Source organism: Magnolia sinica, chromosome 8 (assembly GCF_029962835.1).
Source record: "Magnolia sinica isolate HGM2019 chromosome 8, MsV1, whole genome shotgun sequence".
NCBI lineage: Eukaryota > Viridiplantae > Streptophyta > Magnoliopsida > Magnoliales > Magnoliaceae > Magnolia > Magnolia sinica.
In genome coordinates this window covers 13,134,692-13,206,780 of record NC_080580.1, presented here as the reverse complement: position 1 = coordinate 13,206,780, position 72,089 = coordinate 13,134,692, and the positions used below count along the sequence as shown (strand labels likewise).

Below are 72,089 nucleotides of genomic sequence, written 5' to 3'. Positions count from 1 at the left end.
TGTCATGGTTTTTTTCCAAAAGAATTTTTTCACGTTAAATCGTTGTGTTCTCTTTGTGCGTGCTTGGTGTGATTAGATTACTTCTTTAAATTCATTTCTGTGTGCTTCTGCAATCCCCTAATATGCATAAATATACTTACAGGGGTCTATTTAAACTGCATGATCAAATGGTATGTAATTGCATTAGATAAAATTAGCACCATTATTGCACAATGATTACATGTTGGAAATACCATGTATTTTCATACATCCAATCTCAATTAGAGACCAAATTCTTAGGAAATACACTATATTAAATGAAATTGGTAGATTATGGAATGGTAATCAATGGATCACATTTCGCAACTAATGCTAGTTATCTGCACACATGTAACTTGAATGTCACGTCTGAAAGGCACGAATAGATAAACGACATGGAGAATACACATGCACTAACATAGGGCCCACAAATATAGTGGACATCCTAAACCATTTATGCCAAGGGTCTCACCGACAAGGAAAATAAATTTTAATGAATTTTGCTAATAAATATTTTAAAATAATTTATTTTATAATTAATTTATAAAAATATTATTTCATGTGCATTAGACATGCGGGTTGACTAGTTTAAAGTAAAATACGTCAGGATCTACATTTTTGTTCTGTTGTCTGACGAGAAGACCTGCGTCGTGGCCACATATATACATTGATTTGGAACGTTGGTCAATCCTTCAGTATAGGTGGTAGAGACAGTATAGCTTGCACGAGGACTCGATTCGGTAGTGACCCCTACAGGACTGGTCTTGGTGCTGTGAAAGCTCTAAGGGGCCACACGATGATGTATGTGCTTATTCACGCCGTCCATCCATTTTGCAGGCATGAGCCCAAAAATAAGGCAGATTCAAATATCAGGTGGACCACACCACAGAAACAGTGGTCATTTAAGGTGTCATATTTAAAAATTCCTTGGGCCCACTAATCACCTTGATCCAAAACTTTTGTGGCCCGGGAAGTTTTTAATGGTGGGCATTCAATCACCACTGTTTTATGTAGTGTGGTCCACCTGACATTTGGATCTGCCTCTTTTTTCAGCTTAATCTCCAAAATGAGCTGAAAAAATGGATGGACGGCGTGGATGAAACACTTACACATCATGGTGGAGCCCACGGAGCTTTTCCAGCACCTAAGTCGGTACTGGAGGGGCGGACCGTGGTGAAGTGTACTTGATTTGTCTTGTACACGCGTGTAGGCTTATCAAAGCTCTCGCTTCTCACACGGTGAAACCGTGAAAGGGCGAAATTGACCACTGTTGATGTAACTTTTTATCCGATTTCTTATTCGAAGAGTCCAAAACTTACCTTCCCAACTTAAACGTTGAGTGTACGGACGAACATTTGAGGATCAAAATGCCCCTGCCTTCCTTTCAGAAGCGGATTAGCTGATGTGCGAAGACGAACGTTGATGCTCGGACGCAGAAAACGGATTGGCTACTCCCCAGCCACCAGCCAATGGCTGGTGGTCGGTGCTCTGTGGGCCCCACCATGATATATGTGTTTCATCCATGTCATTCATCTATTTTTCTAGATCATTTTATTGCATGAGAGAAAGAAAATGAGGTATCCCAATCTTAGGAATACATTATAGGAAACAGTGTTGAATGAATTTGGACCATTAAAAACTTTTTGGGTATAAAAGTTTTGGATCAAGCTGATCTTTGTTTTTCCCCTTCATCTGGGTCTGTATGACTTAATCAACATATCAAATGTCAAATAAATAGTACAGTATACCTTAGAAGTATTTTAATGGTGGATATCCAATCACTATTATTTCTATATGGTGTGGTACACCTTAGATTTATATTCTTATCATTTTTTTATAACAAGCTTAAAATGATCTGTAAAAATGAGTAAACAAAATAGTTGAAGCAATTACATCATGATGGGGACCACAGAGCACCGGCCGCCAGTCATGGGGCTAGTGGCAGGGGAGTAGTCAATGCGTACCTCTAGACACGGATTAGATATTGACGGGTTGAGTAGCGAGTCGGCTACTGAAGTGATGTCACCAAATTCTGTGGACCTCATTATGATGTATGTATTATATATACACCATCTATCTATTTTTAGATATCATTTTAGCGTACGAACTAAAGAATGAGGCAAACAAAAATTGGTGGTGGACCCACCAAAGAAAACGGTGGGGAGAGTAATTCCCACCGTTGAAACTATCCTAAGGCCCATTATAATGTTTATTTGAAATCCAACCTGTTCAAAAGTTAAAAAGATACGAAATAAGGGAAAACACAAATATCAGCTTGATGGAAAACTTCCATGACCTGTAGAAGTTTTAACGGTGGGCGTCACTGTCACACTGTTTTTTTATGCTGGGGTCCACTGGAGATTTGGATTTAACTATATTGCTCTAAGATGATCTCTGCAAATGGATGAAAGGTGTGGATACAAAACATACATCTGGTGGGGCCCACGAGCGTCAGCGCTCGCCTTCGCACACCAGCGAATCCGCTTCCGAAAGAAACTCAGGGGTATTTTGGTCTTCAAGTGCTCGTCCGTACGCCCAACGTCTAAGTTGGGAAAAAACGAAACGGGGTAAAAAGTTGCGTCTACAGTGGTTAATTTCTCGGTAAAAGCATCTCTCGCACGTATTTCGTATTCGCACGTGTTCGTGCTTGTCAAAGTCACGCGTGGAATTGAAAAACCGAATGTAGTTGACCGACCCTTCCCTTCCCCTTGGCGATGTGGTCCATGTGGGAGTTATATGATACTCAGGCGGCACATGAAGCTTGATATGCGGGCACTCGGATATTATATACGTGGAATACATTAACATAAATCTAACCGTCTAAATCGTCCAATCCAATGTCACGATAAGGAGATCCCAAAATCAGATTGTTCGGAAGATCCTATCCTTTGATTTGTAGACACTTGTTCATCAAAGCAGGCCCATTGGATTTTTTCTATTTTGACCGTTCAATAGATTTCCACTGATCTGATAATCAGGTAATCAAATAAGCGTAATTTTTCATTCATGATACATTTAAACTGGGAACCATAATTTAGACAGTTTAACTTGACTTAATTATATGCCACGTATGCAATTCCCAAGTGCCCGCGTATCATCCATCACACTCTGCTAGAGTATCAAATCAATAAAGATTCCCATTAATGGCACAAAAGGCGGGCCACACCAGATCCCGAGGCCTCCAAAAATATCAAAGAAAGTGGGCCCCACTTTCTTTGATGTCAGTCAAAAGATGATATAATTCACCCCTGGTGAATCTCCCACTGGGCATTTTTCACCCAAACTCATTTCCCCTTTTCAAACGGTGATAATACCGTTTCCTTGACCGTTGAGATGAATAGAGAATTGTCCATATCATCTCCACCGTACAAATGGCCACGTGTAATATGATCTGGATCCACCCAGTGGGTCCTACCATGGATGCCCCACAACCCCAAAACTGCAAAGATCGCGATCCTTCCGTTCTATTAAAGGGTGGCAAATAAATGGCTAGGACAGCATAAGCTATGGTCCCACATTTGATGGCCAAAGGTCCAATAATCGAACGGTTGCGATCGTTCGATTTTTTCGGTCCACTCGTTTTCGGTCATCCAAAATGAGGCCCACCCAATGGATGCTTGGAATCACCGTACACAATCAAAGAAAAAAAAAGGGTAATTGATATCACGAGCTACGAAAAGTCAGATGGTTAATGATTTTGTTGGACCACTTTGATGCATGTGGGCCCACCTTTTTACCGTTTCACTGTTCCACGTGGAAAGGGGGATGGTAAAATCGGACCGTCCATTTATCGATCCTTACAATGGATTGCACATGGTTGAAAATGTTGCATTGATTGGGTGATCTTGGCCATTGGTCTGTTGTTCTTATAATTGAAATGAAAATGGTTAATGGTCTACTAATCAGTGGCAAGAAGTGGGTAAAAATATCGTCTAGGATTCTCTTATTGATGTGATTTTCGAAATTTAGTCCATTTTCAGTAGGCTCCACTAGATGTACGGTTCAGATTCACCATCTTTGTTGCTGAATGTACAGTAGAGGATACGATGCATGAAAGCCGGGAGGAGAAGACTCTACTGAATCATTTCCGTCCGACTTCAGTCTTCAGACTGAGAGAAAATATTTGATACTCTGGCGGAACATGATAGTTCATGCACATGTAATCAGAAATTTGACAAGTGCCACAAACGAAAACAAATTGAACCGTCCAAATCGTGGGTCCCACTGTCGATGGACCATAAAAAAAACTTGCACTATTCACTCCAAATTATAAAATGTGACATCTACCCAATGGGGCCTACTATTTGGACGGTTTGAATTACATGTGAATCCCGTGCACAGTTTTTAAGTGGATACGTATGAGTCACCGCACGTCACAGCCATCGCATTTTATTTGCGCACACGCATTTTCGAGGGACAACGCCTGTTTTACACAGCCCGTAAAACACAGCAGCTCTATGGGATCCACCATGTTTCATACGTAAAATCCAATCCGTCCATTAGTTAAGGCCCATTATATTCACCGTAAATAAAAAATATAATATTGAATAAAGCTGATATGGGCCACACCAAAGGGAATAATGTAAAATTGTACCTAAAACTTCTAAGTTCACATGGTGTGTGGCCCACCTGATTTTGGATAAGGTTGATTTTCGTATATCACATCCATCCTTGTGATGACCGTCTGATGAACTTGTTTGATGAAATAAATACATCATGGTGGCCCCACACACAAACCATGGTTGGCATTCAATCCCCACTTTTCCTTGTGGCGTGGACCACCTAAGTTTTTTATGTATCTGATTTTCTATACTAGCATCTAAAATTGAGGAACGCACCTGATGGACGGAGTGGATTTCACACAGACAACATGCTGGTGCACCTGGGTTGTCTTACTGGAGCCCTAAGACAGGCTTTGTAGAGGAATCTGGTCTATTTTCCATTTTGGGAATGGAAACAATACACACTCTACCATTTCAAATACCAAAAATGCAAGGTTGGGGTATGAAGAACATCTACGAGGGTTGTCAATGTAAATTCCTTCCAGAATCGGGCATTTTTTAATGCAATTTATTCTAACACGTGACCTGCAAGAATACGCCTTGGGATTTTGGTTGGGAAAACAGGGAATGTTCACATACGTTCGTACGTATAGAAATTACCATTCATTCAAGCCATTTGGGGCCATCAAAACAATTTTATTTATAATCCTAACCGTGAATCTGATTATAATAATCATTTTAACCGTAAGTATGTAGTATTATCTTGATATAAAACTCATGTAGGACATACCAAAGGAAGATATGTACAATTACGCCTAAAACCTGTATAGTCACGTTGTATAGCCGAGATTAGCTTCTGAATGGTCAGGATTACTATTTTTTTCCTTTATAATGGTATGGTGTAGTTGATGAATTGATTGGATGGCATATACACATCACGGCTGACCCAACATTCTATATGGAAGTTTCTATGGTCAGCGTTACCCTCCCCAATATCCCTGTTTCTTCTCTAATGTGTGGCCCACCTGTGTTATATATCAGGATTCATTTGGATATATAATCCTACGATGCATCTAATGGACGGGTTGGATGTCACCAAAACACCACTGTAGGTCCCTCACAGCTCGAATGCATGTGGTCATTTCCAGGACAGCCTTGGGGTCGAGGAATAATAACGCCCTGATGCGTCACAACTTACTGTCCTGATGGACACCCGTATCCATAGCGCAACTGGTAGACTGGGTGGAGATAGCTCGTTTCAACACTTGAGGTCTTGGTATCGATCCTTAGGAGGGGTGGCTAACATGGAGTGTGTGTACTGACATGGGTGTGTACTAACAAGCTAATCCAAAAAATTAAAAAAACTTACTATCCTGATGCACCAGTCCGTGGCTAGGATCTGTACCGTTGTTCTGATGGGCCCTGAAATGGATGGAGATCACTCAGATTCATTCAGATTATAAGTTTTCATCTCATTGATCAATGGCTACAAATCGACGGTCAAGAGAAAAATATTATCAGGTAAGTCACACGTGAGAGCAGATTAGGTGAGACCCGGCCTCACCTAGTGCCTCCCTTACCATGGGGCCCACCTTGATGTATGTATTTTGTATTCTTGCCAACCATCTGTTTTTTCATATCCTATTAGGGAATTATGCCAAAAATGAAGCAGATCTAATCATCTGATGGACCATACTATAAGAAACAGTGGTGATTGGCTATTAAATGGCAAAGTAACCGGTTACCGAACTAGTTCGATTCGAGCGGATTCAATTCGAACCCAATCTCGAGCTCAAAAAATCAGCTCAACTCGGCTCACACCCAGCTTTGGACTGGGCTGAGCCGAGCTTTTTAGAGTTGATTCGAGCCTTTTCAAGGCAAGTCGAGTGGGCTAACTGAGCTAGCTTCGTTCGTACACACCCCTTTATATAAGACACTCTAGTACGGCAGAAAAGGGATTGGCTACTCTCTTTGGCTAGTGGTAAGTGATCTGTGGGCCCACTATAATCTATGTGTTTTATCCGTGCTGCCTATCTATTCTTTTGAATCATTTTATCGTATGAGCTAAAAAATAAAGTTGGTCCAAATCTCAAGTGGACCGCACAGTGTTGATTGAACATCAAACTTATCAAGGGCCACAAAAGTTTTGGATCAAGTTGATATATATTTTTTCTTTTCATCCAAGTCTGTATAACGTAATCAACCTGTTAGATGTCAAATAACCGTGACGGTGGGTCCCAGGAGGTTTTTATGGTGTACATTCAATGGCTACGGTTTTCACATGGTGTAGTCCACCTGAGTTTCAGATCTACCTCATTTTTGGGTTCGCCTTAAAATGATCTTGCAACATGGATACGTCATGATGGGTTCACATAGCACCCACGACGTCACTAGTCAAATCAATCCTGTACGGCAACAATTCCTTCCGTACACGTACTAACCATATACTAAGCCGACCGTTTCAATTTCGACGTGAATTCCTTGCAGGGAGTCCTTGCAACAAAATGCTCTGTGGGCCCACCTTTATGTTGGTGTTCTTCCACTCTAGCATCACATGCGCCAGCTCATTTTCGTACACTAGCCCCATAACACGCCTCATCCAAGAACTCAAGTGGGCCACGCCCCAGGGAAAGGTGCCTACCGCTACACCGACCGTTGAAAACACGACAAGACCCCGCGATTCTAATTCATGTATGTAAATTTCGGTGGTGATGTATTACAATACATATTAAATACATGCTCTAAGGTGCTTTTACAAACTTATATATGTACATATTTTGTCAAATATTACTATTTTACTATTATTAATCAAGCATAAATATTTCATGACTTTTATTTAAAATCTCAAGTTTAAGCAATAACATATGTATATATAAGTAAACAAAATGTTTGGGATAGCTCCATGGCTCAGTGGTAAATAAACTCCGTCTTAGCACGAGGTTATAGAAACAAGAGTGGATTAGCTACTACCATGATAACAACTTAGTGGGTGTTACTATTACCATGTGGGGCCCACCTTGATGAATTTGTTGTATATCCGCTCTGTTCATCAGTTTTTTCCGCTCATTTTAGGACATTATTCCAAAACTTAAGTAGATCCAATTCTCATTTGGACCATACCACTGTAAAAAGTGGCAAACGATTATTAAAGACTTTTTGTAGGCCACAAAAATTTTGGATCAAGTTGATCTTTATATATATATCCTTCTTCCAAGTTTATTTGACCCCATAAGTAGGTTGGATGGCAAATAAATATTATGAATATGTTTACCATGGAACTTGGGTAGTTTTTAATGGTGGGCACTCAATCCTTACATGGACCACATGAGATTTGAATATGATTAGTTTTTGAGATTACATCCTAAAGTGATTTGAAAGATGGATAGCATGGATATATAATATATCATCAAGGTGGACTTCACAGTAAGGGTAACACCCACTAAGGTGTTAACATCTAATCCACTCCCCTAGGCCCCATGTGAGTGGGTGTATAAAAATAAAAATTTAAAAAAAAAGTAATGAAAAAGCATGGATTAAATGGTATGGAATTACATCGGATGTAATTGACACTATTATTGCATAATAATTGCTTATCCATAAATACTATGCTATTTTAACCATCTAATGGACAATGTGAATAAAACACATACATCATGTGAGGCCCATCAATGTAGTGAATTTCAAAACTCACTACATACCTCACAATATCTACTAATATAATTGAAATCAATGAACAAAATTCATAATTGATGTCAATCACCTATATACATATGCAACTCAAATGTTACACATAAAAGGCACATATGGATCATCATCATGAATAAAACACGCAAACATCAATACGAGGTCCATAAATATAATAGAATTCAAAATCTATTAGAATTCATCATAATATCTATTATTAGACCGAATGATATGATACTTGAATTAATTTATTCATTTCCATTATTTCCAAGCACTTGATAAATTTGCATAGGACCGAATGCAATTTCATACAACTTAATCCCACATTCCAAACATGCTTTAAAAGAAGTTTTAGTCATTGTTAGCACTTGTCTCATAAATGGCTATCCAAACAACAACGTACTTTGGCAATGATAATTATTCTGGAAAATCACAGTCCAAATTACAGTCTATTTTGATAATAATTTAACATTAAAGTAACATAAAAATCATTTTATTTTCCCATGGTGTGACCTACAATTGAACTCGATTACAAGTTTTTTCCTACACAATAATATGAGTTGTCTTAAATGATGGATGGAGTCGAGGTCACATAAAAATCAATGTGGTCCCCACAGTTTTTCTGCACAGGTTACCAACCTGCATGGGGCTCTCATGAACTTCCAGCTCAGACCGTTGCACTTGTGACACGCGTGTGAGAGAGCGACTCACAGTCGAACAAGGTGGACAGCTGGCAGGGGTCGGGGAGTTATTTGATGCTCTGGTAGTGCATGACGCCCAATAGGCAGGCGCTCTGAAATTACACACTAATATATTAAACTCAAATTAAACCGACTAAACTGCAAAAATCTACTTTTTTTAACTTACCATCCTATATTCAGGTTGGTTGATGGATCCTAACCTCTGATTCGTGGACACTTGATCGTTGAGATAAGACCATCCGACATCTTACATTTTCAACGGTCCAATAAATGTCCACTAATCCTATGCTTAGATAACAAAATAATCATCATTTTTCTCTGTTGACACTTTTATCTTAGACAGTTTCTTAAAGTGATTTTTATAAAATAATACCTCATTCTTTTATAATTTATGTTCCATACCTTTTCTTAGATAACTTTTCATTACCCTACCTCATTAGATATTTTTCTTTCACATTGCTAATAGCCGTTAGATTAGTTATTCAAATCCTAGTTAATGACCAAAATGCCCTTCTTTTAACAAATAATCAAAAAGAATTTCACAAAAACTGCATACTTAACATAGAATTTATATTTTAGTACCTTCTTTGAAAAAGGTTTTTGACAAGCTGTAATTATCAGTATAGTATTAATGCGACTCGAAATGTTTATATAAAATCCAACCCACTATCATGTGTGTCACCTTTGCTAGGCCTAGGCCTAAAACTTAATTCCATCAGTGATTCAGGTATGACAGGTGATTGGAAATAATGTATAAGACAACACGCACACTCTATGCTTTCATTAGTGTGGCCCACCAGAATCACTTGCGGACCTGATTTTTCAGCCCCAGGTCTACATTTTGGTGTTGTGCCTAATGGTTGGAGGAGAGTTCTTATAATCATTTGATCGGCCCTATAAAAATCAAGGGTGGATGCCCCTCTTGCAACTTTTTCCTTTGGCATGGCTCACTCGAATCATGAATCAGTCTAACTTTTTGATCTTGAACCTAATGTGAGATTAGGTATCTAATGGTTGGAGTGGATTATATATATATATATATATATATATATATATATACACACACACACACACACACACACACATACCGGCATCTGCTACTATCTACTGTTCCAAAAACTAAGATTTCCTATGATATCTTAATCCAAGGCAATTTTATGAGATGTTTGCCTTTGATTTTTTTTAACGAGAACACCATGATGTGTTTGCGGGATCTACTCTAACCATTAAACGTATAATCCCATGTTAGACCCATGGCCAAAAGAGTAGGCTAATACGTGTTCAAGCATGCCATACCAAAGGAAATAATTGAAAGAAATGTCCATGTTTGATTTTTATAGGCACCATCATGATGCTTATATGAAATCCACTTCAACCATTAGATATTGCACAGAAATTTAGGCCTGATACCCAAATATCAGTCCAATCTATCATTTATTTAGGCCATACCAAGATAAATATTTTTGAAATGCTATTTCTAATTATGCAATCCACCTAAATCATAAATGGGGCTGATTTTTGGTCAGTGGGCATTTAGTAACTCACTTGATATTCATGTTGGATTTCACATAAAAATTACAATGGAGCCCACCCAAGCTATAGACCCTTCTGCTCTGTTGGCCCTGATAGTATTCTAATGATAATTAAACTAATTGAAAGCCTTTCTTTTTTTAAAAAAAGTACTAAAATGTAAACTCTATATTAAATAGTTTTAATTAATTGAAAGCCTTTCGGAAAAAAGTACTGAAATGTAAATTCTATATGGAATAGATTTGACTAATTGAAATCCTTTCCATTAAAAAAAAAAAAGTAGTACTAAAATGTAATTTCCATATTCAATAAATTTTTCAAAATTTTCCAACCAAAATACCCTTTATTGACCATACAGCAACCGGATGGTACTGATTTCATTTGAACTTTTCAAACAATATAGAACTACAATGATAGGCGTACGTGCGTTTTCCATTGTGATAAGTGGGCCCTGTTGTTCTTTGATCCAGTCCATTAGCCATTCTGATAAGTGGGCCACGTAGTTTTGTAATCCTTTCCATTAATCTGTTTATTCCAACCGTTGATAGATAAATCCCAGAAGATCTTCAGGAGTAGGACATCCCATCCAATAATAGTAGAATCCTTTTTAGTGGAATATGAACTATCATTTGCTTTCTTAATCATTAGTCTACCGTACCCTGAAAAGATAATAGAATCCTTATAGATGAAATTATGAGGATAGCTTATCCACAGAGGGACACAACTTACCAACGGTCTCAATTAGGTCAAGCTACTTCTCCTTGCATCATCTAAGTCTTCTTTAGTTGGAAGAGTAGAAGTGGACCTATCTTAATGTATGTGTGACATCTACTCCGTTCATCGATTGCACCATATTATTAAATATGTGACCCAAAAAAATCAAGCAAATCAAAAGATCAAGTGGGCCACACTGATGGAATGACCATCATTAAAATCTTCTTGGGAGAACTTAAGTTTTGGATGAGGCTGATGATATCTATACTTCTCACTGGTGGGGCTCAACCAATTAATGAGTTGGATGGAATATAAATATTATAATGGCCTCATAACTATAGAGTTAAATGTACTTGGATACAAATGGTATTAAGGTGGGTCTCATGAGGACTCCGCAGTTAAGCGTGCTTGAATGAAAATAATATTAGGGTGATTGGCTTGTCGAGAGATCCTTGTGTTGCACCCTTTCAACTATGTAGTAGATAGTGGGTTTAAACACTGACGTCATAGTTTCTAGGGTGTGTTAAAAAAATTACTAATGACTGTAGGGCCCACCTTGATGTACTTGACTACATCTACAGTGTCCATTCGTATCGAGTACTCATTTTGGAGTATGATAAAAAAATAATAATAAGTAGATCCAAATCTCATATGGATCATACTAACGAAATAATAGTAATTGACCATTAAAAACTTCTTGCGGGCCACAAAAGCTTTGTATGATGATGATATTTGTGTGGTCTCTTCATATAGGCGTTTGTGACCTTATCAACAGGTTGGATGGCAAATAAACATTTGTGGACTCCATGAAGGTTTTGGGGATTCAAACAAGACTATTTCACGTAGTGTGGTCCACCTAAGATTTGGGCATGCTTTATTTTCGGGATCATGCCCTAAAATGAGCTTTGAAAATGGTTGGACAGTGTGGATTTAAGAGGCACACATCACTGTGAGCCCCACAGTTAGGGTCACACCCGCTTTGGCGGACCCAGGGTCTCACCAATCCACTCCTACAGTAGAATATAGTAAAGAATAACAAGTAGATTGGACCTAATAGACGGCTCAAATGATTGACATCGATGCAACTAGGTCAAAGGCAGGCATGCAACAATATGCACGGAAGGTTCTCTGAGCTTACCATACTAGAACATCTAAGAAAATTTCAAACCGTTCATAATCTATGGCCCACTTATTCATGCATCCACAAAAGAAATGAAAGATTAAAAGGAATTTAGAACGGCCACGTTCAACAAACACGGACAACGTGCATGATAGGATAGTGGACCATCAAATTTCTTTGTACGGAATATTTTTACTATGAGATAATTAAATAATTAAAAGGGAATTTCGTCATTAAAAAATTTAAACTAGTTTTTTTAACGTCCGTTAGCCAATCAAACGGAAGGTATAGAATGAAAAATAATTTAAAGAAAATGAAAATTCTGAAATAATTAGGTATTATCTTATAAAAATTCTTTTATTTAAGTGCGTGTGTATCATGCATCATAGTCCGCCAGAGTACCGAAGTTCATCTCCAATAGAAGGGGGAAAGCGCCCGGGAGGAGTGGAGAGAGCTAGGCGAGAAAATGAAAGGAGGAGAGAATTTTCGCCGTTTTTGCCCTTTTTACACGGAAGGCTATACACCGAACATTAACTGTATATCTTATTTTCCTTTTAACAACAATCCCCTCGTTCTTCCTTGTTTTCTCTTCTTGGGGTCGTTTTGCTTCAATTCCTCTTCAAAAGAAGGTAGAATTTCTATCATCGCTGTCTTGATTTTTTTATTTTATTTTATTTTATTTTTATTTTTTTTCTGTTTCGTATGAACTTTTTGGATATATATCGAAATTCAGTGTAAATAATTCAAGTGGATGTCATTTTTTCCTTTTTAATCTTGATGATTTTGTTGGGTTTTCTATATTTGATTGTTAGAAAGAAAACCCATTTCTTGGATTGCTTTGGAGGCGTTTCTGTTCTGAGAATTTTGTGTTTTTTCTTCGTTTTGGACCCTTTCTTGTTGATTTTTTATTGGTGGAGGCGTCAGGTTGATTTCCTTTTATTGTTATTGTGCGACAACGGGCTCCTGTAAATGCTAGAATGCGTTCTTTTGTTTAAAGATCAGAATCGTTGGGTGAATTTTCGAACTGGGGTTTGAACGCTGCAGAATTTTATTGTAGATTAGTTGGAATTGGATTGAAGAGAATTCCTTCCGCATAGCGTTTGGTTGCTCTCTTTTTTGTGTTGAAAGCGCAAATTTAATCCCGTCTTACCAAGTATCGGTTTTGGGCGGGTTTTCTTTTGCTGATATTGCTTCTGCATAGCGTTTGGATGCACCTTTTTGATGTTGAAACTGCAAACTTAATCCCATCTTACTTTGTTTTGGGTTTTGAGTGTGTTTTCTGTTGCTGATATTGCGTCCGCATGGCGTTTGGATGCACCCTTTCTTTATGTTGAAACCTTTGTACACGGGTTTTGGAGCGAGTTCTGTTGCTGATATTGCTGCTGAACCAATGAGATCCTATCACTTTTGTGGTGAAAACCATTTCTAGTTGGACTACATTGGAACTTCTTTTGTCACAGTAAAGGCGGGATCCTGTGTTTTCTGATATTCATTCAAACACACCCTCTTGCTTTCTCTCTCCCTCTCACACAGTCGATGCACAAGATGTATTTTAGAATGGGGTTTGAATACCATGCACACATGAATTTATGTATATCATGCATTTACATACCTGTATGCCGTTTGGTTTTGAATTTTGTGGAATTTAAGGTAAAATAATCATTTTCTAACAGTAGGGGCATCGCAATGTAAACTTTATTGTTTCAAGCGCGTTTGAGCGAACTGCGAAATGGTGATTCGTGGGTAGTCTGCATTATGTAGGCTTCTGTTTTCATGCTTTTCTTCCCACTGCAAATTCTAGGTGGGTAAGAACAAGAACTCAAGAAGCCCATTCTTATCTCAGCTAGGATTTGGTGTAGCACATCATGTTTGCCTTGGGAACCAGGAACATCCAAAGCCTGCCCTGAAAAGAAGTGTCATTTCAAATTCCATGTTTGAATATTTTCGAACTAGAGATTTGCAAACATTTTAGCTAGACCAAGCGGCTTGTGTTTGAATATTTTCTATATATTACTAGTTCATTGATGCAGTGTTTTGCCCCTATGATAAGAGACTTGTACTATATTGGAAGATGGTTTTGCCCTTTTGTTTACCTCGGAGCTGGATTCCTGGTTATTTTGGGTCAGGTTAACAGGATAGCATCTTAAGTGGTTTTGCGTGCTTGAGTGGATTTGGTGAAAGCTCAACTGCCTGCCAATATGGAAAAACGACTGGAGCGGGAGTACTCTACTCTACAGTTTGAGAAAGCTTACCCAAGCTGCATGCGAGGAATATTTAATTTTTTCGATTTTCACCAGCGGCTTCATATCAAGAAGATGCTATCAGACAAGAAGTATGGGAATCGAAGGCATGGTGGAGGTAAGGAATTACCTCAGCTTAATCTGGGTTCTTTACTTCTTTCATTTATTTCTGCAAACATGGTGAGCTTTCTTGTAAATTGGTACATCAAAGTCATGGTTCCGTCAATCTGATAAGCAGGTGCTATTGGTTAAGTTGCTATCACAAATAAAAATAGTTTGCAGTGGTTCGATGGTACATACAGAAGTGTTGGGCGGGAATCCTATTGCATGTTTCAAAATCTAATCTTGAAATATGTGTGGGAACGAAGGGAAAAAATGTGAAAGCATTTGAGTGCATGTTTTATGTGGCTTTTTTCATCACTTTGTTAATATTTCCTTCATGCATTCCATCATTCCTGTGTAATTTTTGTACGTTTTTTATCAGATTATTCTGGGGCTACTCTTTACACCCCATTTTTTCATTGATACGCTCCTCTCTCTACTTTTATTATGATCTATGGTCATTTTTTATTTTTTATTTTTTATTTTAATTTATTTATTTTAGTACCTAAAGTAGAAAAGGGGTTGTATGTATCAGAAAGATAGGCAAATATCAATTCACTTTTTTTATAATGATTTTTTCGAATGCTTTCATGCTCCGTCAACTCTGCCTGGTAGCGACACACCAGCCTGCTCCCAAATGGCTGGAATGAGGCTTTGAAGACCCTGATGATGATCATCATCGTCATTATCATAGCCTTGCCCCAACTAATTGGGGTTGGCTACATGAATCCTTTTATGCCATTCCACTCTATCAAGGACCATAACTTCAGATGCCCTAGCATGAGTTTGGAATGTCAAATTGTTCGGATTCATGTTGGAAGTTTTGGCTTAAGTTTTGAAGACCATGATGATTATGATGATGCTTTCTTGTGCTACTTCATGTATAGTTATGTTGATTTTGCCTGTGTTTCATCTGGTTGGACCTGCTGTTAACTGGTAAGATGTACATTTTTTTCTTGTTGTCCTGTTAACTTGTTTCTTACTTATAGGTGACAAGACTCCAAGAACGAAGCTTAATGTCTCTGCAACTGGGGAAGCAGACACTTCTATGGATGAAGAAGAAGATAGTTGTCTCGTAAGTTCATAGAAACTTCTTCTTTGGCAACTGATTCAAACATGTTCTATATTGATCAGTTATTAGGGAAGATGCATGCCTGTTTGCAGGTTTTATTGGCTTTGTGGACTGACAAAAGGGTCACTCGGTTTTGGCTATTTTGTAAACAATGTTTAGTTTTAATAAAAACTCTGTTACATTTAAAACAATAGCATGTTTTAACTTGTGCAACTTTTGACTTTTCGGATGATGCATGATGGTTAGGATGAAATGCAGGCTGTGCATGATTGTGTTGATATGTGCTTGGATGTTTTGGTAAAAAAAAAAATTTATCCATTGGCTCCCTAGTATTCATTGCAGCTGCCTGCTTGAGCATGTCCTTTCCACTTGGATTGATGCCAACTTGGGTGCCTGTGTTTATTATGTAGCATGAGGGAACTTGTCTGTGCATGCTTCAGGCATGGTGGCTTGCCTAGCAATTGCCCCTCTACAATCCTAATGGATGTAATAGTTGGATGGGGTCGATGCTGGGTTGAATTACCCTGGCATGCAAGTGGTTTCAATTAGAGCACTGCCATGGTCAGTTTCAAGAATCTCTATCAAAGAGGGGGGCTTTCGAGAGCCTTTTTTTTTAAGCTTAGGAAACTTTTCAAGAGCCTTGCTTCTTTTTCTTCTTTTTTTTTCTAAAAAAAAGAGCTTAGGAAGGATGCTGTTTGGTGGACAGCCAATCGTTCTTCCATTTAAATTCTGGATTTGATAGAATCTTGAAATTGTATGCCAAAAAGAAAGAAAATAAAGTGACCAAGGTTTTGGCACGGGTCTCTACAGCCACTAGTCAGTAGTCACTGACACTGGTATTCACTTGATCTTCCCCCCGGAATAATGAGAAAACTCAAAGCTGAAATATTTTATTTCTTCAATGCATAATGAGGTCACACATCCCATAAAGACATTATATAGTGTGAAGAAGGCAAAGACCCTGATGCAATGAGAGGTCCAAATAGTCCTTGAGCAGTGTTATGTAATAACACACAAGTAGGCTTTTCACTTAATTTTAAACATAAAACATAAGCAATCTAAAGAAACATTACTTTCTCCACACATGTAACCATGTGGATCCACTTGATCCTGTGGGGTCCACTCTGGACCTCTTAAGGTGTACGCATGAAATTTGAGGTCTAACTGCATCAGATGGTTAGGATTGTTTGATCAAAATGATTTTCTTTCTTTCTTTCTTCCTCCCCCCTGTTTTGTGAGGGGTGAGCAAAGAAAAGGTGGGGCTGCATGACGAGTGGTCCTTAACGATAATAAGACCTTTTCAAAACTGATCAATGGGGACTCCAGTTTTCTGGCCATTAATAAAATGACGAGAATCGTTTGATCAAATTGATTACTGGGGATAATGGAAATCATAGGTGGGGCACACACGATGGATGGTCCAAATCAACAATTGAACCCTTTACAGTATATAATTGATTGGGCCAACCTAAACGCGTATAGTCATCTTAACAGTGCGACCAAATAAGTAATAAATTTAAAGTGCTTTAAATTAGCAACCAAACAGGTAATAAATTTATAACTACTTAAATTTAAATCTTAAGCATGACAACCAAGCAACCAATAATCTGTGTGGAATTGAATAAATTATGGGTAATGGTGTAGAATAACTTCAGCTCTCAATTGTTGTGCAAACAGGGTCTAATGATTTCTTTTCCATCTTTCCTGTTTTTATTTATTGTAGAAATTTAAGTAGCTCAACTCCTGGATTTGACTCCCCCAAATCTCTAGTCAACTTGATTCCCCAAGCGACTGTACTGCGCTACAGTCACAATTCTGCATACCATGCTTGAACGGCCAATACATGTATCATAGCTTGATTTAACGACATATGGTACTAACCAGGTTTCAAGAGACTGAAACGTAACTCAATCTGTTTTTGAGATTTTAGAGTCTAGCTAGAATAACAACATCTCACATTGAACATCCTGTTTACTTGCAATGGAGAATGATGGCTCTAGGAAATGCATGTTATCGTTTCTGAAAGATCAGGTGGAAGCCTTGGAGGTGCAAGTGGTGGCATTGTTGAGCATGCTAGACCTCTGTAAAATGAGCAAGTTTGTTTGCAAGAAGAACCCTATCTGGCCAACCTGAAGCTTTCCTAGGTGGAATTGAGCTTCATCATCCCACCTTTACGTAGAGGGTTTGAAGTTGGCAAAAAGGAATAGAACGAAAAAAAAAAAAGAAGCAGAACCCTATCTGACTTTTCTTGGTCACCAAACCCATGTATTCAAGGGTTTTTTTTCTCTCTTGATGTATGTGGTTCTGGATTCGGGTTCTTAATGGCTAGAATTGTTTGGTCTTTGCCAAAACATGGTTAAGTTGATTTGGCCAAGTCACGACACATGTATGTGTCATTTTGGTTCCTTTTGAAACTGTTATGACCCGGTCAAGTTGGTGTGGGACAGCCAAAATCTTACACTTTGGCATCATACAAATTTTTAACATGCTTTCTACCTTTATTAATCAAGAGGGATAATCTCGATAGACTTAAATTGTGAAGTTCCACTTGGGCATAGAAACCAAAAGGAATTGATGTAGATTCAGTTTCTTTCTTAGTACGAAAGCTACAGTTACTAGTTATGTCCAACTCACGGAATAATTAGTTATTTCCACTCTAGAAGGGTGCATCAGCGCCATGGTGTGCCGTAAAGGCCGTTACGTAAAGGTAACAGTAGTAACCATTTTACATTACAGGGTCGTAACGGCCGTAACAGCCGTTAAAGAAAAAATGAACTATAACCGATGTTAACGGCCTGTTATGTCCCCTCTAAAGCCCGTAACAGCCCTGTAATGATCTGTTACAGGGTAGATAAAGGTTTTTCGGATTATTATTTTTTTTCAACGGTACGGGGCAGATAAAGGTTTTTCGGGGTTTCTTTTCCATTTTTTTTTATTATTATTTTTTGTTAAAGGCCATTACGGGGGCCATAACAGCCATTACGAATCATATCGTAAAGGTAACGGTGGTGGCCATTATGGTCACCATTACTGTTATGGAATACCTTGATCAGCACTTCCTTTTGGACTCCTTGCCTAGTGCTATTGATTTTTGCTAGTCGTTTTGTGTAATATATAGTACTATTGATTTTTGCTAGCCATTTTGTGTAATATGGGTATCTCAGGAATTGAGTGATATAGATGACTTGAAAATGAACCTTGGATCGCATCCATCATTGTTAAGTGAATATGAGTGTTTGGGACTCATTGACAATCTCAATCTGAGATTTTTTGTTGTGCGGATTCAAGCATGGCTCTTTTACTGCCTGCATATTAATCCACCAATCTAGCATTGAGACAATCTTCTTCTTTTTCCCTCATAAACACTTGGCTATTTTGAATGTTGTTTTTTTTTGTCCTTTTCTCTTTTCTTTTTTTCTTTTTCTTTTTTTTCCTCAGAACTAATTTAAATTTCTTGGCTATTTGCACTTGAAATGCTCCAGATTGAAGATAAGACAAAAGATAGCAGTCCAAGCAAACAATCTGGCAGACCACGCATAAAAACACTAATTGCTGAAGAAATGTCTAAAGAGAAACCACAGAAGCGGCGAACTCCATCTTTCTCTGCACGGTTGCTGCGTACCGAGTCCATCCATTACTCAGATTATGATCCTGATGAAAAGTCTTCAGTTGGTGAGAGTCCAAGAATAGGACTCCACTCACATGAGAATAGCCCTTCTATGAGCAAGGCCCACAACCCAATTTTGCCAACACCCCCTGAAAACCTAATTCTTTCCAATCACCAATGCGAGGTATGTGGGGCCAGAAATGGCGGGAGCTACTCAGATCACAGCCAGCTTGATGTGCCTGCGACTCATTTGCTTGAAAAACAAGTGCTTCTTGAGAAGCTACTGGAAGCAAAGGAAGCATTGTTGATGCACAACCAATCGAAAGAGTTTCTCGAAGCGCTCCAGATATTTAATGCAAACCGGGAATTGCTTCTAAAAATCCTACAAGACCCAAACTCCATCTTGGAAAATCATTTACAAGCCTCTCATACTGGGGAGGTGGTACTAACCAAGTGTGGGTCGTTCCCAGGAGCCAATTTACCAGGCAGAAATAATCCCGAGCTTGTGAAACACAACCATAAGCAAGGGGAAATATGGTCCATTTTGAAGCAAGAAAGGAAGGTGCAATCTCAGAACTCATTATTGCAGTTGAACAATGGTAACTCTTCGGACAGTAATTCTTCAAAGTCTATGCCATTAGCTGTTGATGCAGACGGTGGTACTGGGCTGGAGTCTTTGCCAGGTTCAACCCATGAACTGAAGAAGCAGAAGGATAATGGAGTAGTTTTAAATCGGTTCAAGGACATTAAGCAGAAGTTAAAACATGCAATCAGAGAGAGCAAAAAGGAGCGGCTCCGGATTTCCATGGATGGGATTCTCCATAGAATCCCATACGGCCGCAAGCCTTCCAAGGATGCAAAATCTGTGGTGGAAAGTCCCAGAAGCAGTTATGAGAGCGACACAGTTTCTTCCTTAAGCGGAAAGAATACACCCAATCGGATTAGAAGAGCATCCTCCCTGAATGAGTCGCTAGATAGATATTCTCAGTTGTTTGAATCTACTTTAAGCAAAGAAGGTAAAGTGGGTCCATCCGAGGGATCAAAGTTGGGACATGATGATGGAGCTTTGCAACCAGAGAAGCGTCCTGCAAAAACCTTTGGAAGAATTCTCTCTTCACCTGAAATTTGGTCTGATTATCCAAGCAAAGATGAGGACAGTGAAGTGCCGCCTGATGCTCTTCCTACAGAAATTCCGAGTGAGGTTCCTGTTGATGGGAATGAGGAAGTCAAAAGCTCTAATGCTGATGAACAAGAATCAGTAGATACTCTGGTGGATACTGGAATGGAGTCTTTTGTAGAAAATGCAAGTCAAGAACTTGCGGAAGCAAGTGTAAGTGAGGCACTTGATGAAGATCAAGAACCATTGGTGTTGGATACCGATGGTCACCGAAATGCTGAAGGGGTTGGCGTTGGGGATGAGTTAGATGAGTTGAAAATGTTGAAGGAGAGGCGCTATATTCCCCTACATGAGCAGGAGATTGGGGCCATGAAGGACGACAGTGCTGGGCCAGTGCAACCAAGTCCAATCTCCGTCCTCCGCTCATCTTTTGTGGAGGATGCTTTGGAAGGTAAGGCTTTTCTCATTTTCTAGTGCTTCTTTTAAATCTCTTGGTCAACAATGTATCACCTGAGTGGAACTATACTGTGTACAATCCAGCATTTGATTGGCCCAATGAATGTTCAGGGCCCAAATTTGAGTTATCGACATCATCCACATGGTGGGCCCCATGTTGGATGGAAGATACCGTAGAATCTCCCCTCTCAATGATCTTGGCCGTGATGAAAACGAACAATTACAACCAATCGTGACGATTGGCCTATTAGATGTGGATGATTGGTAATTGTTTGTTTTCATCTAGGCCAAGATCATGTGAGGGAGATATCAGGCATCGACCATTCCATCTGGGACCCTCCAGATCCACGGTTCAGGTTAACCAGATGTCGGGACGACCTGTACCATTGTTGGGTTGAGAAAAAGAAAAACATTCTCTTGTTTCAACATTTGGGTACCATAAAATGGTTTTAAGACTCGGATGAGTCCTAGTGTGACTCGTCCGAGTCAACTCAGAATGATTGGACTGGATCTGGTTTGCTACCATGAGTTTCCCATATGAGTCACCCTCAACTTAGCATGACTCGTCCGAGTTGACTCGGAATTGGTCGGACCTGATCCAGTTCAATACCACAAGTCACCTGGATTGAGTCACCCCCGACTCGTCTTGAGACATGATGAGTTAGTCCGAATCACCGAGGTTTTTTAACCTGCATCTTCAAACCTACACATGCAAATATAACACCCAAATTACAGCAGGTTCAGAGTTGAAACCTAGACGCATTGATTTCGATGATGTTGATCTGCAAACGGAAGCAGATGCCCCTGATAGGTTGGGATCCATAGAGTACGTTGATGAGGTGCAGAGTCTGAGTGAGCAAGCTCATTCTGACATTTCGAATGTTCAAGTGGATATGAAGGACGAAGCGGACTTCAACTACGTGAGAGACATACTACATAAATCCAGGTTCAGCATCGATGAGTTACTCGGGATGTGGTACTTGCCGGACCAGCCTGTGGACCCCTCATTGTTTGACAAAATCGAGTGCTCGACCCCTGACCATGATGGTACCCTATATGTTGCTGGTGGCAGCTGCGATCACCTGCTTCTGTTCGATCTAATCAATGAGGTCTTGATTGAAATCTACAGGAGATCATTCAGTTGCTGCCCCTGGCAATTGTGCACCGATTCCAGCATCCGGCCGATGCCTGTGGGGCCCCACGTTCTTGAGGAGGTCTGGGCCAGCATCAGCTGGTATCTGAGCTCGCGGTCGCAGCTGGACCCCAAGTTGGAGTATGTCGTGGCCCGGGATCTTTCAAAGAACGACGGGTGGATGAATATCCAGCCCGAAGCTGAGTGCGTTGGGCTCGAGTTAGAAGATTGGATACTAGATGATCTATTGGATGAAGTTACATATGAGATTGCGGGTTTCTAATCCAGTTTTCAAAGGTGCAATTTTCCTTCTCTTAATGTACATATGTATGTTTTGCCTTGTGATCTGACTATGAAATTGGTCATCCTTGAGCCATTATTTTATGCGTTTGTACAGTTGGCAAAAATGATATGTTTATGTGTAATTGTATCATCGAATTGTCAGTGATAAACTGCCAAAAAAAGGAAAGTAGTTAGAATGGTGGGGTGATTGTATTCTTTCATGTTTGTATTTAATCAATGGAGTTATGCTTGGCTTGCTTCAGTGTTATTTTGGACCAATGGATTGAAGGCTGGAATCTCGCAAAAGCAAATGGTAATGGATGGTTGATCATTTTCATTGCATATGGCATCGGATGAGCGATGTGATCTTGTAGTTTTATTGTTGTATGATGCTTACGAAGAAGGTGACTTGTTTTCTGTGGGTTTGGGTTGCATTTGTTGGACCCATTAAGAAATCAGGTTGGGTTTTGTTTATCACCTTTTGGACCCAGTCGAAAATTTGGGCCTGATTGCGTTAGGGTCAGATCCATGTGGTGGACCCAGTTAAAGTCAGGTTGGGTCCAGGTAATATTAATATAGTAAAATCAAATCTAATTAATATATATTGGTTATTCTAGCAAAAGAAATAAAATTTCCTAACACCTAATATAACCTGTTCACACAGGTGTGCTCAAAGTGACATGTCGTGTGAGATCTAATCCATCTATCAGGAGGCCTAACCATTTAAATGCTCTTATTTGTCCAAAACCAACTTCAAACCACGAAAGACTCAATGGGTACCTGACCAAATGGATCCGGGTCCCGGGTCTTCAAGATCTAGATTTGGACCTACGAAGACCAGAACCTGGTTAGACTGGGGATGGGTATTACAGGACCTGACCCATTGACAGCCTACACACACCTTGTCCATGCAGCCATACCCACCTCACATGTAAGATACCTGATCCATGCATCGGGTGGGTCCACCATTGCCCATCTGGATTTGGAATCAGGCTGGTTCATTGATTGGTTCCTTGCTCTTGCTCCGGTGGTAGACCCTTGTGAGTTTCAACACCTGGTCAAGGGTTCGAGTACCCATAGGTGGTGAAATCCCACTATGGCGTGCGGCAGTGTGCGTGTTTTTTTAAAAAAAAAAAGTAGTTTTTTTTTTTTACTATACCTCATATTGGCTTGTATTGAAACACAGTGCATTTACCATTGAGCCATACATTTAAACCCACCGCCCTGATAAGTTAAACAAGAGAATGATCCTGATTTTGGACTGCAACCCATCCTTACCGTGACTTACAGTTTGGATGTGACAGATTCATTGCACATGACACGTGCAATAAATGCAAGCGTGCAGGTGTTGCACCATGCTATGGTAAAGTATAAATTTCTTGCTAGGTTTGCACTGAGATGGCTGTGTTAGTACCGAACTCGAAAAAGGCAAGAAAAAAATCGTACAGAAGAAGAGGGAAAAAAAAAAAAAAAAAACATCACAGAAGCTGATTCAATGAGCTTGCATACAGCCTACATTCCACCGCAGGCAATGCGATGATATATGAGGGCCAATACTATCAATCACCTTTTACCCTCTTTTCCAGCTAAATGTACACTGCCATCCATCAAAGAGATGGCAGTCCAATTCACATCTCTGACACATATAGTGGAAGCTATAGGTTGTATGGAGGACCACTGTAGAATAAGCTCCACTAAATCATTCCACAAACAAGTGCCAATGGCTAGTGTAGATATGATGGGCCATGCCACACAATTATAATCTTTGTAACTATTTAGTATATCAACAGCATTTGATCTCTGCGTGTTTCCATCCACTCATCATCTTGCAACATCAATGTTGCAGCCTAACTCAATTTGCATAAATTTAAATTTAAAAGAAAAGAAAAAAAAGATTGGCATTATCTAGGATTTAACTTAGGTAATTTCGTCACCCTGACCTACTGAGTATCCTGTTTGTCATGACCGATAGGGTCTGTCATGTCAATAGATCTCTCGGCCTCCCCATCAGGTCATTGTCTAGAATAATACGGCCTGCAATATGAAAAACATGGATTACATCTATCTCGGGAAGCTGCCTTGATGAAGAGTTAAATGGGGCTCCAAAAATACTTTCTCCTGATTTAATATGCCTCGGGTTTTGAATGTTAAATATGAAGCACTTATCACTGGATCGAAAACATCCAATCATGTGTGAATTTTCCACATGCCAAGCCCATAACCCACACGGATGAGAAGAAGCTCGAAAAGCATGTGTATGATACTAGTCAGTCGCACTTTAGAACCAGGTATCTCAGACCAGTTAACAGATACCTCGACCATGGGGATGTTGAGATGTTTGCATAGGTAGACCAGCTCGACATCAAAGCACCACCTGCACAAGATGGTTATAATTAACCTTCTTCTTCTTCCTTTTCTTTTTTTAATTTGCTTTCTCACTCAAAATATTAAAAAATAAATAAATAATAAATAATAAATAATAAAAAAATTGCAGTAACTCAAGTGGGTCCACATAATCATGCATTTCATTCCACATACCTTTTCAAACGAATATTGGTAAAAAGCTCCCGAGCAGCAGCCCTTGTAAACATCTTAAAACCACACTGCAATGGATGTAACAATTTGCATTAGTGATAGAGTATAAGGCTGGGAAGTGCCGAAACTGCATTCCACATTGAGTGGGATAGATACTGTCAAACCATGGTTTAAAATCAGTGTATTGGATCTCATATCCCTTCCTCATATTACCGATATCGCCCGGTATCAGGTTGTTTTGGGCTGATACGAGCCAATATAGTCATATCACTCATGGATGACAATGGTACGCATCGGGCAATACATATTGATTTCAGACAATCTTCATACTTTGCACCAAACAGGTTCCAAATGGCAAGTGAGCATGTTTCTTCAAACATAATACATGAGAAAAATGACCATTCCACATGATGCAAATGTGGTAACTTCCAAACAGACTGTAAACCCCGTTTTGAATTAGAGGCCATCTCTTGAAGAGATTGGCAGTGCAACTACATATCGAGTTGACAACCACATGAAAACAGTAATCTCCGAAATAAAGAAGATACCTGAGTATCACGAATTCCAGGACCAGCAGTCAAGAGAACCACCAAGTGGAAGCCCTTCATCAGAATATTACGGTACCACTTACGCTGAAACATCAAGTCAAAACTGATTCTTTTAAGAAAATAAAAGCAAAGTCTATGAAGATAACATATAGCGATACAGATAATTAAATGGACAAACCGTAGCTAAAGCCTGCTTCTCAAGGTGAGCACGAGAACCAAATGCAGCAACTGCAATCTCTGGAATTCTCGGGCTTGAATCACTAGGTGCTGCAACTCTCAATTTAAGTTCCTTCTCAGCTATTCTACATATCTGATAAAAGAAACATTAGCTAAATCATCACAATCATCTGATAGCCTTGTCCCAGCTATTTGGGGCCAACATCTAGAGAATCACAAACTCAAAATTCAGACTTTGTGAAACAGGTGAGTTCATGAAAATATTGAGCACACATGTCCAGAGAGTGGGTCATATACGCACCTCATTTTCAAGCTTTTCTAAGTCGGTAACCTTGGTTGCTCCATCAGCATCGAGCATTAAAAGCAGCTCACCACGTGAGTGGAGCATTCCCTGTTTTACCATGCTTTCACATATTTGAAGAGCTTAATCAATTTATGTCTATGATGCAATAAAATCCTCAAAGGTATCCCTTTTTTTCTTTATAATGAATAACAAAAATTTTATTAAGAGGAAAAGAGAATAAGGGCCATGGTTCCACAACAAATAACTGAAATATAAAGACAGCTTCTTTAGCAAGTTGATCTGCAGTACCGTTAGCCTCCCTTTGAACATGGTTCACTGAAATATTTAACCCAGACAAAAGGTCCCAAATTTCATTAAAAACAAAAAACAAAAGACTACTTTTCAAGGCCAGGACTGAAATTTGATGCCTGCTCTTTTAAAATAAAAAAATCACCTTCCACAATAACCTTTCTGAAGAAGACAACAAGCAGATTCTTAGCCCCTCTCTAAGTGCTAATGCCCCCGCCAAACTTCAGTCATTCCATCATGCCCCGAGAAGCACTTGCAAATAGATAAATTTCAACATGAAAATGTGGTTTGATTATATTCTCAATCATCAAATCGGCGCTCATTATGAAGGAATTTCAAGATATAGGAGTTAATGACCTTAGAGACAGAAGGTTGATATGAATAGAGGAAAGACGGGTGGAAATTGAACTTTGACGGATCCTCTTTGGGCAATCCAGGGTTGTGCTGGATTGGAGGCGCAGTTGCCAGCGATAAAGCGGTTGTTAGAACGACCCCCGAACCGGTTAACTGGAGTGATTCGAATACGCCGGAGGTGAAGTGATGGATCCATGGAATTTGATTATATGGTCTAGGCTTGAATTGGTTCTTATTGATGGCCGATTAAGTGATCAGGGCCATCTAAAGGTTTGGATTGTAGAATCGCACCTAAATCAGGCATCCAAGGTCCATACAACAAATTATCTGTCCTTATTGACAGATCCTCTTTGGGGAATCCAGGGTTGTGCTGGATTGGAGGTGCAGTTGCCAGCAATAAAGCTGTCACTAGAAAGACCTCCGAACCATTTAACTAGGCCGATTAGAATACGCCAGAGGTGAAGTGATGGATCCATGCAATCTGATTATCTGGTTGAGGTTTGAATTGGTCCTTATTTATAGCCGATTAAGTGATCAGGGCCATCTAAGGGTTTAGATTGTAGATCATGCCTAAATCAGGCCCATCCAAGGTCCATACTACAGATCAGGCCTATCCAACTGTCAAGATTGAAGTTATGGATCATCCAACCATCCATATTGAAGATTTGCACCACTTCAGGGGTCCAAATTGTGATGTTGTATCAATGATCCAATGGATGTTTTGGGCCAGTTCAATGGTCTGACTGGATTGCGAGACCCATGTCCACTCAGATGGTCCTGGGTGATGACCGCTTGGATTATGAGGCCCAAAGATCCAATCAATGACCTTTTAGAGCTCTCAATACAAAATGAATTTGCACATTCGTACAGCTTACAAAAGCCTTTTTTAATGGCATACAGCATATAAAAGCCACACGGTAGGACAGATTCAACTAATTGAGTATTTTTTGGAATTTAGAGTCTTTATTTGGTTCAATTCTCAGTTAGACAGAGATCGAATAGTCATTTTCCATTTTTTTTACCACTTGCTACCCAACCAGCCATGCTTTATGGGACAAGTTATATTAGGAAAAGCTAAGAACCAATAGGCTTCAAGTATTGGGTTTGTTAACTTTGCATAGGAGTTCGTATAATATAGCCATACATAGAGACTATAATGCAATAATTTTGATACTTTGGATTCTTGACATTAGAGACAATATCTAGGATTGGAACTCTTCTAGAAACCCCAGTAAGAGATTTACTTAAAATTTGTAGGGTGCGATTCCACATATTTCTGTGCTGAGAATATTGTTGCACGAAGCATGCAGAGAAGTGTCTACTTTAATGCTAGCAAGTATAAACGGATAAGAAGTGGGAGCTGTAACACAACTTTGAACTGCAACTCGAATCAGGAACGGCACCTAGTAAGAAGGTCATGCAACTAACGTTGAGATTTCTCACCATCTTTCTGTTTTTAGGCTTTTTTAGCCAGCCTTCCTCTTGTTCTTTTTTCCCCCTAATAAATATTTATTGCCTTCTAGTAAAAAAAAAAATCCACATACTTATCCCTTCTCAATTTGTTTCTTTATTTTCCTGCAGCAACAGTTGATTGTTGAGAAGCATTGAAGCACCTAGAGGTGGAATTTGATCTCTAAATTGGTACATGGTTAAACCCTATTCAATTGAATCCACTTCTACACTAGTGGTACATCACAGGGACCATTAGGAAAGACCTTAGAACTCCTCTCCGCATGCAACTGGAGAGGAACATAGCTGAAGAGGATTCAAAGGATGCAATCAATTGTGCTTCTAATGAGTTTTCCCCAACCTTTCATCTTCAAAAAAGTCCAGGATCTCTTATCGCTTAGAAATTTTGTAAAAGCATATGCAGGAGAGGTGAACATCTTGGAAAGCTCTCTGTGTGAGGGACATTTTAGACCAACTATCTAGTATCTACTTCGGAGATTCATGGCCTCCTGTTTGCTCCCAAATCTTCAGCCTCTGTCCATTGTGGATTTCTCTCTTAATCTATAAATTCTCGTTACCTACTAAAAGATTTTCAACACAAGAAGATCAACACAACATGATTAAAACTATTGTGAAGCACAATTAAGTCTAATATAAGTGTCCCAGTAAAGGATAAAAATGATGGACAAGTTGTAGATGATTTGCAGTCATGGAGGAACCATGCCATTAGGGCATGTTATAGTACTGGCATGTCCACAGCTTCTCAACAGCTTATCCACATTGGGCCCATGAGACAGTGACCATGTTCATTAGACAACCCTATTGTAAATGGACCATTTTCAAATATCTCCTAAATGGTATTATCCTAACCCTCCCCTGCCATTGGTGGCCCAGAAATAGGTGTTAATGGTGATAAATAATTAAATATAGCAAAAATCAACACAGCTGAAAAAAGTCCAAAGATTGGGTAGCCAGGATCTTCCAATTAGGGAGATACTTGGAAATATCACATTCATGTTGGAGGCCATCAAATCAATGGTCTGGATTTATGAAACACGGCTCATACCGTACAGACTAAAACCCAAGGATACTACTCATATGTGCATCTTGAAGATCATCAAATTACTCACTATTAGGTGATATTTAATGAAACAGGTGCAAAATAGATTATCGGTTTAGAAAGACTCACTTTTCTAATAGCTTCTCCCTTCCCATGATTTCTTCCAAGAAGAATAACCCTTACATTATCAACTGTATACTTCCTCACAAAGTCAAAAGCCACCTTGGGCGTCCTATCAGCACTTCCATCATCAACTATCAACACCTGTTCAGGAACAAAACCAATTATCAAAATATAAAAAGAGCTGAAGAGCTTTGGAATTTGTCATGCACTATTCACATCATTTGTGAGAAAATATGCATTAGTTTAAAGAAGCCATTATTTTTTCAGAAGTACTTGCTTATCAGTGCTCGAGGAGTCATTCGGTGAAAGAATGAAGTTCTCTTCTAGTTTTACAAGCAAGGTATTCAATAAGGGTAACAGTGGCTGTAACGGCCATTACACATGACGGCCTTTTTTTCCGTAACAGCAGTAAACGACCCCGTAACTCGTAATGGTTCCCACCATTACTGTTACATAACGGCTATTACGTAACTGTTTTTGGAATGCCTCGAGCTTTCTCTATTCAAAAAACATGTCTGGAAAAGAACCTTTGACCCAAGTAGGAGAATAACCCATTACATTAGCTTATCTTTCAAAAAAAAAACCACTACAATAGCTTTTCAAGGATGTTTGATCACACCTCTTCCAGTGTTTAAAATTTCTTTTCATATTTGACTAAAATATCCCTAAATTAATTTCAAATTTACAGTTCAGCACTTTTAAGTTTTCAGCACTTAATTTTCAGAGTTTATTTTTCAATTTATCAAACGGCACCCAAGTGTTTTTGCTCAATTGGAAGAACACATTCGGACCAAGCCTCTGGACAGCAACAGTTGTTACACTAAAGAGGTGGGAAAAAGAAAAGGAAACACTAGTCACTACAACAGGTTTCCCAGAAGCAGATATGACAACCATCTCCAAACAAAAAGCTGACAACACAAAGTAATAGAAAAATCTTGCCAAGAGGAACACAAGGAGAAGTTATAACCTTCATCCCCATAACCAAAAGATTACCTTTTCCATATATATTTTTCCTTCATTCGCTACTTGATACTTACTCATCTTAACCATGAACCTATCATCTTCGAAGTGATCTGATCTTCATTTGTGTAGATAAGCTTAAACAACCTAACCATATATGCAAACAGAAATATGCAGATATGGTGATACCATTTTGTGGTGCAAATCTTGCATGCTTGTTGCTTTTCACTATGGTCAGATGGTGCCCACATTAAATATATCCATAAGGCTAATCTATGATGAGTGATTTGTAGGAGGCCAAGTACATATACGACTCCTGCATTTTTAAAATAGGATAAGAGGCATGTACCGATGTATGTACTTAGACTGAATACCATAGTCCACATCATAAAACAATCACATTAGCCTGTTAAGGGAGCATTAGGATAGGCACTCAACTCATGAATTTGGCAATTTTTTAATTGCCAATTCATGAATCGTTCAATTAATGTGTTTGTCTAACCTTAATTGCTTTTTTTTTTAATGGTACCTTAATTCCTAATTTTTTTGAAAGAGTTATTGAGCAAAAGACTAAGGCATGTGACGAATGTATCAAAAAATTAGTTTGATTTCATGCCAGGGAGGTCTACCACTAAAGTTCTTTTGCTACTTAGACAATTGGTGGAGAAATATTGGGAGAAGATGAAAGATCTCCACATGGTCTTTATTTACTTGGAGAAGCTTACGATAGGGTCCCTTGAGAGTTAATCCAGTGGATGTTGAGAAAGGAGTTTTAAGAGGATATATTTACATAATTAAGGATATGCACGAGGAGCGGTAACAAATGTGAGGACCACTAGTGGAGAGACAAGTGAGTTCCCAATTATTGTAGGCTTGCACCAAGATTGGCATTGGTTGTAGACGAGTTAACGAGGCATTTGCAAGAAGTGATCCCATGGTGTATGTTGTTTACAAATGACATAGTTTTGATTGACAAGAAGGGCGAAGGCATAAACATAAAGCTAGAATGGGTGCTTTAGAATCTAAAGGATTTTAAAATTATTCGGACTAAAACAAAGTATGAAGTGCAATTTTAGTAACAATAGGAGTGAGACGAGAAATTAGTTAAAATTGTTGACCAAGAAATTTCCCACAATGACCACTTTTGATATTTCGGGTCGATAATTCAAGAGTGGAGAGAATGAGAAGGATGTTGCCCATAGAATTCAAGAGAGGTGGAAGAAATAGAAATGTGCCTCTAAGAGTTTTGTGGTTGTCATGTACCATGCAAACTAAAAGGGAACTTTTATAGGAGAGCTACAAGACCAGCCATGCTTTATGGGACAAAATGTTGGGCAATTAAGGAAAAACATGTTCTTAGGATGAGTGCAGCTTACATGAGGACGTTGAGATGGATGAGTGGCAAGACAAAGAAGGATAGAATTAGAAATGAATGCATTCAAGGGAAACTTAGGAGTAACATCAATAGGTAATAAGGTGAGGGAAAGTAGACTTAGATGGTTTGGTTATGTGCAACGTGAGACCAAGAATTAGAATCAACAAGTTGGTACAAGTTGAAGGCTTTAAAAGGGCAAGGGGAAAGCCCAAAAGGACGTGCATGTGGGTAGTAAGAAAGGCTTTATGACCTATGGTCTAACTGAAGTTATGGCCCGTGGAGTGATGGAAAAGGATTCATGTAGCTGACATCAATTACTTAGGGTAAGGCTTATTAGATGATAATGTGATGATGAACTTAATTGCTAATTTACTGATTGCCCAATTAATAAAAGAGGCCGGCCAATTAATGTGTTTTGGGTTCGAGCATGTAGTTCAATGGTAGGCAAAGGCATCTAGAGCCCAGACCAGTACGGAGGTCTTGGGTTCAAGCACAGCTCACCTACCAAACAAATTACTAAAAGGGGGAAGTGATGAATTTGGCAATTAAAAAAAGTTTGAACTCCCTAACTCATTAAAATGAGAAATCAAGCAGTTTCCAAGGTAAATTTGGGGAATGATTCCACGCCCACTACAAAACATTTGTTTTTCTAGCTATTAATCAAAATGCTACAATCATCCATTCAAAAAGAAATTGAGAGGGATCGACAATCAAAGGTAGACCCTACATGATGACAGGTCCAAATCAACGGCTCCTTTATAGTGTAATCAATAGCACCATCAAGTTTCTAAGATATTGTTTAAATGATTAGCATGATTGTCCGTAAATTTTTGCAGAAAGATGAGCAATCAAAGTTGGGCTCTACGTGAATCAGACCTTTTTCTAGTACAACAAATATAGATCACTTCTTTCCTAGCTGTTCAATGGATGGTTACAGTCATCCGATGAAAGTGATCATTTAGGGAGATTGACAATGCAAGGTGGGAACCACATGATGGAGGGTTCAAATCATGGATAGGACCTCTTTGAGTAAGATAAATATGAATTGTCATCTCTTAAATAAATAGATAAATAATTGTCCATTTCCTATCCATTGATCGGGTAATTAGGATAATCACATCAAAGTGATTTCCGGAGGAATGGGCAACCAAAGGTGACCCCACATCATGGGTAGTACAAATCAAAGAATGGACCTTTTCTACTATAATCGATATAGAACATCCATTTTCATAACCATCAATTGGTGGGTTAGGATCATCAATCAAAGTGACTTTTGAATAGGATGGACAATCAAAGGCGGGCCAACATGGATGGTCCAGATTAATGATCATATTTTCTCTATAAGTAATGTGAACCATCCATTTTCTTAGCAATTGAACGGATTATCAAATCATCCAATCAAAGTAGTTTTTGAGATGCTTTCAAAAATAAAAGTGGTTTCCGTGAGCGATGGGCCAGCAAAAGTGGGACTCATGATGAACAGCACAAATTCATATTTGGACCATCAATTTGGATGACCATTGATTTAGATGGATTGGATCACTGACAAGTAATTATGGACTTGAGAAATCAATATAAATCTCTCCCCCAAAATATAAATTTCACAAGAACAACCAAACAAGAAAACTGGGAAATGAATTTGACAAGAACCCAACAACGTATCTGTTAATTTCCAATTTCATGAAGACATCAATTAATGAAATGCAGATTTATGACTTGACTAATTCTATACATCCAAACATCCGCTAAGCTTACTGTTTTCATATAATTATTGGTTGGTCATTTCAAAATCTACCTCAGTGCACTGTTAATATAAAAAAACACACCTCATAAGAAAAGGATCTGTCAGCTGCAGCACGTTGTTGTAGATAACTGTGAAGAAGCAGACCCTCAATTATTAACACACTTATCAACATAGAGTCACTTGCAGATGAAGACAAAACATAATGAAAACAAAGAGGTGCATCTTGCTTTCCGTAAAACCTCAACTTTGTGGATAAAGCTGACAAGAACCCTAACTATTGAAATCTTGAAATAGGAAAAAAAAAAGCATTCAACTACCAGTTTATGAGCCAACATGCAGCATACTGATCATTCATCAACTTACTTCATGGTCTCATCTAGAGCTCCTGGAAGTCTATGCTCTTCATTGAATGCGGGTATTATTAAAGAAATGTACTTCTCTGCTGGATCAGAGATAGAGGGGCAAGCGACCTGGCACAAGAGCTTGGACATAGTCAGTATTTTATCAAACCATTTTTCAAGGTTAATATTACGTATAGTCACCTACATTATATAGAACAGTTTCATAGGTCAGCCCATGTTATAGTTTTCAAATTATATAAGTATATATAATATATTGGGCAGAGTACAAATTAGTAGCTAATACCTAAGTTTGTTCCAGACCTTCCACTGGCTATTTCATTTTCTAATTGAACCAGAACATTTAGGGCTCGTTTGGGAGCTCGTAAACAGCTGTCAATGGAACCAGAACATTCAGCCTCTTCATTATGAAAGGAGCTGGAGCACTCTTATAATGATAGAGCTCCAGGCTGCAAGACACTACAATACTACTTAGAGGGGCCTAAGCCTCTATGCTTAGATAGGAATCATGGAGCAATTTTCTTAAAATAATCATAGTGGAACCAAACCGTTCCTACCACGATTCTCCTTGAGGAAATTTTTTACGATAATTCTTATTTGCTGGCTTTACCTCTGGGGTATGCAAGCATTAGTTTGGATGGGGGGTTACCATGAGAGCAAGGATTTGAATATTGGTTTAGTATAGGAGGGCAAATCAGCTGGGCCCCAAATTATACAACATAAGAGTGTATCAGACGAGTATATGTGGGAATGGGATTATTTACCAAAAAAATGGGAAATGATAGATAGAAGGAAAATAATAGGAAAAACAAGTATCTATATTTATTTGCGCTTTTTTACATGTATTTATGGTGTAGATGATCATTCTTTGGTGAGAATATTGTTTGTCGGCCTGACATGTGGAAAGCTGAGTTTGAGCCTTTGACCTCTAAATTTAGTGCTAGGGTTATGGGAATTAAAAATTCTATGGTCGATCAATTTTTACTGTAATGGACTTCAAACATATTTTAAATGAACATCAAGAAAATCCCCATAAATGCCTCCAGAATCAAAACACCTTTGATTAGAATCACAAATGTCATTAGGGCAATATAATGAACAACATACTATTATATAAGCAATTATATACTTGTTATCCCAACCTAACCCAAGACCACTGCATATAAGCATTTCATATATCCTGTTTTACAGTGTAAAAATCGCAATTTACCTGTTTAATATGCACAATCTAATTAATGGAAGAGGGTTGGGTAATACCCCTGCCTGTCCCAAGATTGGCGCGGGTAAGGGCTCCGAGGGGCCACCATTATGTATGAGCCTTGGATCTGCCTCATTTTTGGGCTTATACCCTAAAATGATATAGTAAAATGGATGGATGGTGTGGATAAAGCCCATACATCACGACGACCCCTTAGAGCCCTGGCCCATCCGCGTCCCTAATTAATATAGTCATTATAAGATGACCATCAACTGAGTTCCTCTCCACTTCAATTTGTCAAATCATGCTTAAAGCTTGTGTTTCAATTTCCAAAATAGGCCTAAATCTATAAAATGAGTTCCTAGCCTTCATTGATGTCTAGAAAGAGGAAAATACACAAAGTGAGGAAATCATGGGAAAAGAAAAGCCACTTATAGGTGCATCGGCTGAGATGCGATATGCAGGGGCATATTGATACCAATATGAGCCAGGTTTATACACCTACTAAATTTTGAAGTGGGCCTTTCCACTTCTATATTGAGGAGCAGCACCGGCAGATACAAATTAGATATTCTTTTATCGGCTGTTACGAAACAGATATTTGGGATCATGCATGCGAGTTTTGTCAATGTGAGCCTCTACCATAGCTGTTTTCCAAGCCCAGGTAAAAGCAGAGCAGCAGCACCAGCTAATTCAAATTAGATATTCTTTTATCGGCTGTTACGAAACAGATATTTGGGATCATGCCTGCAAGTATTGTCAATGTGAGCCTCTACCATAGCTGTTTTCTAAGCCCAGGTAAAAGCAGAAGGTTGATGATGCAGCACACATCATGGTCAGTATTCAACACACCATTCATACTGATCATGGTCCATGATGAAACGGAATTTCAAATCTTCACATGTAGGTCATCATATTCGACCCACAAGGGCAAGAAAGGTCCTCACTTGCAGGCCCCACAGAGAACATCTGGATATCTGATTGGAGCCATAAACATCTTGATCAACTAGGCCACCATTGTCTTAAGACCAAGCTAATCAAAACCATACAAGCGGGCCACAACAGTGCTAGGAGACATCATTAGCCAACAAATACCGGATTCCTGCCAAATAATGATGGTCTGAGACTACATCCGGACCATCACTGGTTGGCGGGAATCCCCATTTGCGCAAAAAGTGGATGTTCTGAGATACCTCACTAGCCGATTGATTTTCATCTCGAGGTGAATTTTCTTGTTTTGATTTGTCTTGAGTCTACCGTTAGTACTTGTTTCGATCATTTTATGGTTGAGATTAGAACCTAGAATGACGAGTCAATGGTCTCGATTCTAGACTACTAGATGCTACAGCTTTAGTATAAATACTTCTTATACAATGTAAGATGAAATTTTAAAAAAATAAAAATAAAAATTGAATTGAATTCACTTGAGAGAGAGGAGGAGGAGGATGGAGTCCCCTCTTTTTTCTTTTTCTTTTTTTCTTTTTTTTTTGAAAGATATTGATATTATTGGAGGCCAAAGGCCAACAGGAAAAAAGCAAAGAAAAAAAAAAAAAAGCAACAAAACAGAAACTAAAATACAGCAGCCTCACAACACCCAAAACCCAAAAACCCTCAAGACAACCAATTTCTCGTGAGAACATTAACCCTACCGATAACCCCTAAAGATTTGTTGCCTTATTTCGGAAGCAATGGTCATTCTTTTTTGTCCATATACACCAGAGAACAGCTAACAACAATAGGCCCCATTTAGATTTCTTTTTGCTCTTCCAGCCAACCATGAGCCACGATCGAAACAAGTCACCAATAGAAGCCAACATAACCCAGTGAACGCTGAAAGACTGAAGAAGGCTGCTCTAAACGTCTTTGGAAGAGGAGTGAATGAAAATGGGATCAACCGATTCCGCATCCTCATAGCAAAGCGGTAGATATTGGTGATGAGGACATCGTGCGCACGCCGCCTACACGCGCACGCACACCACCCCCCTACGCACGTACGTACGCAGAAGGAGGGCCCCACCATCGATTTAGTTCGATGACGACATCCAGGGAAGGCCTCCTAGCTAGAAGACGAAGTTTTGGTTCAAAAGGGTGAGCCCTATAGTTAAGAAAAGCTCATTATGGGACCTCATGATCGTGGCCCACTCGTCGAATTGATGTCATATTTTAGGTTTTACTTATTGTTATTATTTAGAACATCGTGAACGCTTTGGATTTCTTTGTTTGGTTTTTATTTTAGTTTACTTCACCGTCAAGTAATAGGTTACGCACATAGTGCGAGTTTTGGGGTATAGGATTTTCCCTATAAATAGGCACCCCCTGTAGTTCTTTTCATTCATTCAAGCTTAATATAAAAATTCCTGCTTTATTATTTTGCTCTCTTCGTGAGTTGTGGAAGAATTCAAAAGTGGGTGCGAAGCCCTCCATTTTCGAAGGGCTAACTACGTGGTGTGAAGCCACATCTATCCACATCCGTCCCTACCCTCTCCCATCCATATACCTCATCTTTTATCATCATTATTGCTTTGAAATTCCCAGCCTTTGCAGCTATTCATCCCCCTACAGCCAGTTTTCATAATCTGGACCTGTAAGAGGGCTGAAACTTCGGCGGAGCACTACGTCTCAACCTTACGTTGGATCGTCGTCAAACTTGGAGGGAATATAGGTCTCCCCCGGCCGACCAAAGCCTAGGTGTCACTTTGGGGAGGCGGGCTTCCATCACACGTGCGTCAGCTCCGGGTCACCATCTGCACGCAGGAGCTTTCTCCGGTTCAGGTTTTCCTCTTTTCATTCCTATTTCCTAAACCCTAGCCTTATTTTTCATTAGCCCTAATTTATTTGCCCTTTTTTTTTTCCACCCTAGGGTTCCTTGAATTGAAATTAAGGAATCCCTTGGATTAGGAACTGATTCTTATGCATGTGTGGTTGATTTCTATTTCCCTTTAACATCGTTTAGCTTATAATTTTTATTGGTCCAACCCTAGCCTATGTCGGCCTGGACCTGCATAGATTCCCCTTTCATTGAATGTTTGGACTATCATGTGGAATGTGGAATTTGTGTAATTGTTTCTAAATTGGTATGATCTAAGCCTGAATTCTTGCACATCATACTTGAATTTCATGTCCTGCATCAAATTTGGTATCAGAGCCTAAGGTTCTTGTAGGGGAATTCACCACATATTTAGGGTTTAGTTTGTTTGAGTCCATGCATCCAGTCCATTATATATAGCTGCTAGAAAACTATAGTCCCTGATATATGTATCTGAATTTTCGTAACGGTGTGTAGTCTCCTTCATATAGTCTCGTAAGTTCATTTAGTTTTTAGACGCATATAGTTGTCGTAGCAAGTCCTTACGTTGAGCAAGTCAGTGTATGCCCACACGTACGGGTCGTGGTTTTGGTTTGCACCCCCCACAAAACATGGAGCAACTGCAAGAAACAGTGGCCAAGTTAACCCAGCAGGTTGAGTCCTTGAATAAGCACTTGGAACAACGCATAAATAAACGCCTTGAAGAAATAGAGGCCACCTTCAGGGCAAACCCCACCACTGCGGAGGATGCCCAATCTCGGGCAGTTGGTCAGGAGGTTAAACTAAGGAATGGAGGCGGCCAAGGAGCCGGTCATGGGCGCGTACCTGTGCACCCACCCCGTGAGGGACATCATGATCAATATGACCCAAATGCACAACTCTTCAAGGGAATTAGGGTAGATGCCCCTACATTTAATGGTCACTTGGACCCTAAAGCCTTTCTAGATTGGCTAGCGGATATTGACCACTATTTTGAGTGGTATGATATGTCGGATGCTCGACGAGTCCGATTCGCCAAGATGAAGCTTGGGGGTCAAGTAAAGTGGTTTTGGGCGACGGTTGAGCGAAAGAAAGAAAGAGCGAGGGAACTCACAATAGTTCATTAGGTAGAGATGAAAGCAACGCTTAAAGAAAAGTACCTCCCTTTCTCTTATCGCTTACGATTGATTGAGGAGTGGCAGTCTCTTCGACGGGGTACCATGAGTGTTGCGGACTATATTGAGAAATTTGAAGAATCCTCGACCCGCTATGAGGTTGATGAGGACCCAGTACTTACCCTTGCTCGTTTCAAAACGGGCCTCTGTTCTGACATCAGGAGAGAATTGCTCGCCAAAGAGATAGACACTATTGAACAATTGTACCAAGTAGTCTTAGATGTCGAGCAATACCTTAAAGCATCTGTGGGAAGACGGTTTGACTTTCGCGAATCTGGTACTAAGGCCAACCCCTCTGGGGCTAGACTTAACACGGGATTCCAAAACAAACTTTTCCTTAATGTTCAGCCCAGACCCAAGGATGATAAGGGTAAAGAGATTGTCGGGTGTAGTTCGCATGGAAGCGGGGCCACTAGGTGTTTTAGGTGTCAGCGGTTTGGTCATTTTGCTCACCAATGCGGCATGAGAGAGGGCACCAAAGTACTCCTTATTGATAGGCAAGTAAAAGTAGTGTCCCTAGAGATAGAAGGTGGGGAGGAAGAATATGAGCCAGTCGAAACCCCTAGTGATGAGGAAGAGAGAACGCAAGAGTCTGCGACTCTCACAATTGTGCGTTGCGCTTTCGCTCAAGCCAAGAGCACCGATGACTGTCGCCACAACACGATCTTCTACACTTATGCAAAATGTGAGGAAAAAAGCTGTAAGATGATCGTGGATAATGGTAGCTGTGCCAACGTGGCATCGACTAGCACTGTGAATCGTTTAGGTTTGAAGCTGGAAGCCCATCCTCAACCCTACAGAGTCTCTTGGGTTGATGAAACATCCATTCCAGTCTCGCACCGTTGTCTTGTCCCTATTCAGTTTGGATCATGTAAAGACAATTTGGTGTGATGTTGTTCCTATGGATGTGGGCCATATCATTTTGGGTAGGTCGTGGCTCTATGATAGGGACGTCACCATATTTGATCGTTCAAATGTGTGTACGTTCTGGTTTGAGGGCTCGTTCAAATGTGTGTACGTTCTGGTTTGAGGGCAAGAAAGTCAAGCTAAATCCTTTGTCACCCAAGAATACGACTGGAAAAGAGTCCACCACACAGAGTGGTGCGAGCGGCCCAAAAGAAGTGGAGTCAAAGTCCAAGTCCAAACCGCTCCATATTTTGAATGCCAAAGACTTTGAGCGAGAAACGGAGGCGAACTCGATGACATACGCCCTTGTGGCTAGGGAGAGTGTACCAAATACTAGCGTAGAGTTACCCACTGAGGTCATTCAAGTAATACATAAATTTCGTGATGTCTTTCCTGATGATCTACCAAATGAGCTTCCCCTATGAGGAATATACAGCATGCCATTGATTTAATCCCTGGGGCAACTCTACCAAACCTCCCACATTACAGAATGAACCCACAGGAGCACGCTGAGTTGAAGAGACAGATTGAGTTTCATTCAAGAGAGCATGAGTCCGTGTGCCGTGCCCGCCCTTCTTACACCTAAAAAGGATGGTAGATGGAGGATGTGTTGATAAAAGGGCCATCAACAAAATCACAGTCAAGTATCGGTTTCTCATACCACGTCTTGATGACATGCTAAATATGATGGCCAATGCTACTATCTTCTCAAAATTTGACCTCAAAAGTAGGTATCACCAAATCCGTATACGCCCTGGTGATGAGTGGAAGGCGGCCTTCAAGACGAATGATGGGCTATATGAGTGGCTAGTTATGCCTTTTAGGTTAACTAATGCCCTAAGCACTTTCATGCGTGTAATGACCCAAGTGTTGAGACCCTTCATAGGGAAGTTCTTGGTCGTATACTTTGATGATATCTTGATTTATAGCATGACCAAGGAGCAACGCCTCAACCATTTGAGGCAGGTTTGTAGGATCCTTAGGGCCGAGAAGTTGTACACCAACCTAAAGAAGTGCGCGTTCTTGTCTAGTAGTGTGATCTTCTTAGGCTTTATTGTGTCAGCTGAGGGCGTATCGGCGGATCCCGAGAAGGTCAAGGTCATCGTTAATTGGCCTGAACCCCGCAATATTCATGAAGTGCACAGCTTTCATGACTTAGCCATCTTCTATAGGCGATTCATTTGAGGTTTCAGTTCCACTATGGCTCCCATCACAAATTGCATAAAAAAAAAGGAGAGTTTCAATGGACAAAGGCCTCCTCGAAGGCCTTTAAGGAGATAAAGGTTAAGATGACCGAAGCTCCAGTCACGCGACTTCCAGATTTTTCAAAAGCCTTTGAAGTCGCATGTGACGCGTCAGGAGTCGTGATGAGGACATCGTGCACACGCACGCCCGCACACAACCACCCCTACGCATGTACATACACAGAAGGAGGACCCCACCATCGATCTAGCTCGATGACGACGTCCAGGGAGGGCCTCCTAGCTAGAAGTCAAGTTTTGATTCAGAAAAAGTGGCCCGATAGTCAAGAAAAGCCCACCATGGGATCTCATGATCGTGGCCCACTCGTCGGATTGGCTTTATATTTTAGGTTTTGCTTATTGTTATTATTTAGAACATCGTGAATGCTTTAAATTTCCTTGTCTGGTTTTTATTTTAGTTTACTTCATCGCCAAGTAATAGGTGTCGCACATGGTGCGAGTTTTTGGGTATATAGTTCTCCCTATAAATATCTCCCTATAAATAGGCACCCCTTGTAGTTCTTTTGATTCATTGAAGTTAATAAAAAATTCCTGCTTTATTTTTCTGCTCTCTTCGTGAGTTGTGGAAGAATTCAAAAGTGGGTGTGAAGCCCTCTCTTTTCGAAGGGCTAACTACCGTGGTGCGAAGCCACATCGATCCCAATTCACCCCCATCTTCCATCATCTTTTTTTTTCCATCTTCCCTCACCATCCGTACTTTAAATTTGTCTTTTTGTTGCATTAGATTTCTTCATTACAGCAGGTTTCCAGATTTCGGCCCGTAGGCGAGCTGAAACTTCGGCAGAGCACCACGCACAAACCGTACATCGGATCGAGCTGAGATTTGGGGGTTTTAGAGTCCATCTTTGGCCGACCAGGGCCAAGGTGGCCTTTTTCTAAATAGAGGGCCCCACACACGTGCGGCCGGGATCACACGCACGTCTGTCTGGGCCATTGTTGCTGTGCACACGCGGGATCATCTTTTGGCTCAGGTTTTTATCCTCTTTTATCCTCTCATAGCCGTTTTTCATGAATTTTAACCCTAAATTACATGATCCCTAATTGATTTGCCCTTTTTTATCACCTTAGGGTTCCTTGAATTGAAATTAGGGAATCACTTGGATTAGGGACTGATTTTTATGCATGAGTAGTTGATTTTATTTCCCTTTGACATCGTTTGGTTTATAATTTTTATTGGTCCAGTCCTAGCCTGTGTCGGCTTGGACCCGCATAGATTCCCCTTTAATTGAATGTTTGGATTTTCATGTGGGATGTGGAATTTGTGTGATTGTTTCTGAATTTGTGTGATCTAAGCCTGAAATCTTGCATATCATATTTAAATTCACGTCCTGCATCAAATTTGGTATCAAAGCCTAGGATTCTTGTAGGGGAATTCACCACATATTTAGGGTTTAGTTTGTTTGAGTCCTTCACGCATTCAATCCATCATATATAGATGAATTTTAGTAACAGTGTGTAGTCTCCTTCATATAGAGTCTCATAGGATCATTTAGTTTTTAGACGCATATAGTTGTCATAGCAGGTCCTTAGGTTGAGCAAGTCAGTGTATGCCCACACGTACGGGTCGCGGTTTCGGTTTGCACCCCACACTAAACATGGAGCAACTACAAGAAACAGTGGTCAAGTTAGCCTAGCAAGTTGAGTCCTTGAATAAGCATTTGGAACAACACATAAATAAACGCCTCGAAGAAATAGAGGCTTCCTTCAGGGCAAACCCCACCACTAGGGAGGATGCCCAATCTCAAGCAGTTGGTCAGGAGGTTAGACCAAGGAATGGAGGCGGCCAAGGAGCTGGTCATGGGCGCATACCTGTGCACCCACCTCGTGAGGGACATCATGATCAATATGACCTAGATGCACAACTCCTCAAGGGAGTTAGGGTAGATGCCCCGACTTTTGATGGCCACTTAGACCCTAAAGCTTTTTTAGATTGGTTGGCGGATATAGACCACTATTTTGAGTGGTATGATATGTTGGATGCTCGACGAGTCCGATTCGCCAAGATGAAGCTTGTGGGTCAAGCAAAGAGGTTTTGGGCGACGATTGAGCGAAAAAAAAAGAAAGAGCGAGGGAACTCTCAATAGTCTATTGGGGAGAAATGAAAGAAACGCTAAAAGAGAAGTACCTCCCTTTCTCTTATCATATGCGGTTGATTGAGGAGTGGCAGTCTCTTCAACAGGGTTCCATGAGTGTTGCTGATTATATTGAGAAATTCGAAGAGTACTCGACCCGCTGTGAGGTTGATGAGGACCCCGTACTCACCCTTGCTCGTTTTAAAATGGGCCTCCGTCCTGACATTAGGAGAGAATTGCTCGCCAAAAACATAGACACTATTGAACAGTTGTACCAAGTAGTGTTAGATGTCGAGCAATACCTTCAAGCATCTGTGGGAAGGCAATTTGACTTTCGCGAATCCGGTACTAAGGCCAACCCCTCTGGGGCTAGACCTAACACGGGATTCCAAAACAAACCTTCCCCTAATGTTCAACCCAGACCTAAGGATGATAAGGGTAAAGAGATTGTCGGGTCTAGTTCACGTGGAAGTGGGGCCACTAGGTGTTTTAGGTGTCAGGGGTTTGGTCACTTAGCTCACCAGTGCGGCACGAGAGAGGGCACCAAAGTACTCCTTATTGATGGGCAAGTAGAAGTAGTGCCCCCAGAGAGTGATAGTGAGGAGGAGGAATATGAGCCAGTCGGAACCCCTAATGATGAGGAAGAGGGAGCACAAGAGTCTGTGACCCTCGCAATTGTGCATTGCGCCCTGACTCAAGCCAAGAACACTGATGACTGGCGCCGTAACACGATCTTCTACACTTATGCAAAATGTGGGGAAAAAAGCTGTAAGATGATCGTGGATAGTGGTAGTTGTGCCAACGTGACATCGACTAGCACTGTGAGTTGTTTGGGCTTAAAGCTGGAAGCCCATCCTCAGCCCTATGAGTCTCTTTGGTTGATGAAACATCCATTCCAGTCTCGCACCGCTGTCTTGTCCCTATTCAGTTTGGATCTTATAAAGACACAATTTGGTGTGATGTTGTTCCTATGGATGTGGGTCGTGGCTCTATGACAGGGATGTTACCATATTTGGTCGTTCAAATGTGTGTACATTCTGGTTTGAGGGCAAGAAGGTCAAGCTAAATCCTCTGCCACCCAAGAATACAACTGGAAAAGAGCTCACCACACAAAGTGGTGTGAGCGGCCCAAAAGAAGTGAAGGAATCGAAGTCCAAGTCCAAACCGCTCCATATTTTGAATGCCAAAGACTTTGAGCTAAACACGGAGGCGAACTCGATGATATACGCCCTTGTGGCTAAGGAGAGTGTACCAAAGACTAGCGTAGAGTTACCCACTGAGGCCATTCAGGTAGTACATGAGTTTCGTGATGTTTTTCCTGATGATTTACCGAATGAGCTTCCCCCTATGAGGGATATACAGCATGCCATTGATTTAATCCCTGGGGCAACTCTACCAAACCTCCCACATTACAGAATGAACCCGAAGGAGCACGCAGAGTTGAAGAGGCAGATTGATGAACTCCTAGAGAAGGGTTTCATTCGAGAGAGCATGAGTCCGTGTGCCGTACCCGCCCTTCTTACACCTAAGAAGGATGGCACATGGAGGATGTGTGTTGATAGTAGGGTCATCAACAAAATCACAATCAAGTATCGATTTCCCATACCGCGTCTTGATGACATGCTAGATATGATGGCTAATGCTACTATCTTCTCAAAAATCAACCTCAAAAGTGGGTATCACCAAATCCGTATACGCCCTGGTGATGAGTGGAAGACGGCCTTCAAGACGAAGGATGGGCTATATGAGTGGCTAGTTATGCCTTTTGGGTTAACTAATGCCCCAAGCACTTTCATACGTGTGATGACCCAAGTGTTGAGACCCTTCATGGGGAAGTTTCTGGTCATATACTTTGATGATATCTTGATTTATAGCATGACTAAGGAGCAACACCTCAACCATTTGAGGCAGGTTTGTGGGGTCCTTAGGGCCGAGAAGTTGTACGTCAACCTAAAGAAGTGCGCTTTCTTGTCTAGTAATGTGATCTTCTTAGGTTTTATTGTGTCAGCTGAGGGCGTATCGGCGGATCCGGAGAAGGTCAAGGCCATCGTTAATTGGCCTAAACTCCGCAATATTCATGAGGTGCGCAGCTTTCATGGCTTAGCCACTTTTTATACGCGGTTCATTCGAGGCTTCAGTTCCATTGTGGCTCCCATCATGAACTGCATAAAAAAATGGAGAGTTTCAATGGACAAAGGCCGCCTCGAAGGCCTTCAAGGAGATAAAGGTCAAGATGAGCAAAGCTCCAGTCACGCGACTTCCAGATTTTTCAAAAGCTTTTGAAGTCGCATGTGACGCGTCAGGAGTCGGCATAGGAGTACTTAGCCAGGAAGGGCACCCTGTTGCCTTTTTTAGTGAGAAACTGAATGAGGCGAAGCAAAGATATTCCACCTATAACAAGAAATTCTACGCAGTAGTGCAATCACTACGCCATTGGCGACATTACCTGTTACCGCAAGAATTCGTCTTGTTCTCAGATCACGAGGCCTTAAGATACTTGAACTCTCAAAAGAAATTAAGCCCAAGGCACGCTAAGTGGGTTCAATTCCTTCAAGAGTACACTTTTGTGCTTAAGCACAAGGCCGGTGTAGAGAATAAGCCTGCCGACGCGTTGAGTCGTCGAGTCGCATTACTCAACTCCATGAACGTTGAAGTTACAGGCCTTGAGCGCATCAAAGAAGAGTATTCTGAGTGTCCAAATTTTGGGGTTGTGTATATGTCTTTATTAGAGAGTCCGTTAGGAGCTAACAGTGAATATTTGATTTTGGACGGATATTTGTTTAGGAGTGACCGCTTGTGCATACCACGCACCTCCCTTTTGCGATTTTCTTATCTGGGAGTCACATTCAGGGGGGGTTGCAGGTCATTTCGGTCGTGACAAGACCATTGCCCTAGTGGAGGATAGATTTCATTGGCCAAGCCTCAAGGGAGACGTGGCCAAAATTATAGGGCAATGTCGTACTTGCCAACTGACAAAGCAGAGGAAACAGAATACAGGATTATATACACCTTTGCCAGTCCCATTCATCCCTTGGCAGGACATCAGTATGGACTTCATGCTTGGACTTCCCAAGACTATTCGAAAGCATGACTCCATATTCGTTGTCGTGGACCGTTTCTCTAAAATGCCCCACTTCATTCCTTGTTCTAAGACCTCCGATGCCTCTCATGTTGCCAAGTTGTTCTTTAGTGAGGTTGTCAAATTGCATGGGTTACCAAAAACCATAGTGTCTGACTGTGACGTGAGATTCATGAGTTACTTTTGGAAGACACTATGGCACATGATGAATACTAGGCTCCAGTTTTCTTCTGCCTACCACCCTCAGACCGATGGCCAGACTGAGGTGGTTAATAGGAGCCTAGGGAGTTTACTTCAATGTTTAGTGGGGGAGCATACCAGGACATGGGACGCCGTACTACCCATAGCCGAGTTTGCATACAATAGTTCTGTCAATAGGTCCACAGGTCTAAGTCCTTTTGAAGTCGTTACTGGTTATAAGCCTAGGAAACCTATTGATTTTATCCCCATGTCATTGTCCCATAGGCCATCAGAGTCTGCAGAGTCTTTTGCGCATCACATACATTCATTGCATCAAGAAATCAGGCGAAAGATCACTACTAGTAATGAGCATTACAAATTTTCTGCAGACCTATATAGACGTTTCAAAGAGTTCAATATTGGGGACTGTGATGGTCCGTATCAGGCCCGAGCAGTACCCTCCAGGGGCCGTTCGTAAGTTACAGGCGCGTAGCGCTGGGCCCTTCAAAATTATAAAGCGAAACGGTCTCAATGCGTATGAGGTAGATCTTCCACCTTCCATGGGAATTAGTTCCACATTCAATGTGGAGGATCTAGTTGCTTTTCAGGGACCCGTTGATACTTTGTCCGGCCCTTCGCCCACACATCCTGATGTCTCATCCTTACCCTTTGATCCATGGCCTCTTCCCGACCTTTCATCCCAGCCTCTGCCTCCCATACCTAGCCTTCACACACCCAGAGAGGAAATAGAGGATATCCTGAACCATGAGATAATTTCCACGTCGGATGGCGAATTTTAGAAATACCTAGTTAAATGGAAGTCACGCCCAGCTTCGGACAGCGCGTAGCTCACTGAGGAGGAGCTTCAGAGACTTGATCCCGACATCCTAGAGCGGTTCGGGAGTTTTATTTCACCAGTGGCGAAATCTTCGCAGCCGGGGAGAGTTGATGAGGACATTGTGCACACGCACACCCGCACACCACCACCCCTACGCACGTACGTACGCAGGAGGACCCCACTATCGATCTGGCTCGATGACGACGTCCAGGGAGGGCCTCCTAGCTAGAAGTCAAGTTTTGATTCAGAAAAAGTGGCCCAATAGTCAAGAAAAGCCCACCATGGGATCTCATGATCGTGGCCCACTCGTCGAATTGGTTTTATATTTTAGGTTTTGCTTATTGTTATTATTTAGAACATCGTGAATGCTTTAAATTTCCTTGTTTGGTTTTTATTTTAGTTTACTTCATCGTCAAGTAATAGGTGTCGCACATGGTGCGAGTTTTTGGGTATATAATTCTCCATATAAATATCTCCCTATAAATAGGCACCCCTTGTAGTTCTTTTGATTCATTGAAGTTAATAAAAAATTCCTGCTTTATTTTTCTGCTCTCTTCGTGAGTTGTGGAAGAATTCAAAAGTGGGTGTGAAGCCCTCCCTTTTCGAAGGGCTAACTACCGTGGTGCGAAGCCACATCGATCCCAATTCACCCCCATCTTCCATCATCTTTTTTTTTCCATCTTCCTTCACCATCCGTACTTTAAATTTGTCCTTTTGTTGCATCAGATTTCTTCATTACAGCAGGTTTCCAGATTTCGGCCCGTAGGCGAGCTGAAACTTCGGTGGAGCACCACGCACAAACCGTACATCGGATCGAGCTGAGATTTGGGGGTTTTAGAGTCCATCCCTGGCCGACCAGGGCCAAGGTGGCCTTTTTCTAAATAGTGGGCCCCACACACGTGCGGCCGGGATCACATGCACATCTGTCTGGGCCATTGTTGCTGTGCACACGCGGGATCATCTTTTGGCTCAGGTTTTTATCCTCTTTTATCCTCTCATAGCCGTTTTTCATGAATTCTAACCCTAGATTACATGATCCCTAATTGATTTGCCCTTTTTTTATCACCTTAGGGTTCCTTGAATTGAAATTAGGGAATCCTTTGGATTAGGAACTGATTTTTATGCATGAGTAGTTGATTTTATTTCCCTTTGACATCGTTTGGTTTATAATTTTTATTGGTCCAATCCTAGCCTGTGTTGGCTTGGACCCGCATAGATTCCCCTTTAATTGAATGTTTGGATTTTCATGTAGGATGTGGAATTTGTGTGATTGTTTCTGAATTGGTGTGATCTAAGCCTGAAATCTTGCATATCATATTTAAATTCACGTCCTGAATCAAGTCGGCATAGGAGTGCTGCTTAGTCAAGAAGGGCACCCTGTCGTCTTTTTTAGTGAGAAATTGAATGAGGCGAAACAAAGATATTCTACCTATGACAAGGAATTCTATGTGGTAGTGCAATCTATGCACCATTGGCGTCATTACCTATTACCACAAGAATTCGTCTTATTCTCAGATCATGAAGCCTTGAGATATCTGTACTCTCAGAAGAAATTAAACCCTAAGCATGCCAAATGGGTTCAATTCCTCAAGAGTACACTTTTGTGCTTAAGCACAAGGCCGGTGTAGAGAATAAGCATGCCGACGCGTTCAGTCGTCGAGTCGCTTTACTCAACTCCATGAGTGTTGAAGTAACGGGCCTTGAGCACATCAAAGAAGAATATTCTGAATGCCCAGATTTCGGAGTTATGTACGCGTCGTTGTTGGAGAGTCCATCAGGAGCGAATAGTGAATATTTGATGTTAGACGGATATTTGTTTAGAAGTGACCGCCTATGCATACCACGCACTTCCCTCTGCGATTTTCTTGTGTGGGAATTACATTCAGTAGGAGTCGCGAGTCATTTCGGTCATGACAAGACCATTGCTCTAGTGGAGGATAGGTTTTATTGGCCAAGCCTCAAGCGAGACATGGCCAAAATTATAGGGCAATGTCGTACTTGTCAACTGGCAAAGCAAAATAAATAAATTACAGGATTATACACACCTTTGCCAGTCTCATTCATTCGTTAGCAGGACATCAGTATGGACTTCATGCTTGGACTTCCCAAGACTAATCGGAAACATGATTCCATATTTGTTATCGTAGACCGTTTCTCTAAAATGGCCCACTTCATTCCTTGTTCTAAAACCTCCGATGCATCTCATGTTGTCAAGCTGTTCTTTAGTGAGGTCGTCAAACTGCATGGGTTACCAAAAACCATAGTGTCTGACCGCGATGTGCAATTCATGAGTTACTTTTGGAAGACACTGGCACATGATGAATACCAGGCTCCAATTTTCTTCTGTCTACCACCCTCAAACCGATGGCCAGACTGAGGTGGTTAATAGGAGCCTAAGGAGTTTACTTTGATGTTTAGTGGGGTAGCATACCAAGACATGAGGCACCGTACTATCCATAGCCGAGTTTGCATACAATAGTTCTGTCAATAGGTCCACATGTCCAAATCCTTTTGAAGTCGTTACTGGTTGCAAGCCTAGGAAGCCTATTGATCTTATTCTCATGTCATTGTCCCATAGGCCATCAAAGTCTGCAGAGTCTTTTGCGCATCACATACATTCATTGCATCAAGAAATCAGGCGAAAGATCACTACTAGTAATGAACATTATAAATTTTCTGCAGACCAACATAGGCGTTTCAAAGAGTTCAATATTGGGGACTCTGTAATGGTCCGCATCAGGCCCAAGCGGTACCCTCCAGGGGCCGTTCATAAGTTACATGCGCATAGTATTGGGCCCTTCAAAATTATAAAGCAAAACGGTCTCAATGCTTATGAGGTAGATCTTTCACCTTCCATGGGAATTAATTTCACATTCAATGTGGAGGATATAGTTGCTTTTCAAGGACCCACTGATACTTTGTCCGGCCCTTCACCCACCCATCCTGATTCCCCAAATTTACCCCTTGATCCATGGCCTCTTCCCGACCTTTCATCCCAGCTTCTACCTCCCATACCTAGCCTTCACACACCAAGAGAGGAAATTGAGGATATCCTGGACTATGAGATAGTTTCCACGTCAAATGGCGGGTTTCAGAAGTACCTAGTTAAATGAAAATCACACTCACCTTCAGACATCACGTGGCTTACTGAGGAAGAGCTTCAGAGACTTGATCCTGACATCCTGGAGCAGTTCAGGAGTTTTATTTCGCCAATGGCGAAATCTTCGCAGCCAGGGAGAGTTGATGAGGATATCGTGCGCACGCCGCCTACACGCGCAAGCACGCCACCCCCCTACGCACGTACGTACGCAGGAGGGCCCCACCATCGATCTGGTTCGATGACAACGTCCAGGGAAGGCTTCCTAGCTAGAAGGCGAAGTTTTGGTTCAAAAGGGTGGGCCCGATAGTCAAGAAAAGCCCATCATGGGACCTCATGATCGTGGCCCACTCGTCGGATTGATGTCATATTTTAAGTTTTACTTATTGTTATTATTTAGAACATCGTGAACACTTTGGATTTCGTTGTTTGGTTTTTATTTTAGTTTACTTCACCGCCAAGTAATAGGTTGCGCACATGGTGCAAGTTTTTTGGTATAGGATTTTCCCTTTAAATAGGCACCCCTTGTAGTTCTTTTCATTCATTCAAGCTTAATAAAAAAAATTCTGCTTTATTTTTCTGCTCTCTTCGTGAGTTGTGGAAGAATCCAAAAGTGGGTGCAAAGCCCTCCCTTTTCGAAGGGATAACTACGTGGTGTGAAGCCACATTTATCCTCATCCATCCCTACCCTCTCCCATCCATATACCTCATCTTTTATCATCATTATTGCTTTGAAATTTCCAGCCTGTGCAAGCTATTCATCCCCCTACAGCCAGTTTCCATAATCTGGACCTGTAGGAAGGCTGAAACTTCAGCGGAGCACTACAACTCCACCTTACGTCGGATCGTCGTCAAACTTGGAGGGATTGGAGGTCTCCCCCGGCAGACCAAGGCTTAGAAGTCACTTTGAGGAGGCGGGCTTCCATCACACATGCGGCCAGCCCACCCGTGCACGTGCGTCAGCTCCGGGTCACAATCTGCACGCAGGAGCTTTCTCCGGGTCAGGTTTTCCTCTTTTCATTCCTATTTCTTAAACCCTAGCCTTAGTTTGCATTAAGCCTAATTTATTTGCCCCTTTTTTTCACCCTAGGGTTCCTTGAATTGAAATTGGGGAATCCCTTGGATTAGGGACTGATTCTTATGCATGTTTGGTTGATTTCCATTTCCCTTTGACATTGTTTGGCTTATAATTTTTATTGGTCCAGCCCTAGCCTATGTCGGCCTAGACCCGCGTAGATTCCCCTTTCATTGAATGTTTGGACTATCATGTGGGATGTGGAATTTGTGTAATTGTTTCTGAATTGGTATGATCTAAGCCTGAATTCTTGCACATCATACTTGAATTTCATGCCCTGCATCAATTGGGGACGATCATTGACCTTTTGTGATGGTTGTCAATAGTCGAGACATAATTCCTACTGGCTAACCAGGCAAAAGCAGCCACTTTCAGGGGAGAACCCATGGACCAAACTAGCAAGGTATGAATATACAACTGGTTAGAAGAATGGGTAATCTTGAAATATAGGGATTTCACAAAAAGTTCCCCGAGGAATGATGCTTCCAAATCATAGAATCCATCGTCCCTATAACAAGTCTGAACCCCTACAGGCAGGAGAGGAGGGAAACCATATGATCAACCTCCTCATCCCGAAGGTTATACCGGCAACAGTGGAGCCACACTCTTTCCTCTAAACCGTAAAAGCAGTTAGCCACAAAGGTCTCTGAAGCTGAACAAATTGTCGCAAGGTATGAGAAGGACTCACATATAGGGGCCTCACTACACCAAAAGACCTTCCAAAATCTGCTTCGAGATCCATCCCTAAGAACCAACACTAAACGCTCATGAAAATACGGGGCTACCTTAGCTATAGTAATGTAGGGGCATTTTCACACTAGGCTCGAGTGGGGTGGCCTGTGGGATGCGAGGGCACACTCCGGGTGGGTGGCCCATGTAAGGCGGGTGGCTTGTGTGAGGCGGAACTCATGTGATTTGAGCCCACAAGGAGGGTTCGGCCAAGGACCTAACCCATGGATGTGGGGCCTGGGCTATGAGATAAAGGGATTAATTCGTCATGCTCTATTTATTCGAGCTTTTAGAGCAAGTGATTAATTGTCCTGCATCAATTGGTATTAGAGCCAGATTGGCCTTGTATTCGAGACTCTTCACCGGAGGTGATTAATGTAGGGGCATTTTCACACTTGGCTCAAGTGGGGTGACCTGTGGGATGCGAGGGCACACTCGAGGTGGGCAACCCGTGTGAGGCAGAACTCATGTGATTTGGAGCCCACAAGGGGGTGGAACCCATGTGATTTGGGGCCCACCCCAAGGAGCGTTTAGCCGAGGACCTGACTCATGGATGTGAGGCCTGGGCTTACGAGATAAAGGTATTAATTCTCCATGCTCTATCAATTCGAGCTTTTAGAGCAAGTGGTTAATTGTCCTGCATTAAATTGGTATCGCACCATATAGCCTTCCATATATGAGACCCATAGTACAGGGAGGGTTCCTTAATCCATCGCCCATAGTAGTCGAGCTATATTTAGCAACTACGATAGACCTCTAGAGATTGTCCCCCTTCCCTCCCAAACATCCAAATCCATTTCCCCAATAGGGCTGAATTGACTTCATCCAGCCTCTTAATCCCTGCCCCTCTTGCAGAATGGGGGGAGCAAACCTCCTTTCAATTTAATTAATAGAATTTATCAGATGTCGTACCACCATGCCACAAGAATTCCCTCCTGGGTTTGTCGATTATATCGATGATAGACTTAGGGCAATGAAACAAAGACATAAAATACAGGGGAACATTAGGCAAAGACGCTTTGATGAGAGTTATTCTCCCTTCCAAGGAGAGAACCTAACTCTTCTAGAGAGAGCTTTCTTTCCATTCTTTCAATGATTGTGTCTCAAAGGTGCTTAGTAGGCTTCCCTATACAAAGAGGAAGACCCAAGTAAATTGAAGGGAAGGATCCTGCACAACGTCCAAGCAAAGAAGCAAGGCTATCCAACTCAGAGGAAGATAAATTTACACCCAACAATTCATATTTAGCCAAGTTGACCTTAAGCTTGGACACCACCTCAAACAACCAGAGAGTCTTATTCATATTATCAACCATAAAGGCTTTGGCTTCACAAAAAAATCAATGTCATTAGCAAATTACAAGTAACTTTTTTGGGGAAATTAGGGACATGGAAACCATGAAACAGACCAACTATTTGACCCTTAACTAGCAAACAACGCATAGCCTCGAAGACGACTAGAAAAAGGGAAGGAGAGAGGGGTTCCCCTTGCGAGAGGCCCCTTGAGGACTTAAAATAGCCAAAGGGTAATCCATTAATAATAACTGAGAATATGGATGAGGATACTCATGTCATCATCCAACTTCTCCATTTAGAGCCAAATCCTAAGCAAACCAACATGTAGTCAAGAAAACCCTAGTCAACATGATCATATGCCTTCTCCATATCTAACTTGCCAGAGGCCCCTCTTGTTTCTTGATTTTGGGTAGATTGTCGCTTGAGTCACTTGGGAATGACCAATTCCGGAAGATTTCATTTTTCCATGCTTGGATGATGTAGAGCATTTATGCTTCTGGCCATGCATGGATTTGTGTTTCAAAAAAGATGAAACAAGATGGTGTTTTAGCTTTGAATCATGACCAGCGGGAAGACTGTAAAAGTTTGCAGTAGGTTGAGGCTCCCTCCTTCCTCATGTTCTTCTCCTTATAATTTTCTAAGAACAAAACAAGTTTTTCTACCATTTGAGTACAAATTTTCTAGCACAAGTAGACAGCTAATGCACCCTTAAACATTCCTTTAGATAGAAAGAGACTCTTTCCTATACGTGTAGTGAAGAACTAAACGATAGCTGGTTGTTTACCAATGGAAAGCATGGGAGAAAGGAAGGGCTTATGCTTGCATACAAGCAACAGGTTCAGAGGTCACAAAACCTCCTTAAGGAGACAGGACAGGATTGGTGGAGCATTTGCACATGTTACGAAGAGTAGTAAATGTTCTCTCTTCGCCTGTAAATAAAGCAAGAGGTTTGGAGGTCACAAAACCTCCCCATGGAGGTATCTTCTTTTAAGTCTTTTTTAAGCCTACACATGTGTGCAACTCAGCTAATGCACATGCCACCATGTATGCCAACATGGCACACATGTATAATATCCAAGCCATCCATCAGAAAAGTACCACTATGTAGATTCCCCATCCCAACAATCAGGCAGGTGAGGCAGAATTAACTGAACAAATGTCTAGTTGTCAAAAAATTGACCGGAGTTTTCCAACCCATCCATTATTTCTATAGCATGGCATACCTACTGAGTGGGACGCCTTTATCTTTCGGCCGTAGCATCTACATGGTGAGGTCTACATCATGGATGGCTTGGATATTTCACTTGTATGTCACCCTAGCATATGTGGTGGTGTATGCATTAGTTGAGTTGTACATGCATGTGGTTCAGCAAGGCTCCTTTCAAATGCCCTCTCACCATCTTCTCGTGTGGAATATAGCCTTGTTCACCTCAACTTTGATGGTTGCTCAAGAGGCAATCATGGGCAAGCCAAAATTGGGGGGATTGTCAGTGTCTATGCTGGACCTGTTGGGAATCAACTCTAACGATAAGGAAAATAGGGCCTTGTGGTTGGCCCTGAAAGAACTCTCTCAAATGCAATCTCCCTCTTCAGGGATTCTTATTGGGCTCTACTTCTCCAAGAGATTACCCATGGAGATTTTAGGAGATGTGTGGAAGGCATTAGGAGCTAAGGAGCACAATCTTAGCATCTTTTTTTAACATTCATAGAGGAGGAATTCTATAGCTGATTACTTGGCCAGAAAGAGCACCACTCTCCAAGGGCATCTGATAAGTAGGAATGCTCCGATGTCTATTGTTGAAGGTGACTCACTCGCAATTAGTTGGGTGAGTTCTTCACCACTATACCCATGGGACCTTGCTAGATGGATTGAAGAGATTAGAGAACTCAAAGGAACTATATCGATTTCTTTTGCTCACATTAAGAGAGAGACAAATACTGTTGTTGATGAATTAGCTAGGAAAGGGAGTGAGATGCATGATATTGTAATTGGGGACTCGTTGCCCCTATTGTAATGCGGTCATTTTGCAATATATCAAATGTTCGCGAACAATGGTGTGCTCCTAATTCATTACTTTCAAAAGTCCTTTAAGGATGACACATTAGCTTGTTGCAAGCATATTGATCAATGAGCTAATACTTTCATTGAATTAATTGGTCAGTTCTTAAACAATATGGCAATTTAAGTGACCTTGTACAATCCCTCCAAGACCTTAGGAATACTAAACAAAAGATGGATGAGAAATTATCAGATTATGTTAATCAATGGAGAAAAATAGTAGCTAGAGCTCAATGTAAGCTACTATTAGAGAAGAAGGGTAGAAAATTCTAATAAACAATTATCCACCCTTTTTCAAGGTAAAATAACTTTAATCAAAAAAACGTAGCAGAAGGTGAAAAACAACAAATAGAGCCATGCCATCACGGAACAATCACTATGGTCGGAGGCATTATTGATACAATTGGCCAAGATACAACATCTAACTTTGCCCTCTCAAACAGATTCTCTTCCGACCCACTGTTATCTTGGAAGGATTGATTCACCCCATAATGCCCAGACCACCCACAACAAAACTAACCTCCACACTAACCTTCAGACCCTGTCATCACCCATCACCCAAGAAGTCTTGAGAAGGGCAAGCAACTTCTCCCACACCTTTCAAGCAAAGGCACAGTAGATGGCCATCGTCTCTTTTGCAAATTGTCTAACGTGAGCTCCCTATTCCTTCCCACTAAGGAAGAAGGGGCCCCGTAGGACTAGACACGGGATGTGTGATCACACGTCAAGCTATCAATCAACAACCTATGGAAAGATCAAACTTAGAACCTATCGGAATTGACTTAGACCACACCATCAAGTCCCCTATGCCAAAATAGGGTTTACGCGACTAGCATTGTTTGTTAGGAAGGAAAACAAAATGAGCTAGGATCTTCCAAAAAAAAATCTCCAAGTTTTTCTGAGTGGAGATTCTCTTCCGTTGTAATTTTTTTCTTTAATCCAATTCTTACAAGCCTCCAAAATAAAATAAATAAATAAAAGGTATTGTTCACCCTTGTTTCAGAGTAAGCGGATAAATAGGAAAAACATTCTCTTTATAATTTTAGATATTGTCTAACATGCAACAATAACATTCTCTTTATAATTTTAGATATTGTTTTTTTGCTGAGATTAGTTCTGCCTGCCTGAGAAGTAGACCAGTTTGATTTTTTAGTATGACATCTTCTTAATGGGGGCCACCTTATGCACTGATTCCGCACTGTGAAAGATTCAAGATTCACGAGAAATGTAATTACCTGTTTTAATGAGTTTGGATCATCGAAGAACGCCACTGCCGATTCCGCACTGTGAAAGATTCAAGATTCACGAGGAATTAAAAAGAAAGAAATAAAAAGATGAAAAGAGTGAATCAAGAGGGATTGTAGAGGGACTTACGAGTGGTTCCGTCCTGTTCTTTTGACAAAGTCAAAGAATAAAGCTGCAACAGCGACAGTGATGATTGAAATCAGAGCCTGCAATGAAAGAGAGAGTGAGAGAGATGAAAAGTAAAAAAAAAAAAATTAGGGTTTTGGGAATTGGGATTGAGAGAGAGTACCAGAACGATAGAGATATCAGCAATCATCCATTGTAGGGGCATGGTCACAACAGCTGCAATCTACTGTATGTAGTATCTCAGGCTATGGATCCCAGAGAGGATCCAGCCGTCTTAAGCGGACCACAATCTTACAGGTGACTTTCTTACTGTTTGTATTTGGGGGAGAAATGTTACAGGTAACAAAATCTCAACTTGTAACTTTCAATCAGGTAAGATTGCAAGAAATGTAACAGAGGAATTAGGTGTTTTTCAAGTCACAAATTACTTTTTACAGCGGCTATCCATTTCAAATTTGGGAGAGGGGAAGTAGAAACGCAGCTGAATTGAAAGTGCACTTACCTCCTCTTACACGCTGTCTCCTTCTCCCTCTCTCAGCTCTAGCAAGGTAAGCCCTAACCCTTACTTGTTTTGTTTTTTTCTTCCGCGTCAGGCGGAACGGGCGCGGTTTGGCTTTGAGGTGGTTTCGGATTACTGACTGTGGGGCCCACCGTGATGTACTTTCCTTACATCCGCACCGTCCATTCGTATTTAAAGCTCGTTTTATAGATGATCCAAAAAATGACGCAGATCCAGATCTCAAGTGGAACACACCACGAGAAATAATCTTAATTGAATCCCCTGATGGAGATTTTCTCCTCATTGTTGGGCTTGATGAAATCGAACTAGTTTCGATATCATCGATAATTGTTGGGATTTTTCACTGTTGGTCGCTGGACAGTTTTGGTCTTATTTTGATATTATCGAAGGACCTTAAATGATATCGAAGGCTGTCATCGAAGGTTGCTCGATAACATCGATAATTGTCGGAATTTTTCACCCCTGGTTGTTGGACAGTTTTGGTCCTATTTCGATATCATCAAAGGACCTTAGATGATATTGAAGACTGTCATCGAGAGACCTTCGATATCATCGAAGAGTTAAGCAGATGCGATTGCGGAAACGCAGATTCTGCGGAAATTGTTTCTTATTTTGATTGTACCTCTTTTATTCTTATATAAAGGGGTGTATGCGGGATTAGAGGGTATTTCAGGGTTTTCTAAGGTTTTCTAAAGGTACTCTAAGAGGGCTTAAGGCTATTAAAGGGAAGAGAGAGAGAGAGAGCGAGAGAGGAAGCTTGTGGAAGGGAGATTCTACTCGTATAGGTGATCTACTTCGCAGTCCACATCTCGGCGCTTTTACGTTATCGTGATCGATGAGATCTCTCTGTTTTTCATTATTCTCTTATTGTTCATACACTACTTTATGAGTGAAGAAGGTTTGATCCAGGCGGTGTGTGCTTGTGATCGGTTGTAACATTTTGCTTTATAGTGAATTGTTGATCTGGACGAGGTCCCGTGGTTTTTACCTCTTTGTCGGTTTTCCACGTAAAATTCTCTGGTGTCGTGTGGTTTATGCTTTGATTTATTTCATTGCTTTATTATCCCATAATTCTGGTTTGTTTTGGGAGACTATATCCTAAGGTTTTGTGCAAGGCCCTCAACAAAGTGCTATCAAATCTAAGTTCATTGAACGGAGTGGGATCGGTTTTGAATTATGAAAGATAGTTCATCAACGATGATCAGACCTCAATGGTTCTAACTAGACCATATGGAAAGCTAAGATGGAGGACTTGCTTTATTGCAAGGATTTATATTCTCCAATTTTAGGCATATCAGCAAAATCCAAGGATATGTCTGATGATGATTGGAAGAAGTTGGACGGGAAGGCAGTGGGGTTTATTAAACAATGCCTGGACGATTCTATGTTCTACCATGTGTTTACGGAGACCTCAACCGCTAGCCTATGAGTGAAATTGGAAGGGCTGTATGAGAGGAAGATAGCCGGTAATAAGATTTTTCTGATAAGGCGACTTGTGAATCTCAAGTTCAAAGATAGTGGTTCTGTGGCCTAGCACATGAATGAAGTCAACAATATAGTGAACCAGCTCTCCGCTATGAAGATGACCCTAGATGGTAAATTGCAGGCTCTACTATTGCTTAGTTCATTGCCTAACAATTGGGGAGACATTAGTGGTGTCTCTAAGTAACTCCGCTTCAGGCGGAAAGGTATCCATGGAACAGGTAATCAGTTGTCTCTTCAATGAGGAGACAAGGAGGAAGTCTCAGGGGTCACGCAGCAAGAGGCCCTTGCGACACAGGAACAGGGGAGAGAAAAGAACATGAAGGGCGGGAAGACCCGAGATAAATCAATAAGCAAGTCGAGTACCAGGAAGAATGTTGAATGCTGGAATTGTGGCAAGAAGGGCCACTATAAGCATGAATGTCGTAAGAATAAGAACGACAAGAAAGGAAAAGGAAATGAGAAGGAAGATGAATCAGATTCCACTGCGGTCGCTTCAGATGGCAACATTGTAGTTATTCTTTCAGCAGATCATGATGTTTGTCTCACGGCTACGAGTCGGGATACCGACTGCATGATTGACTCGTGAGCCTCGTTTCATGCGCTACACGCAGAGACTTCTTCACAAGCTATAAGTCAGGTGACTTTGGGACCGTGGAGATGAAAAGTTTTGGTGTATCGAAGATCGTAGGTGTCGATGATATTTGTGTGAAGACTGATGTGGGCTGTACATTGGTTCTCAGGGATGTGAGGCATATCCTAGACCTTCGCCTCAATTTGATATCAACGGGAATGTTGGATGATGATGGCTATGAAAGCCGGTTTACTGGTGGGCGCTAGAAGCTCATTAAGGGTTCGTTGATCGCAACTAAACGAAAGAAATGTTACACAATTTACAAGGCAAGTATCAGTGTGTGCAAGGGTGGGTTGAACACGGCGAAAGATTCAGCTATTGACATGTGGCATAGACGTCTAAGCCACATGAGTGAAAAAAGGCTTTAGCTACTAGTGAGGAAGCGGCTCCTTCCAGATGTGATGAGTACACCTCTCAAAACCTATATTGATTGTTTATCAGGGAAAAAACATAAAGTTTCATTTGTTAAATCTGTTTCTCATGTTAATAAAATGCATGCATTAGATTTGGTTTATTCTGATGTTTGTGGTCCTATGAGGACAAAAACCTTGGGTGGGGCATTGTATTTTGTAACTTTTATAGATGATGCATGTAGGAGGGTTTGGGTTTATGCTTTGAAATCTAAGGACGAGGTCTTTGGTGTGTTTAAATTATTTTATGCTATGGTCGAGGGAAAGACATGTAGATCATTGAAGTGCATCCGCACTGACAATGGTGGTGAATACATTAGCGACTTTCATGAGTATTGCAAGTCTCTGGGTATACGACATGAACAGATGGTTCTAAAGACCCCCCGAGCATAATGGTATGGCTGAGCGAATGAATCGCACCATTGTACAGAGAATCAGATGCATGTTATCCCATGCGAAATTGTCCAAGACATTCTGGGGAGAAGCAATGCACACAGCAGTGTATCTGATAAACAGGTCTCCATCGGCCTCGTTGAATGGAAAAGTGCCTGAGAAGGTGTGGACTTGACAGGATCCATCGTACAGTCATCTCAGGGTGTTTGGATGCAGGGCATCCGTTCACGTACTAAAGGACGAGAGGTCCAAGCTCGATATAAAGATCAGACAGTATGTGTTCTTGGGATATGGTGATGAAAAGTTCGGTTAAAGATTGTGAGATTCTACCGAGAAGAAGCTCGTCAAGAGCAAAGATGTAGTTTTCTTTGAAGATCAGTGTATAGAAGACATTGGTAAGCCAGAGAACAACCAGCCTAGTTCAGGTGAGCTAGAGGACATGGATCCGATTATTCCTCCCATGGTGTCTGATGACGGGAGAGTACAGCAAGGTGCAGAGGACGAGGGAGTTCCTTCAGAAGATGGAGCAGGGGATCGGCCCCTACTTGATCCACCTGTTGAGCCACATGTGAGGAGGTCATCTAGGGACATACAGTCGTCCAAGAGGTACTCGCCGCATGAGTATATTATGTTCACTGATGAGGGAGAGGCAAAAGATTATTCTGAGGCCCTAGCCAACGAGCATAAGGAGGAGTGGTTGAAAGCTATACAAAAGGAGATGAAATCTTTGCATAAGAACTACACCTATGATATGGTGAAACTGCCTAAGAGCAAGAAAGCTTTGAGCAACAAGTGAGTGTTCGGAAAAGAGGTTGAGCAGAAGAATTCATAGACGAGGTTCAAAGCCAGACTTATGGTGAAAGGGTTTGGTCAGAGGAAAAGTATAGACTTCGAGGAGATATTTTTACCAGTGGTGAAGATGATATCCATACGGGTGTTGCTTGGGTTGGCGGCTAGCATGGATCTGAAGATAGAGCAGTTAGATGCTAAAACTACCTTTCTCCATGGTAACCTGGAAGAAGAGATATACATGCACCAATCAGAGGGGTTCAAAGTCAAGGGCAAAGAACATATGGTGTGTAGGCTAAGGAAGAGCTTGTATGGGCGGAAATAAGCTCCACGGCAATGGTACAAGAAGTTTGACTCGTTTATGTTGAAGTATGAGTATGAAAGAACGGAGTCGGACCATTGTGTGTTCACGCGCAAGTTCTCATATAGTGATTTCTTAGTTCTACTGTTATACGTTAATGACATGCTCATCATGGGAAAAGACATCAAGAAGATTGACAGGTTGAAACATGAGTTGGGTAAATCATTTGCGATGAAAGACTTGGGCCCGGCTAAACAGATCCTAGGAATGGAGATAACCCGTGACAAAAGTAGCAGAAAGCTTTGGCTGTCACAAGAACAGTATATTGAGAAAGTTTTAGAGCGGTTTAATATGAATGCAGCGAAGTCGGTCAGTACTCCACTGGATGGTCACTTCAGATTGAGCAACAGGCATGTCCTAAGACGAAGGCAGAGGTGGAAGAGATGTACAAGATACCCTACGCGTCAGCAGTAGGATGTTTGATGTATGTTATGGTGTGTACACACCCAGACATAACATATGCGGTTAGTGTTGTCAGCCGGTATCTTGTCAATCCTGATAAAGAGCATTGGGCAGCGGTGAAATGAATATTGCAGTATCTAAAAGGCTCATCCAGGTTGAGCATATGCTATTGTGACGGAAAACCTGTGTTAAAGGGTTACACAGATGCAGATATGGCAGGTGATATAGACTCCAGGAAGTCTACATCGGGGTTCATGTTCACGTTTGTAGGGGAAGCGATTTCTTGGTAGAGCAAGCTACAGAAGGTCATAGCATTGTTGACGACAGAGGCCGAGTACATTGCAGTCACAGAGGCATGTAGAGATGCTTTGGATGAATCGATTTTTATAGGAACTTAGCCTGAAGCAGGAGCAGCACGTGGTCTATTGCGATAGTCAAAGTGCTATACACTTGAGCAAGAATCCAAGTCAGCACTCCAAGTCAGCACTCCAAGTCGAAGCACATAGAGATTCAGTATCACTGAATCAGGGATACTTTGGAACAGAAGGTGTTATAGCTTGAGAAGGTTCACAGGACGATAATGGGTCAGACATGATGACCAAGGCTTTGCTCAAGGGCAAGTTTGAGGCATGTAGAAACTAGGCTGGATTGAAGAAGGTGAATTCCTCCTGAGTTGAAAAGGGAGAGATTTGATGGGAATTTTCTCCTCATTGCTGGGTTCGATGAAATCAAACCAGTTTCGATATCATCAATAATTGTCGGGATTTTTCACCGCTGGTCGCAATAGACCACGTGGTCTATTGCGATAGTCAAAGTGCTATACACTTGAGCAAGAATCCAAGTCAGCACTCCAAGTCGAAGCACATAGAGATTCAGTATCACTGGATCAAGGATACTTTGGAACGGAAAGTGTTATAGCTTGAGAAGGTTCACACGGACGATAATGGGTCAAACATGATGACCAAGGCTTTGCTCAAGGGCAAGTTTGAGGCATGTAGAAACTAGGCTGGATTGAAGAAGGTAAATTCCTCCTGAGTCGAAAAGGGAGAGATTTGATGGGAATTTTCTCCTCATTGCTTGGTTCGATGAAATCGAACCAGTTTCGATATCATCGATAATTGTTGGAATTTTTTACCACTGGTCGCTGGACAGTTTTGGTCCTGTTTCGATATCATCGAAGGACCTAAGATGATATCGAAGGCTGTCATCGAAGGTTACTCGATGACATCGATAATTGTCGAAATTTTTTGCCCTTGGTCGCTGAACAATTTTGGTCTTGTTTCGATATCATCAAAGGACCTTAGATGATATCGAAGGCTGTCATCGAGAGACCTTCGATATCATCGAAGAGTTAAGCAGATGCGATTGCGTAAACGCAGATTCTGCGAAAATTGTTTCCTATTTTGATTATACCTCTTTCTATTCTTATATAAAGGGGTGTATGTGGGATTTGTGGGGGGGAGAGGTATTCCAGGGTATTCTAAGGTTTCCTAAAGGTACTCTAAGAAGGCTTAGGGCTATCAAAGAAGAGAGAGAGAGAGAAAGAGAGAGATGAAGCTTGTAGAAGGGAGATTCTGCTCGTAGAGGTGATCTACTTCGCAGTCCACGTTCTTCTACGTCATCGTGATCTGTGAGATCCCGCTGTTTTTCATTATTATCTTATTGTTCATCCACTCCTGCGTGAGTAAAGAAGGTTTGATCCAAGCGGTGTGTGCTTGTGATCGGTTGTAACGTTCTGCTTTATAGTGGATTGTTGATCTGGACGAGGTCTCGTGGTTTTTACCTCTTTGAGGGTTTTCCATGTAAAATTCTCTGGTGTTGTGTGGTTTATGCTTTGATTTATTTCATTGCATTATTATCCCATAATTCTGGTTTGTTTTGGGAGGCTAGATCCTAAGGTTTTGTGTAAGGCGCCCAACATCCCTACCATTAAAAACTTCATGTAATCCACTGGAATATTTATTTGCCATCTGACCAGTTGATGAGATAACAAATATTCGGAAGAATTGACCACACAAGTATCATCTTGATCTAAAAACTTTTGTGGATCAAAAGTTTTTAATGATCAATTATTACCTTTTCTTATACCATGATACACCTTATGTTTTGATCTTTTTCTTTTTCTTTTTCTTTTGAATCATGCCCTGGAATGAGCTTTCAACAATGATAAATGCCATGGATGTGAGAAAAATACACGATGATGGCTCCATAATATGGGATCCCACTCACTTGTATGGATCCCTTAGCCTAATAGCTAAATCGCTACTAGTTGGTGTTTTGTGGGCCTCACCATATTACATGTGTTTTTTCCATGCCGTCCATCCATTTTGTCATATCATTTTAGAGTCTTGGTCCCAAAATTAGAAAAATGAGGCATATCTCAATCTTAAGTGGGCCACACTTTAGGAAAACGATAGTGATTGAATGCCCACGATTAAAAACCTCATGGGGTTAGCCGTAATGTTTATTTGGCATCCTAGTAGATGATTAGGTCCCAAAGAAATGGATGAAGGGAAAAACAAATATTACTTTAATTTTAAGCTTATGGCCCTTGAGAAGTTTTTAAGTTACATGTAAGTGGATCCACTTTTACATATTTTTTAAATATGTTGGCCCACTTTTAGGACCCATCTAATAATTAGTTTAGCTTAAAAATCAATCCAACTATTAATGTAGATGGGCTTAATAAAATTACATAATTTCATTGAAGCTTTTCTATATGTAAATTTGATTTTAAACAATTTCATACTCTAAACTCAAGTTAGTGTGAATATACAACATCTTATATGTAATTAATTTATAGGTTATTCAAATACATAAACTAAGTTATATGTAAGTAAGATACAACTTACACACAAACAGAATTACCTGTAATTTTCTTTCTCCTGTTAGTAGGTTGCTTGTAACTTATAACTTTAAAAAGTTACAAGCATCCAGATGCGGCCTAAGAGTGAGAGTGATAAGAGATAGCTTATCTAATTGAGAGTGATCGGAGACGTGAGTAAGAGACTTAGGTTTTTTTCCAGGTATAAACTTCTGTGTTGCTTCAACATGGAAGCAGATTGCATGGTTAGAGACATGAGTAAGAGACTTCGGTTTTTTTTTTTTTTTTTTGGGTATAGACTTCTATCTTGCTTCAACATGGAAGCGGATTGCATGATGACCCAACACTATAGATATCACTGGTGAATGGACTAGTTGGCCCACCGTGATGTATGTGTTTTATCCACTTCGTTCATCCACTTTGTCAAATCAGTTTAGGGCATAAGCCCAAAATTGAAGCAAATTCAACATATCCCTGGTGAACGGACTGGTCAGCCCACCGTGATTTATGTGTTTTATCCACCCCATTTATCTGCTTTGTCGAATCATTTTAGGGCATAACCCCAAAATTGAAATAAAGTCAACATATCCTTGGTGAACGGACTAGTCGACTCATTGTGATTTATGTGTTTTATCCACTCCATTCATCCGCTTTGTCAAATCATTTTAAGGCATAAGCCCAAATTTGAAGCAAATTCAACTAGTGAACTACACCACTTCGAAATAGAGGAGATTGAACGCCTACCATTGAGAAAACATATTAGGGCACTAAAGTCCAAAATCAAGTTGATACTTGTGCTCTCCAGTCGTCTGACGTCCATAAGACCTCATTAAACATTTCAGATGGATTGGCCCTAGGAAGGTTTCAAGGGTAGGTGTTATTATCCCAACTTTAGCTTTGGATCTGCCTCATTGTTGGGGATTCAAAACTTAAGGACCATTCATCACTATTTCTATTGACATGGTCCACCTGAGATTTGGATCTTCTTATGATTTGGGGTCACGTCCTAAAATGAGATGGAAAAATAGATGGACGGCGTGGATGTACAACAAATACATCAAGGTGACCCTCACGGTTAGGATAACACCCACTAAGGTGTTACTTGGGCAACAACTAATATGCTCCCCTCATTGTTTGGTTTATGTCCTAAAATGAATGGTGGGACCATACACATACATGATGGTGGGCCTACAGAGTCGGGTTTAGGGTTAGGGTATAGGCTTTCTATGTTGGACATCCATTGGTCACCAGGGATATGGCTTATGACTTGACTCATAGGGCCACCTTGGTTAATGTATTTTATCCATGTCGCCCATCCATTTTGCCAGCTTGTTTTAGTGCACGAGCCCAAAATGAGGTACATCCAAAGCTCAAGTAAACCACACTGCACGAGATAGTGGAGATTGAACGCTATGTTTGAAAACTCCTTAAGGGCCATAGAAGTTTTGGGTCAAGTTGATATTTGTGTATTTTTTTCATCCCATGTGGCAAATGAATATCTTGGTAGCCCTAAGAAGGTTTCAACAATAAGCATTGTTATCTATTGTTTCCTTGGTATGGTTTATTAAGCTTTGGATTTCTTTCTATTTTTTGCTCACGCTAACAAGACAGATGGACAACATGAATAAAACACATACATTGCTAGTGGGACTCACAGAGATATCCTTAGTGACATGATCACTAAACTATCTATTTTCACTAAACATGGCTTTAAATGATGGTGACTCGCCAATTATAAGTATTTACCTAGATTCGTGAATTTAGACCCTTCCATTAGCTTATATGGTTATAATTGGAGCATGATTGAAAAATTATGCTAATTATTTAATTATAACAATTTAATCTTTTACCCGTAACCTAATTAATGATAAGAATTACCTTATCTCAATAATTTAAAAGTATATATTTCAATAATTTTATTATGATGATTACCTACAATGTGATGCATTATGTAAGGTTAAAAATTTATTTATTTGTTTTCTAAAGATTCTCATTACAAGCTGCCAAATATATATGAGTATTACAAACCATTTTACTTACTGTGTATTTGTGATTTGATTACAACACATCTTTAAGGTGCCAAACGAGTTTATAGGGTACGGTACACTATCAGGGCTGACAAACGTTAGATCACGGTGGGTTAGTGGGAGTTAGAGTGACTCATAAGATTAGCCCCACTTAAATATTCCATCAAGGGAATTTAGGCCGATCTGAATTCTCTGCGTATGTGTAATATTGTGGACCATTTAAAAGTTTTCCTAGGTCGTTTAATATTTAACCATTGGGCTGACATCCATGATGAGTGGAATTGATTTAGTTTTGCTTATGTCCATCTTGAAAATGGGATATCTCATATTAAATGTGAACTTCAAGGTTGGGAAAAAGTAGAAATTTTTATGAAGGATAAGCTTTTGAGTTATGTTTGTACCAATTCTAAAATAGTAGTGACTCATTCCTACATGTGACACTGATATATAATAATCACAGTCTTTTAAATTATAATTCCTATTGTTAATTGATCGTACGTTTAAAATTACATTGATTAAAAAAAATATAAATCATCTGATTAATGGCTTTCAACCATTTATTTTTTAAAAAATATTGAGTTGTTATTTAAATGGAGAATGAAATCGATTGTATTATTTTATCGTATCATTTTTTCATTAATGCTCTATCAACAATTTTTGGACAGTCTAGATTACTATACAACTATATCATGTGTATGGTTATAAAATCGTGACCATTTTTTAAATGGTGTCAAAACTAACTAATGGATGAGTCTAGCCTCATAGAAAATGGAAGCATGCCCTTGTGATGCTATTTGGATTGATTTGATCAAGTGAGTACCATGTCCAGGGCACTAGTGTTTATATACCATCCAATCCATTCATCTCACTTGACTTAGGGCTTGTCTTAGAGCTTGTATTTGGAATGCATTAATAAAAAAAACTGTAAACTCAAAACATATTATATTGAGAAGTCATGAATTACTTGACATGAAATTCTTATTGTTCCTGAATCTTTCACACATTACACCATTTAGAAAACCCTTCAATGAGACCATATTTCCGTATGTGTTAGTAAGGTAAATAAGACCATAATTAATAGGCAAATGACATGAAGAAGTTGGTCCAATTGCAACTTCTTCCCCTCAAAATCTCTATACAAAACATAAGTTTATGTACATCTAGATATCGTAGATAGAAAACACATTGTAAACGTACATACTACATTACACCCATCTGCAAAGATCACATACATAGTAGCATCCACTAGTACGCTCGATCACAATAATCTAATAATAAAATCTAAACCGATAATCATATGTGACACATCAAATGGAGATCATACAACATTTTCATAGGAACACTACTCATTATTCACTAGGAGTACAATTACATACAATTTTAAAAATAATATAATTAAATACATATTAAATTTACCTATGATATTTTCTTTTGTTTCCCCCAATATCTTAGCTATTTAAAATCCTACTCGATAAGTAAATAATAGAAATAGAAGTTAAAAAATGATATTTAAATTTAATTAAAAAAAAAAAGAAAATGAATGGAATAATAAGTCTAATAATTTTTTATTTTAAATGAAAATTCAATAATATATTTTAAAAAAAAATCTAGAAGCAAAAACTTAAACTAAATAAAAATATAAAAAAATAATAATAATTAGCTTCGATAACTCATGAATCACGCAATTCAAAATTCATGAAAAAGTGAGTCATGTTTTTTAGTTAACTCAAATCAATGATACATGCATTATGGACAATTGTGAGTAAAGTGGTGAATGGATTGGGGTAGGGCTAAGCCGAAGTTTGTTCAAGCCAAACATGTAAGATAGAACATATGCTTGAGGCCAGACAAGACATATGATGGGCTAAAACTAATAAGCCTGAGCCTGACCTGTGATATTTATTATATGATTGAACTCAAGCCCAACCTTACATGTAGTAGGGCAAGTCATGTAAGGGACGTGTCCATACACAGTGAGACTCACGGGAGTAACAGTTCAACACACAAATTTATGGGCATGCTTGCACGATGTATAAAAGAAATAAGAAAAAATCTTATTTTATTAGAGCATAAAGAATGAGAAGAACAAGAATCAAGGAGGATTGTGATTCAATCAGAGAAGTGAGCATTTCAAAATAAATAAGGTTATGCATTATCCGAACTTTTTGTCTGATAGGCCACACTTTCTAGATGTTCTACCATGATAATATTCTTACTTCACTCCTCGGGTGAACCACAATTTATAAAATTAATGGACAATTAGAATGAAAATAGTTTATGCCTTCATTTTTTTTTGTTAAAGTAGTTAATGTGAACTGTTGATTATATATACATTTTTATGAGATATCATGTGAAAATCACATTGAATAAATAATCCAATCCACTCATTATATGGCCTTATTTGTCTTATACATATTTTTCCTAAGCAATGGATGAGATTGTTAGGAATGACTTATAAAAGTGATCGTGTACATAAAAAATGCATGAGGGTTCCAAATCTAAGTTGCCAAACAAACCATGAGAGAGAAATTAAATTGATATTACAATTATTTTATCAAAGTAACATTTTCTTTTTTAATTATGCTTCATTAACAGTTGAATTATCAATCTAAATGGTCCAATTTGTCATGCAAATGTGTTGCGGGCTTGGTTGGAAAGTTACCACCTTTTATAAAATGGTGACAGAGAGATACTCTAGCAATCGATGATTTATTTTCATACACTTAGTATTTGTACATGTATCATATATGGAATTAAAACTAACCACTCATGTTTAAACTGTATTTGTTTAATGAATTATGACTGTTGATGAAAAATCTGGTTGATCCTGCCTCACCTCCTGCGAGCCGTTGAGTACCTACAATTAATGAAGAATAAGAAAATGCATTGGAGGGCACCAGTTAAGGTCGGGGACCCTTCGATGCATAAGTTAGGCGTATTAACTCACGATAGGTATAGTGGAATCGGTATATTTATGTGTACCTTGTTATATGGCGAGGGTATATATTTATAATCCATTAACATCACTTACGTATGTTAGACTACTCACATACCTTATATAACTAGTATACTTTATATAATTTATTTCCATAAGTAAAGGATTCTGAGTTTATTGTTTTCCTTGTATAGATGGTTGTAATCTCTATATATTCAACCCCATTGGGTTGTCTCAAATACAGAAAACATTCAGTTTCTCTCGATTTTCATGGTATCAGAGCTTCCCTGATTCGAAACCGCCCCTGCGTCATCCGGTCACCACCCTTGCTGCGTTCGGCCACTGTCTTTGCTCGTCCAATTGCCCCTGCATCGTCCGGCTGCCCCTACTGTGTCGTTCGACCATCCCTGCTGCATCCGGCCACTGTCCCTACTCGTCCGACCGCCCCTGCTACATCGTCTGGCGACCCTTCTGCTCTAGATTTGCTCATCCGAACCCTGTTCCAGATCTGTTGTTCTAGATATGTTGTTCCAGATCTACTGTTGCTCCAGATCTGCTTGTCCGAACCTTATTGCTGTTCAAACCCTCTAACTACGTCTACATTTGCATCGTTGCGTCTTCCCGATCCAGATCCGAACCTCTTGTTGTTGGTCCCGATCCTTTGTTCGTCCTGATCCAGATCCAGATCCGATCCGCTCCAGCGCCTCTCTATTCATCCCACTCCAGATCCAGAACCAGATCCAGATCCAAATCACGATCCTGATTCAGATCCAAATCCAAATCCCAATTCAGATCTAGAACCAGAACCTGTTGTTGTTGCTGTTGCTGTACGGTACATCTAAAATTTCTTCTATTGCAACTCCTTGGGTGCTTTATAATACTTTAGCTCAATGGACAATAACTCATCACGCAAGAGGCCCCACATTGTAGTTTTGATGGTACTAACTATTCTCTATGGGCTATCTATTTTCAGAACTTCATCAAGGGTCGTGGTTTGTGGGGACTAATTGATGGATCTATTACTATCCCCACTTCCATCGATGCCGATAAATTAGCTGATTGGAAAATGAACAGTGGACGGATTATTACCTGGATTCTTGATTCTGTTGATCGGTTCATTGCTATTGGCCTCACACCTCATCGCACTGCTAAGGCAATGTGGGATCATCTCCAGACAATTTATCAACAGAGTAATGCGGCCCGGTTATACCGCTTGGAACATGATCTCATTAACCTTACTCAGGGTGACGACAGTATTCAATCATTTTACTCCAAAATTGTCACAATTTGTATTGAGATGACTATGATGGATCCAACATTTCCTCATGACTTTAAGATATTCCAAACTATGCGAGAAAGTGCGTAAGTTCGACAATTTCTTATGAAGCTGCGTCCGGAATTTGAGCACTGTCGGGCTGTTCTCTTGAACCGTAGCCCTACTCCATTGAATTCGGTTATTAATGATTAATTGGCTGAGGAACAACGACTGAAACTTCTTTCTCTTCCTTCCTCAACTCTGGGATCATCTGATATGGTGCTTGTTGTGTCCACCACTACACCAATATGTGGTTCCACTCCTTTGACTTGTCGCGGCTGCAACAAAGTGGGTCATGTTGTTGCTCAATGCAAAGAATGATGAGCTTATTGTCGACGAACTGGTCATGGTATTCAAGAATGTCGTACACGTGCCTATGCATCTTCTTTTGGCCGTTGACATGGTAGTCATGGTCGTGGCCGTAGTCGTACTCTTTCTACTACTACTTCACTATTTATTCCGAGCCGTCTGTTAGTGATTCTACATCTACTGTTTCTGCTAAAGGTCTTTCATCTCCGTTAACTCCTGCGATGCTTCGGTAAATCGTTCAGGCCCTTTCTGCGACCGGTATGTCAGGTATATCCTTATATTCTATATGGTTCTTCGATTTGGGTGATTCCATTCATATGACCGGTGCTGTATCCCATCTTCATGACATTCGTCCCTATACCGACAATCAGACTATTTCTACTGCGGATGACACTAGACTACCTATTCAGTCCGTTGGATCATTGACTTTCTCTCCTTCTGCTCATCGCCAGTTCACCCTTCGTGATGTGTTTCATGTCCCTAACCTCTCCTCCAATTTAATCTCAGTTGGTCAACTCACATCTAATAACTGCTTAGTCATATTTCTTCCCAACTGTTGTTTTGTGCAGGATCTGGCAATGAGGAAGGTACTTGGGAGGGGCAGGCGGCATGGTCGTCTGTACGTACTGGATTTTGATCCATCTGTCACTCCGGCTCGTTGTTTATTTTCTCCATCTTCATTAGATATTTGTTCGGCAAATAAATTGTGGAAATCGTGGCACTTTCGCCTGGGCCATCCACATTCCGATTGGTTACTTTAGTTAATTTCGTCTGGCATGTTAGGGAATATTTCTTTCAATAAAAATGATTTGGATTATTCTTGTTCTTCCTATTGTCTTTCAAAAAGTAAGTGTGTTCCCTTTTCTCTAAGTACTATAAAATCATCTTTTACGTTTGAGCTTATGCATACGGATGTCTGAGGTCCTTCACCAATTATGTCTCTCTCTGGGTTACAATACTATGTTATATTCATTGATGATTTCACACGTTACGCTTGGATTTACTTTCTATAATTG

General features: G+C 40.5%; 2 protein-coding genes across 5 annotated transcripts; one reads left to right on the top strand and one right to left on the bottom strand.

Annotated features, from left to right (window-relative positions):
* The first annotated feature begins 12,708 nt into the window (after nucleotides 1-12,708).
* Nucleotides 12,709-22,552, top strand: LOC131254136 (uncharacterized). Its single transcript, XM_058255142.1, has 6 exons — nucleotides 12,709-12,898; nucleotides 14,396-14,627; nucleotides 15,601-15,686; nucleotides 19,166-20,880; nucleotides 21,335-21,377; nucleotides 21,529-22,552. The coding sequence occupies exons 2-6, from the start codon at nucleotides 14,468-14,470 to the stop codon at nucleotides 22,276-22,278; spliced, it is 2,754 nt and encodes a 917-aa protein (XP_058111125.1). The 5' UTR covers nucleotides 12,709-12,898; nucleotides 14,396-14,467; the 3' UTR covers nucleotides 22,279-22,552.
* Nucleotides 22,553-23,998: 1,446 nt separating this feature from the next.
* On the bottom strand, nucleotides 23,999-57,248 carry LOC131252918 (uncharacterized). 4 transcript variants are annotated; one of them, XM_058253705.1, is made up of 11 exons: nucleotides 56,836-57,243; nucleotides 56,676-56,752; nucleotides 56,537-56,585; nucleotides 33,558-33,664; nucleotides 33,277-33,322; nucleotides 29,122-29,256; nucleotides 25,839-25,928; nucleotides 25,539-25,670; nucleotides 25,361-25,444; nucleotides 24,816-24,880; nucleotides 23,999-24,651 (listed from the first exon to the last, which is right to left on the bottom strand). In XM_058253705.1, the coding sequence occupies exons 1-11, from the start codon at nucleotides 56,875-56,877 to the stop codon at nucleotides 24,465-24,467; spliced, it is 1,014 nt and encodes a 337-aa protein (XP_058109688.1). In that variant the 5' UTR covers nucleotides 56,878-57,243; the 3' UTR covers nucleotides 23,999-24,464. The 4 variants fall into 4 exon arrangements, with proteins under 4 accessions (XP_058109688.1, XP_058109689.1, XP_058109690.1 ...); XM_058253706.1 differs by lacking the exon at nucleotides 25,839-25,928 and having other exon boundaries at nucleotides 56,836-57,244; XM_058253707.1 differs by lacking the exons at nucleotides 33,277-33,322; nucleotides 33,558-33,664 and having other exon boundaries at nucleotides 56,836-57,244.
* Nucleotides 57,249-72,089: the final 14,841 nt, after the last annotated feature.

Coding starts and splice junctions, on each gene's coding strand:
- LOC131254136 (XM_058255142.1), top strand. CDS start 14,468: ATGGAAAAACGACTGGAGCGGGAGTACTCTACTCTACAGTTTGAGAAA. Junction 15,687..19,165: donor AAGAAGAAGATAGTTGTCTC/GTAAGTTCATAG, acceptor GAAATGCTCCAG/ATTGAAGATAAGACAAAAGA. Junction 21,378..21,528: donor GAATGATTGGACTGGATCTG/GTTTGCTACCAT, acceptor ATGATGAGTTAG/TCCGAATCACCGAGGTTTTT.
- LOC131252918 (XM_058253705.1), bottom strand. CDS start 56,877: ATGCCCCTACAATGGATGATTGCTGATATCTCTATCGTTCTG. Junction 29,257..33,276: donor ACAGATCCTTTTCTTATGAG/GTGTGTTTTTTT, acceptor GTTCCTGAACAG/GTGTTGATAGTTGATGATGG. Junction 25,929..29,121: donor AGGGAGAAGCTATTAGAAAA/GTGAGTCTTTCT, acceptor ATGGTAAAACAG/GGAATGCTCCACTCACGTGG.